This window comes from Giraffa tippelskirchi, chromosome 9 (assembly GCF_054371585.1).
Source record: "Giraffa tippelskirchi isolate mGirTip1 chromosome 9, T2T-mGirTip1v1.2.pri, whole genome shotgun sequence".
In the NCBI taxonomy this organism is placed as follows: Eukaryota; Metazoa; Chordata; class Mammalia; order Artiodactyla; family Giraffidae; genus Giraffa; species Giraffa tippelskirchi.
The window spans coordinates 80,755,980-80,828,068 of NC_137283.1; the positions used below are offsets into that span (position 1 = coordinate 80,755,980).

At 36.4% G+C, this 72,089-nt stretch overlaps 1 long non-coding RNA gene across 1 annotated transcript; it reads right to left on the reverse strand.

Moving 5' to 3' along the window:
• Positions 1 to 9,336: 9,336 nt before the first annotated feature.
• LOC145521459 (uncharacterized) lies at positions 9,337 to 46,683 on the reverse strand. Its single transcript, XR_014065395.1, has 3 exons — positions 46,335 to 46,683; positions 29,238 to 29,314; positions 9,337 to 12,082 (listed from the first exon to the last, which is right to left on the reverse strand). It is a non-coding gene; the product is annotated as an uncharacterized LOC145521459 (long non-coding RNA).
• Between the last annotated feature and the right edge of the window lie 25,406 nt (positions 46,684 to 72,089).

Below are 72,089 nucleotides of genomic sequence, written 5' to 3' on the forward strand. Positions count from 1 at the left end.
TGTGAAGGGAAGGGAGTGTGAGACAAGTATTTATGCTTATCGCATTGCTAGAATTTTTTTCAAAATTAAACTGCTATATAAGTGTTACCTTTGATAATACCTTTAATTGTTCTGTCAATTTGTTCTAAAATGGTTTTTTTAAGAAATATTTTAAGACAAATCAAGTTTATTTTTCTCTCCTGTTTATCCTCACTAAATGCACTAATGTGTGGAGTTTTTAATTTCTAAAAACTTACAACTGCACATTCCTAAGCTGATTAATTTTTATGTTGACAGTTATATCATGATGAAAATAAAAATTATTACTCAACTGAAAAATCCGAGTATCTAAAAATATGTTTTTTCACTTAACATAAAAGTTATAGATTTTATCTAAGGAAATAAAATGTCCCTGACCAGTGCACAGAAAGCTTATTACCTTAGTAGCTGGGTGTACACAAAGAGGAGGAACCAATTTACACACATCAGATTCCAGTCTAACTCATATGCTGACAAGATTCAGTGTTTTTTGTCACAACCTAAAAGACAAAAGTTTTTGTTTGTTTGTTTGTTTAGTTTTGTAAACATAACACAAACATGCCTCCACAGCAAGGATTTGGGTTTTGAGATTTGAAAGGTAATAGCATTTGGAATCAGGTAATACAAAAATTGTCTAACAACGGCAGTGACAATTAGCCTTCTCTTGCCCTCAGAGACCACTACAGCTCTTGCTTAATTGAAGTAAAAGGCTCATTGAATGTGGAGATTCCAATAGTATCAAGACAGCAATTTGATTCTTATTTCTAATTAGTAAAGCTTATGAAATAGGTATAGTACAAATCACATTCACTCTCAGATGCATTTCTAAGAATTCATCCTCCTTCCATGGAAAGATATGCAATGTGCCATGTTTGTTTTTTTTTCCCCCACACACACCTTACTTTCCATTAGCCATCAGAGAATGTTCTGTAACATAGAAAATTATTTTTGGAAGCAAGAGAAAAGATGAGCCAGGAATCTAGAATGTTATGTAAATTCACAGCCTTTTGGGTTCTGCCATGTTGTTGTAGTCCGAATCCTCTATTATCTGGGTTAACACACTCTTAAGAGTCTATGAATGTCCTGGTGTGGGAAATTGTAATTGTCCCAAGTTAGTAACTTGTGTCTCTTCCTACTGATTGAAGCACCAAATTAATCTGAAAAGACAGTGCGAGATTATTCAATTGCCAGGCTATCTTAATGTAAGCTAACCCCTAAACAAACGAACTTTTCTTTCCTCCCTTTGTCTCCAAAGTAAACCATGACCAACAGCACTTGTAAAGTATGCATCCTTTTTAAAAAAATTCAGATTCATAAAAATGTTTACAAACAAACTTAAGGCCTTGCAGACCCATCATATGAAACCAATGTACTGGCTGGTTATCTGGTCAGCAACCCTCAAAAAGGGCCATGCATCTCTTAACTTTACTTAAGACTTTTGTTTTTTCCTTCTTTTAAAAAGCCAGCAAAGCCACAAATAATAGCAAAAATATTTTTCAGATCCCAATTGTCAAAGTGTATAGTCAGTGAAGTTTGCTCAGCCAAAGTCTGATAGTTCATGGCATGGCCTATTTGTGACCTGTTCCTTCGAAGATCCTATTGCTTGCCCAGACTCACACTATCTGCCTCAGGGTAGAGTCGGATTTGTGTTTTGATACATTAAACTTCCAAGTCTTTTCTGAAAGGAAAAATGAAACAAGAAATCCTCTGCACTGTTCTCAAGGGTGAGTCAACTAAAGTTTCAGAATTTTCCAATTCTCTGTACCCTACAGATAACATAGGTGTTTATTTCTTGTGTTATGTATTATTATTATTTTTTTTTTTTTTATAGAAGAGTGAATACATGCTACATGGGGCTTTCTAGAAGGGATTAACTCTGTATTAGAACACCCTCTCTTAGAATTCACATTATTATTGCATGCAAGTGTGACTTAAGTCTTGGGACTGTTACTTCCTCATCCCTCTTTTAAGTATTAAGATAATCATCCCTCCTTTAAGTATTCAGCTTACAAATGTTATAAAAACATATCCACTTGTCTATCTAAAGATATTTAGCCACAGAGTGTTTCTTTAAACTATTCTTAGGGATCCTCTCTGACTTCTCTGTTAACTAGGTTTATATGTAAGGGAGACTAAGCCACATAGTTGTGACTTTCTTCATTTTTCTCTCTTACAGAGCAGTCACACGCACATCTATGTTAGGTCCTACAGGTCTTGACCTAAAACATTATGTTTCAAACACATAATAATGAGAAATTATTTTGATTACTTTGCTATTTATTAATTTTCTATATTCTCTCTTCCACAAAACTTTTTCTAATACAAATGAATAGAACAGAAATTGTATTTCAAAGGCAGTTTCTGATAAAATCCTGTTATGTATTGCTTTTTTAAAAAATATGTGTGGGATATGGGTGTGTATGTGTGTATACATATGTATGCAACATATAGTTATACTTAACATTGTTTTTATCTAATTCTAAAAACAGCATGAAAAATAAATCTCTAGATTTCTTTTACATTTGTGTAGCACTGAATCTGGCTTAACATGTCAGATGAGATGTTACCTTTCTCCTTAGCACAAAGTACATGGGGATGTTCCAGCACCTCCATGTAGATATTTTAAATAGTATTACTTCCCATTATAACTGATGAAGCCTTTCTTTTAGAGTCAATTTCACTCCAAAGTTTGTGAGTTTGGCTGTATGCAATCAATACAAAATAAAGCTAAATTTTATGGCTCAAAACATCAATTTTCATTTCAGTTTTATTGTCCATCTTCAAGTTGTCTGAAAGGATGGTTGTAAGTGTGATTTTTGAGTCTCAAGTCACTGCAATTTGAGACCGGGTAATTATAGATGTCATAGTGATGATGGATTTTACTAGGTTTGCTTAACAAGTACTAGGTTTGCTTAAACAAGTCCTCCAAGAATGGCCCTTGGGTGATTTCAAGTAATGGATAATGAAACCCAATTACTCGTGAAACTTTACAATTCTGTGTTTGTGTGTGTGCATGAACATGCTAGTCTTTCTGATGGAGGTGAACACTGAACATTAGTTCTCAAGTATATTATCCTTTGATTTCCATGAATAACCTGTAACTCCCCATAACCATAGTTTCTTGGGTGTGTGTACACATCACCAAGGTTCACCCCCACTGCATCTTACACGATGACATGCTTTTCTATTTCTTTCTTTGCATATCACAGGAAGTTGAAGAAAGCAGCAAGGTTTGGAGGCAAGGATCAAGAAATCCAGTTCTGGAGCTATTAGCAGTAGCTTTGGGCAAGCTTTTGATCTAGTCGAATCTCTGAAGCTTGATTTTCTCAGCTGTTAATGGGGATAATAATTGTTTACAGTAAACAGGATAGTGCAATATAGGAAACATAATAACATTAATATGGATAAATAAGGAGAGAATTAATAAGTTTCACCCAGAATGCATGGTGGTATTACATATTTGGGTAAGCTAGATATCTGCATTTCAGTAGTTTTCCACTGAATTTTAAATTTTTAATAGCTCATTGAACATTTTTTCTCAAGTTGATTGTCATTTAAGCAGTTTTTGCTTTGTCTCAATAGTTTTCTGGTTGTTGATAATAAAACTGTGTTGTGAAAGTGTTAGTCATTCAGCCATGTCTGCCCCTTTGTGACCCCATAGACTATAGCCTGCCAGGCTCCTCTGTCCATGGAATTCTCCAGGAAAGAATACTGGAATGGGTAACCATTCTTTTCTCCAGAGGATCTTCCCAACCCAGGGATCAAACTTGGGTCTCCTGCATTGCAGGCAGATTCTTTACCATTGCTTCTACCGTAATATTGGTCATTTTATTATTCTTTTACCCTTTCAGTGTTTTCCTTAATACACTTGTATCTACATTTCTTCAATATATAATTTGTTCTCACAACTATGTATAGTTTATAGTCTAAAAAGCAAATTCTTTTTCGGCATAGCAACCCACTCCAGTATCCTTGGCTGGAGAATCCCCATGGACAGAGGAGCCTGACAGGCTACAGTCCATGGAGTCGCAAAGAGTTGGACAGGACTGAATGACTATCAATATATACAAATATGATTATGAAATTATCTATTTTATGACCAAGAGTTGAAGAACAAGTTCAGAGCAACCAGAGTACTGATACTTTGAAAACAGGAATATACAACTGCAATCACAGCATAACATGGGAGGGGAAATAAGACAAAAGAGAGATCGTGAAAAACATATTCTGAGGGAAAAATGAATTCCAAAAGATTTTCTAGCCTGGAGTGAAAGACAGCAAACAGACTTACAATTTAACAACAGTCAGAGCAAGCCAAATGTTATGGACTGAATTTCTATGTAAACTTACAGAATTTCTATGTAAAGTCTTAATTCTGAGTACCTTCCAGTACGACGGATCTGGAGATTGAGTCTTTAAAGAAGTAAGTAGGTGAAGTGAGCATGTGTGGGTGGAGCCCTAATGCAGTATGACTGCTGTTCTTCTTAGAAGAGGAAGAGATGTCAGAAACGCACGTGCACAGAGAAAAAACCGTGTGAGGACATGGGGAGAAAGCAGCCAAGGCAACCAAGGGCTTTGGGGTAAATCAAACATGCTGGCACCTTGATCTTGAACTTACAGCCCTAAAACTATGAGAGGACACATGTCTGTTGTTTAAACCAAACAGTCTGTGGTACTTTATTATGGCAGTTCTAGCAGAATAAGACACCAAACAAAACCAACCAACCAAACAAAAAGCTAGCATTCATAAGGCATCTAACTTTGCTTTAACTGCACAAGCCTCCTGTTTGACAATCATGGGATGAGTGGATTAAGATACACATTTTTTAACACTAACGTAAGTTGTACATTTTATATTACAGATATGAAAGTGAAAGGCACTCAGTCATGTCTGACTCTTTGTAACCCCATGGACTTTACAGTTCATGGGATTTTCCAGGCCAGAATACTGGAGTGAGTACCCTTTCCCTTCTCCAGGGGATCTTCCCAACCCAAGAATCCAACTCAAGTCTCCTGAATTGTAGGCGGATTCTTTACCAGCTGAGCCAGCAGGGAAGCCCATGGATATGAAAACTGAACATGAAAAAAGTTAAAAGTTCCCTTGCCTCTTTCTCTAGTTATATTTTCCCACCCAGATTCCCATACGTGGGTCATAATTGTGCTCCAGGCCTCCCTATTCAGTTTTTCCTTCAATACACCTGACTCTTACCCTCTGCCCCCAGATTTTCGTATGCTTAACACACTCTTCCCTAGTTCTGCTCATCTATTGATTCCTATTGATTTTTCAGATTCCATCTCAAATCTCACTTCCTTATTCTCTGATATCTCAGATTAAATCAGTTCCTAGACTCTTTATGCTTTTGATTCTTCAAGTATGTCACCATATCTCTTGAGATTTGAAATATAAAACAAGAGTAGTAATGCTATTCTCTCAGTCTTATATCCCAACATGGACTGTCTTGATGCATAGTAGGATGGAAAACACCTGCTTGACCAAGAAAGGGTAAGTGTATCCCAGATAATAAATTGTGAAGCTGGTAGTCAATGCTCTTTCCTCTGAAAAGTGTACATAGGTGTAATCCATGTTTATGCATATATTAAGCAGACTGGAAAAGGACAGCAGGGAATCAGATACTTTTGTCATTTCTAAAATAAAATTCTTATGAGCAAACAGGTATATCTGGCATCTGGTGGCTCAGGCACCTCACCTTCCCTGCTCAACCCTAAGTTGTGTGATAGAGAAGAATCATCTAGAATATCCAAGTGACATTTCTAAGGCAAATAAGCTTTACAAGCAGTGGGAAAATGCAACTGGACTGAATAGATAATATCTGCTTATGTGTTGACACTCTGGAGCTTAATTCTGTGACTAAAGTCATTATCGATCCACTCCCCTAATTCTCATAATTAGATGAGAATTGTATCACACTTTGAAATTGTGATGTGCTGATTACACTTGAAATAATATAAGTCTATATTAATTCCCAATACCTCGGTAACCCAAAGGCAATAATGAATATATGAAGAGGTGAATCTAGGTTCTCTGAGGATGATTTCATCACCAAATAACTTTATACATTTCCATGTGATTTTTTGATCCTCTCTTAACTTCTTTGAATAATGGAAGTTGCCCTGTCACTTCCACTTCTGATATTTTCTTGAATGGAATTAGAGGCAGTCACAATATAACCCCACATTGTCCTGGGATTTCCTATGGTAGAAACTAAAGTATCACTATATCAACCCTCTTTAAAACAAATAAATTGTATTTCAAAATTAATCTAATGGTTTAAATTTATCTTTACAATTGTTCATGAAAATAAAATTTCAAAGATGTATTTTTTGAGTATTCAGAAACTATAACATTATATTTTAAAATATTTTATTTATGTAACCTTCCATTGTGATATAAGGTATAAATGTGTGCTAAATAATCTATTTTTACTTAGTGTTCTTTAGATAAAAGTAGATATTTCACTTAAAACTAAGAAAACATTGCAAACTATACTTCAATTATTAAATGTATTTATGTTTAATTTCTATTTTATATTAGAACATTTGGGATTAACAATGTTGTATTAGTTTCAGGTGTATTGTTGCTCAGTCTAAGTTGTGTCCGGCTCTTTGTGACCCCATGGACTGCAGCATGCCAGGCTTCCCTGTCCTTCACTATCTCCTGGAGTTTGCTCCAACTCAGCAAAGTGATACAGTTACACATATATATGTAACTATCGTTTTTCAAATTATTTTCCCATTTAGCTTGTAACAGAATTGAGCAGAGTTCTTTGTGCTATACAATAGATCCCTATTTGTTATCTATTATAAATATAGCAATATATACATGTCAGTCCCAAACTACCAATCTATTCCTCCTCCACACTCTTCCCCACTGGTAATCATAAATTCTCTAAGTCTGTGAGTCTGTTTCTGTTTTGTAAATAAGTTCATTAGTATTATTATTTTTAGACTCTGCATATAAGTGATATCACATAACATTTGTCTTTCTCTGACTTACTTAGTATGTCAATCTCCAGATCCATCCGTGTTGCTGCAAATGGTGTTATGACATTCTTTCTAATGGCCGAGTAATATACTGTTTCATATATGTACCACATCTTATTCATCTGCTCATCTATCGATGAGCATTTAGATTGCTCCTATGTCTTGGCTATTGTAAACAAAACTGCAATGAACATAGAAGCATCCTTTCATACCATGTTTGTTTCAGGATATATGCCCAGTAATGGGATTGCTGGATCATATGGCAGCTTTATTTTTAGTTTTATAAAGAACCTCCATACTGTTCTTGATAATCGCTATACCAACTTATATTACCCCTAACAGGGTAGGAGGATTTACCTTTCTCCACACTCTCTCCAGCTTCTACTGTTTGTAGATTTTTTGAGGATGACCATTCTGAATGGTGTGAGGTGATATCACATGACAGTTCTGATTTGCGTTTCTCTAATAATTAATGATGTTGAACATGTTTTCATATCTTGGCCATCTGTATGTCTTCTTTGCGGAAATGTCTATTTAGGTCTTTTGCCCATTTTTGATGTTTTTGTTTGTCTGTTTCCTTTTTGTTATTGAGCCACATAAGCTGCTTGTAAATTTTGGAGATTAATCCCTTTTCAATAGCACTGTTTGCAAATATTTTCTCTCATTCTGTGGATTGCCTTTCATTTTGTTTTTGGTTTCCTTTGTTGGGCAAATGCTTTGAATTTAATTAGATCCCATTTGTATTTTTGTCACTTTGTTTTTATTTTGATTACTCTAGGAGATGAATTGAAAAAAAAATTGCTGCAATTTATGTTAGAGAATGTTTAACCTATGTTTTCCTCTAAGAGATTTATAGTATCTGGTAATACTGTCATGCCTTTAATCCATTTTGAGTCTATTTTTTTCTATGTGGTGGTAAGTAATGTTCTAATTTCATTCTTTTACATGTAGCTGTCCAGTTTTCCAGAAGAGACTGTCTTCCTCAAGTATATAATCTTGTATCCTTTGCCATAAGTTAGGTGCCATTAGGTATATGGTTTACTTCTGGGTTTTTTATCCTCTTCCACTGATCTACATTTCTGTTTTTGTGCCAGTACCATACTGTAGCTTTGTAGCATAGTCTGAAGGCAAGGAGTCTGATTCCTCCATCTCAGCTTTTCTTTCTCAGGATTATTTTGGCTATTCAGGTCTTTTCTGTCTCCATACAAATTTTACTTCTTGTTCTAGTTTTGTGAAAAATGCCATTTAAAACTTAATAACAATTGCATTGAATCTTCCATCAGCAGTAAAGTCATTTTGAAAATATTGACTGTGCCATTTCTACGAACCTGATATCTCTTTTCATCTGTTTGTGTCATTTTTTACTTCTTTCATCGGTGTCTTATAATTTACAGAATACAGGTTTTTTTTCTCCTAAGGTGACTTTATTCCTATGTATTTTTATTATTTTTGATGCAATGGTAAATGGGATATTTTTTAATTCTTCTTTCTGATCTTTCATTGCTAATGTATAGAAATAAAACAGATTTCTGTGTACTAATTTTCTATCTGCAAATTTACCAAATTCACTGATAAGTTTTAAAACATTTCTGGTAGCATCTTTAGAATATTCTATGTATAGTATCATGCCATCTGCAAACAGGGACAATTTTATTTGCCCCTTTCCAATTTGGATCCCTTCTATTTCTAGGACTTTCAAAACTATGTTGACTAAAATTGGTGAGAGTGGATATTCTTGTCGTCTTCCTGATCTTAGAGGAAATGTTTTCAACTTTTCATCAAGTATGATGTTAGTTATAGGTTTGTCATAGTGTAGTGGTGTTAGTCACTCAGTTGTGTCTGACCCTTTGCAACCCCACGGACTGTAGCCCACCAGGCTCCTCTGTCCATGGGATTCTCCAGGTGAAAACACTGCAGTGGGTGACCATTCCCTTCTCCAGAATATCTTCCCAACCCAGGGATAGAACCCTGGTCTTCTGCCTTGCAGGCAGATTCTTTACTGTCTGAGCTACAGGGAAGTCATATGGCCTTTATTATGTTGAGGTATTTTCGGTCTATGTCTATTTTCTGCAGAGATTTTATCATAAATGGATTTTTAATTTGTTTCAGTGTTTTTCTGCATCTATTAAGATGATCATGCTGTTTTTATTCTTTAATTTGTTTATGTGGTATATCACACAGATTGATTTGAGTATATTGAAAAATGCTTGCATCCCTGAGATAAATGCCAGTTGATCATGGGGTATGATGATGCTTTTAACATGTTGTTGGATTCTGTTTGCTAGTATTTTGCAGAGGCTTTGTGTCTATGTTCATCAATGACATTGTTTTATTTATTTATTTTTTTTTCTGTGATATCTTTGTCTGGTTTTGGTATCAGAGTGATGATGACCTCATAAAACAAGTTTGGAAGCATTCCTTCATCCGCATATTTTTTTGAAGAGTTTTGAAGGACGTATGTTAACTCTTCTCTAAATGTATAATAAAATTCACCTGTGAAACCATATGATCCTGGACTTTTGTCTGATGGAAGATCTTTTAATCACAGTTTCAATTTCAATGCTTTTGATTTGTCTGTCCATATTTTCTATTTCTTCCTGGTTCAGTCTCAAAAGATTGTAGTTTTCTAGGAATGCGTCCATTTCTTCCAGTCTGTCCATTTATTTGCATATAGCTGTTTGTAGTAGTCTCTTAAGATCCTGTGTATTTCTGTTTGTCCCTTGTAACTTCTTATCCATTTCTAGTTTTATTGAATAGAGCTTTATCCCTTTTATTCTTAATGAGTCTGGTTAAACATTTATCAACTTTGTTTATCTTTTCAAAGAACCAGGTTTTAGTTTCATTGATCTTTTCTATTGTTTTCTTTGTTTCTTTTTCATTCATTTCTCCTCTGATGTTTATCATATCTTTCCTTCTACTAACTGTGTGTTTTGTTTGTTCTTCTTTCTCTAATTGCTTTAGATGTAAGGTTGAGTGGTTTATTTGTGGTTTTTCTTGTTTCTTGAGGGAAGATTTTCTTGCTATGAACTTTCCTTTTAGAACTGCTTTTGCTGCATCCCATATGTTTTGAACTATTTGGCTTTTGTTTTGATTTGTTTCCAGTTTTTTTTTTTTAATTTATTCATTGATTTCTCAGTGATTCATTGATTGTTTAGTAGTGTCTTGTTTAGCCTGCTTGTGTTTATGTTTTTTACAGTTTTTTTTCCTTGTAGTTAATTTCTAATGTCATATTATCATTGTGGTTAGAAAAGATACTTGATATTATCTAAATGTTCTTAAATTTTCCAAGGATCACTTTGTGGTTCAGCATGTACTCAATCCTGGAGAATGCTCCATGTATACCTGGGAAAAATGTCTATTCTATTGCTTTTGTATGGGAAGATCTGTAAATATCCATTAAGTTCACCTAGTATAATGTGTCGTTTAAGGGCTGTCTTTCTTTACTGGTCTTCTGTCCTGATGATCTATCCACTGAAGAGAGTGGGGTTTTAAATTCCTCACTATTATTGTGTTACTATCTATTTCTCTTTTTATGGCTGTTAGTATTTGCCTTACATATTGGGATGCTTTTTTGTTGGTTGCTTATATGTTCACAATTTTTAAATCTTCTTGGATCAATTCCTTGATCTTTATGCAGTGTCCTTCCCTGTCTCTTGTAACAGTCCTTTTTTAAAGTCTATTTTGCTACTCCAACATTCTTTTGATTTCCATTGCATTGAATATATTTTTCCATTCCCTCATCTGTATGTGTTTCTAGGTCTGAAATGAGTCTCTTATAGATAACATATATACAGTTTGTCTATATCTTTCAGATGGAGTATGCTGATTACATTAAAGTAATTATCAATATGCATGCTCCTACTGTCATCTTGTCAACTGTTTTTTATTTGTTTTGTCTTTTTTTCTTAAATATATTGTGCCACTCCCTTCTGTCCTGCAGAATTTCTATTGGGAAATCAGCTGATAACCTGATAGGAGTTCCTCTGTATGTTATTTGTTGCTCTCCCCTTATTGCCTTTAGTACTCTTTCTTTGCCTTTAATTTAGATGGGTCCTCTTGCTTCTGGTATCTGTCCCCTGATGGGTGGTGCTCTCTAAGAGTCTTGCTCATGCTTCTTGGTGGGAGGTACATGTTCCTGCCCACTGGTGGGTGGAGCTGAATCTTGTCCCTCTGATGGATAGGATTTTTCTCCAGAAGAATTTAGGCAGCCTGTCTGCTGATGTGGAACTGTGTTTCCACTCTATTGATTTTTTGGCCTGAGGCATCCCAGAATTGGAGCCTATTAGCTGCTGGTTGGGGCTAGGTTTTTAGGAGGAAATAACAGCCTCCATGAGGGCTCATGCCAATGATTACCCACCATAACTACAGTTGCCAGTGTCTTTGTCCTTACTGCGAGTACAGCTGACTCCTGACTCTGCAGAAGACCCTCCAATACTAAAAAGTAGTTCTGGCCCGATCTCTTACGAGATCACTGTTTTTGTTTTTGTTTTTTCCCTGAGTCTTTGTGTGCACTAGGCCTTGTGTGCACCATCCAAAAATGTGGTTTCTGTTTCTTTCAGTTCTATGGAGTTCCTGCAATGAAACCACAGGCCTTCAAAAACAGGTTGTCTGTGGGCTCCTATTCTCACTGCCAAATTCCTCAGTCTGGGAAGAATGACATGAGGTTCAGGATTTTCACTCCTGTAGGAGAAATTTTGTGGTATAATTATTTTCCAGTTTTGGGTCGCCCCTTATTTTATCATGATTGCACTCCTCCTAACATCTCATTGCAGTTTATTCTTTGTAGATAGGGTATGCTTTTTGGTAGGTTCCAGCTTTTGTTGTTTTTGTTATTGATGATGGCTATTTAGCAGTTAGCTGTGAGTTTAGTGTTTTTTAAGAAGTGAGCTCAAATCCTTCTATTCTGCCATCTATAAAGCCACTGTAGATACATCACTGGGTGTGAAGGATCTGTCAAAACATCAATGTGTTTTGTTGTTTGTGGAATCAGTGCTGCAAAAAGCTGAGCATATTTGAGTTCATGTAATCCTGCATCTGTGTGAGCTGATCTGCCATGTTCTTCCTGAAAACAAAGAGAGTCAAAAGCCAACTTCAATTAAAAAATAATAAAATAGATATTTCATCTCAAGAAAATATTGCTAGCATTGACTTAATTGCTCATAATTATAAAGATAATAATTTAATATATGTTTCTTGATTAGACTTAATGAGTGATCTTAGTATTTAATAATCTAATGTCAAATATTTTAGTATTGAGTATTATTTCACAGATACTAAATAAAATTTAATTGGAATCACAACAGTTAATGTTTATCAATGATATTTTATCTCAATCACAAATGCTATATATATATTATAGTTATATATATAATATATATAATATAAAAATGCTATGTATATATATATACTATTCATGTACCCATGAAGAGATCTGAAGTTTAAGGTGGAAACAGTCTTGTAGAAGAATCATGACATATATAGAAAAATGTTTTCCACAGAAGAACATAAAGGAAAAAAAAATGTCTGCACATGTGCCATGAAAGAGAATGTACCAAGAAATAAAAGATTAACTAGAATAATACTGTGTTTATAATTAGACAGAAAGCAACTCAATTACATGGGCATTTTCAATTTGAATGCAAATTTTTTAGCTTCTCTTTGTGGAGCTGCCCGTAACTGCTAGACAATCTGACTTTGGCTCACTGAATGCAAACAGTTATTTTGCCTGTAGAAAGCCCTGTGGGCAAGGGGTAATCATGTCCTCACATGGAAGCCAAGGCCAACCTGTGGTCCCAGAAAAGGAGACAGCCAAGCACCAGACAGGGTGTGGGCTCCTGTTAACCATGAACTATCATCTTAGAATCACACTTACAAACAGTAGGAGAGAAGAATTGATATATTTCTAGGAACACAGTCGATGTATGTAGAATTGATTTTTTTAAGGTCAGTAAGACAATGCCTAAGTTTTATTAAAAAAATCAAAGATGGACAAATCAAAGAGCTGTCAATTAAGAGATTATTTTTTCACTGGATAATGAATGTGAAAACATTAAACCATCACATAAGAGAAAATAGTATATGAATGGGAATTAATGGCACACTATGGTGGTACTAAATGGTAAAGAAATCATTAAGACTGCAAATATTAGTAACATTTTAATTAAAAAGTGAAGCTGAAGTAAGCTTTGATTATGCTGCTGCTGCTGCTAAGTCGCTTCAGTCGTGTCGGACTCTGTGCAACCCCATAGATGGCCCACCAGGCTCCCCCATCCCTGGGATTCTCCAGGTAAGAACACTGGAGTGGGTTGCCATTTCCTTCTCCAATGCGTGAAAGTGAAAAGTGAAAGTGAAGTCGCTCAGTCCTGTCCGACTCTTTGGGATCCCATGGACTGCAGCCTACCAGGCTCCTCTGTCCATGGGATTTTCCAGGCAAGAGTACTGGAGTGGGGTGCCATCACCTTCTCTGCTTTGATTATGAGTAGTGTTTAAATGGATAAAAGAGAAACCTGTGGGGCAGGAGGAGACAATTGTAGAAGAAACTTCCTCTTATACAGCTGCCAGAGATACAGATAGTAAGAGCCTAAATTGGAAGGAGTGGAAGTTGGATTCCAAGTGAGGGTTTTTCTACTTAGTTCTTTCGACAATGATCTGCCATTCAAAGTGTTAAATCTGAGAGTTTAACTCATTCTTCTAATTTTTCAAAGATAGAATGGGAAAGCGGAAGCTGAAAGCAATTAATTGCATTGTTACCTGGGAAAAACACCCGAATAAATATTACAGGAATTGAAGCAGTCTCCTTTTGAATCAGAATTCAATTCTGAATCAGAATCTTCTATATTTGATTTGAGAAATCAATTTTCAGATGTAACTTAATGAATCATCTTCTAGATTGCTGCTGCTGCTGCTAAGTCGCTTCAGTCGTGTCTGACATTGTGCGACCCTACAGACGGCAGCCCACCAGGCTCCGCCGTCCCTGGAATTCTCCAGGCAAGAATACTGGAGTGGGGTGCCATTGCCTTCTCCGTCTTCTAGGTTAAATAAATATAAAATTTACCTAGATATCTGGGGTAATTTGATCTGATCAAAAATAGTGTATCAGCATCAAATATTTAAATTGATGCCTATCATTTACTTCAGTTTCAGTTTATGGGTCTGAAGTCTCCCTAAAATAGATAGAGCTGTTATTTTGATTTTATAGTAATTTCTTTATATTTTTATGACTGATTAAACAAATTAATGTTGTTTTTAGTATAAATATAATAGGCAATAAACAAGAAACAGATATTCAGATTTCATGGGAAAATTTATCACTGTCAATTTAAAGCAACTTTCTTTAGCATAACCTGGAAGTCAGAGTAATTGCTAAATCATGATTTTTATAATCCGAAAATACTGAGTTGAGAGGCGATGTCCAATAGAAAGGAATATTGCTATTTGCTGCCTTTTTGATTATTTATTTACAATACTGGCCTACTTCATATATTCCTCTAGTTTTTGCTAACATATATGGAAGCTTAGAACTTATTGATATATGATGAATGATAGTCACACAAATAGGAAAACAGTGGGTCCACATTGCCACTGTGTTCAGTAAGAATATTTGACATTTCTTGGCATCTATCCTGAGTATGTTAACATAATAGATAGAATTTGTGGCACAGTAAGCATCTTTTAGGTCCTAAATACTAGAGAGTTGTTAGTGATTCAGTTCACTCAGCTGTGTCCGACTCTTTGCCACCCAATGAAGTGCATCCTCTTGTTTAGAGACTAAAATGAACATTAGTATAATAAATACTGAAAATACTTTCAGAGAAAAAGCAAAACAAATAGAATAGTCTGTGTAAACAAGCTGAATTCAGTATTTCAAGCGACAAGAAAGTTGTTTTTTTTTTAATTCCTCAACAATAATTCTACCTGCTCTTCAGATTTCAGTTCAGTTCAGTTGCTTAATCATGTCTGACTCCTTGTGGCCCCATGGATTATAGTACACCAGGCTTCCCTGTCCATCACCAACTCCCAGAGCTTGCTCAACCTCATGTCCATCAAGTCGGTGATACCTTCCAACCATCTCATCCTCTGTTGTCCCCTTCTCCTCCCACCTTCTATCTTTCCCATTATCAGGGTCTTTTCCAATGAGTCAGTTCTTCACATGAGGTTGCCAAAGTATTGGAGCTTCAGTTTCAGCATCAGTCCCTCAATGGGTACTCAGGACTGATTTCTTTTACAATTGACTGGTTTGATCTCCTTGCAGTCCAAGGGGCTCTCAACAGTCTTTCCCAACACTACAGTTCAAAAGCATTAATTCTTTGGTGCTCAGCTTTCCTTATGGTTCAAGGTTCAACTCTCGCATCCATGCCTGCTGCTGCTGCTAAGTCGCTTCAGTTGTGTCCAACTCTGTGCGACCCCATAGACAGCAGCCCATGCATGACTACTGGTAAAACCATAGCTTTGACTAGATGGACTTTTGTTGGCAAAGTAATATGTCTGCTTTTTAATATGCTGTCTAGGTTGGTCATAACTTATCTTCCAAGGAGCAAGCTTCATTTTATTTCATGGCTGCAGTCACAATCTGCAGTGATTTTGGAGCCCAAAAAGATAAAGTCTCTCACTGTTTCCACTGTTTCCCCATCTATTTGCCATGAAGTGATGGGACCAGATGCCATGATCTTAGTTTTCTGAATGTTGAGTTTTAAGCCAACTTTTTCGCTCTCCTCTTTCACTTTCATCAAGAGGCTCTTTAGCTCTTCTTCACTTTCTGCCATAAGGGTGGTGTTATGTGCATATCTGAGGTTATTGATTCTAGCTGTGCTTCATCAATTCTGGTATTTCTTATGATTTACTCTGCATATGTTAAATAAGCAGGGTGACAATATATTCCCTTGATGTACTCCTTGCCCAGTTTGAAACCATTCTGTTGTTTCATGTCCAGTTCTAACTGTTGGTTCTTGACCTGCATACAGGTTTCTCAGGAGGCAGGAAAGGTGATCTGTTATTCACATCTCTAAAGATTTTCCAGTTTGTTGTGATCCACACAGTCAAAGGCTTTAAGGTAGACAATAAATCAGAAGTAGATGTCTTTTTTTTTCTGAAATTCTCTTGCTTTTTATGATCCAATGGATGCTGACAATTTGATCTCTCACTCCTCTGCCTTTTCTAAATCCAGCCTGAACATCTGGAAGTTCTCAGTTCACATACTGTTAGCTTCAACAGTACTGTTGAAGAATTGTGAACATTATTTTGCTAGTGTGTGAGATGAGTGCAATTGTGCAGCAGTTTGTACATTCTTTGGCATTGTCCTTCTTTGACATTGGAATGAAAACTGACTTTTTCCAATCCTGTGGCCACTGCTGAATTTTCCCACTCTGCTGGTATACTGAATGCAGCCCTTTAATAACATCATCTCTTAAGATTTGAAATAGCTCAACTGGAATCCCATCACTTCCACTAGCTTTGTTCATAGTTTTGCTTCCTAAGGCCCACTTCACTTCACATTCCAGGATGTCTGGCTCTAGGTGAGTGGTAACACTATAGTGTTTCTCTGGGTCATTAAGAACTTTTTTGTACTGTTAGTGATTACTTATGTGAGTACAAATGACAAATATAAATAAATCACTACAAATTTTGAAAAAGAACAATTAGAAAGTAGTTCAAACACCAGGAGTCTTCAAGAGAGTTCTATATATGTTTTTAATTATACAAAACAACAACAACAAAAAAACTATTCTACTGATTGTACTTTTAAAGCATCGTCTGTGCTGATTTTAGAGACAGCATTAAAATATTTGATGGAAAAGTATTACACTGCACAGTGTGCTAGGGAAACTGTATCATCTTCAAATGCTAAACAAGAATGTTGTATGATGGTTTTCCTATGTTCCATCAATTCCTGTTGGATTTAATTGGGCACAATCAGAACAGCATTGTCACTCTAATGAGCCTATGGGGAAAGATATGACTGCTGTTAAAAGTGTGTCTCTTGAGTAAAATAACAATACTGCCAGATGAAATATTAGAATTGCATTTTCAGCAAAGAAAATCTGATAGTCTACATTATCATGATGGAGGTGGACATATTTACCTTTCATCTTCCTTCAGTTTAGTGATGAGTTTGCTGAAATATATGTATGAGAAAAGATGAAACACCATCCTTGTTTTCATTTACAATGGATAATTTATTTCAAAAATGAAAATAGCTTGGAAAACAAAAATAAACAATGCAGAATTTTAAGTTGAAAGACAAGTCCCATACTTATTTAAAGGTGAAAGCCTGCAGAGAATATATATATATATATTCTTGATGGTGAAACAATCTACCTGGTGTGATGAGTAGAAATTGTATTGAAATGATAAAAATCATAATAAATTTCAGGGAATAACCTCAAATGTGATATGCTCAAAATAATTTTCCACCATGATACATGAACATGAGTTCTTCTGTTCATTTATTCAGATGAAAGGTCATGGCAAGTCTATGGATTGGAGTTGATGGTCAAAGGTTCATCACCTGACACACTAATATTCATGCAAAAAAAGGAAAAAAAAAAACCTTAAAGAATTAAATACCATGTACCTAGTGCTATTAAGAAAGACAGGTCTTGAGATCTTGACAAAAAACTATTATAAGGTCCAGCTCCAATTAAGAATCAAATTCATTTCAATGTATGGCAAAAACACCACAATATTGTAAAGCAATTAGCCTCCAATTACAATAAATAAATTAATTTAAAAAATAAAAAAATAAAGAATCAAATTCCATACTCAGTTAACATTAATGCTGCCTCAATGGTGTAATTGTAATGGTAAAGCGCTGGCTATACATTGGGGCTAGTCTTCATCCCAGAACTGTCTGTACTCTAGGCACCAGTATCTGTATCAGTGAAAGCTTTCCCAGAGAAAGAGACCCAGCAGGAAATATATATCAGGGTAATTATTTTGATGAACTGGTTTATGCAATTTTGGTGTCTGGCTGGATAAGTATAAGGGCAGGACTTCACCCTGGAAACTTTGGGAAGGAATTGACACTGCAGGTCACAAGTGGAATTTATTCTTCTTCAGGGAAACGTCAGTTTTGCTCTAAAAGTCTTTCAATTAATTGGATGAGGTCTATTCACATCTCCTTTACTTAAAGTCAATTGATGCAAACAACATAAAAAGTGCCTTCATAACAACACCTAGGTTACTGTTTGAATAACAGGGAGCTGTAGCCTAGCTACATTGTCACATAAAACTAACCATAATAGATAGTAAATTGAGAATATTTTTAGAAGAAAAGCTAGAAATATACAATTTAAATATTAAGAAGCTTATATACTGCAAATCAACTGCTGGAATTTTCCCTAAGAAAATAAAATATGTGTATTAAAGTGTATGGAACAGACATGCATTGTAGTTTTATAGAAGGGTGTAAAAATGGGTGAAAAGACATTCAAATACTCAACGGTTGGATATTTTAGAAATAAAGTATAGACAAATGAACATTACTATATACATTAAAATCAATAGTTTGGAATAATATTAACATATATAAATACTTACATCATGCTCATTTTAATATTAAGAAAGAAGATAAACTATGAAAGAGTTTAAATGTTACATTTCTATTTTGGAGTAAATTCTATTAAAAAATGAAAGTTTTAAACTGTAGTAAAAGAAAAAAAAAAACTTCCTTCTGGAATCAATGCAGACACCATGCTTTTCCCTCTTTATACTTTCAACATTTTGTGAAATATTTTCTAGCAAACACTTGTAACTGGAAAAAGTAAAGCACATGCTCTCTTCATAAAAATGCTGTCAGTCATTAAGCACATATTTCAGACTGTGTCCTGAAAAAACTGCTCAATATTCAACACATACTGTAGTTCTTGCCACACACAAGGTCCTGTTCTAGGTGTGAGGATGAAGTGATAAAGTAAGAAAGATCTCTCTTTATGATGTTTACCTTCTGCAGAGAATGAATTACCCACCTTTGCACAGATTGTAACATGTTCCACATCTCACAGTAGATAAGCTTTAAGACCTGGTATTGAACTGAAGTCACTTTCTCAACTATAAGCAAAGTAAAGCCTGGAGAACTTCAGTTTATCCAGTTTTCTTCTAGCTTTCATCTACACTCAAGACCTTACATCTGTAGCATCTACTTACTGAACTTCTCTTTTCTTATCATGAACATCTTAATCACATAGAGATCAAGGCTGAAATGTCTAACTTTAATTAGTTTTTATTTCACTGTAGTCTGTAAAATACAACTTAATAAAACTATGTATGAAATTAATATATATGATGTCATATTTTCTCATTATTCTTCTCTAAGTAGACAATTCCTCAAGGATGGAAGCCACAGTTGAATGTGGATTAAACATAAATGGTTAAATGAAGGAATAAAAGTAGATATTTTTCTCCCCATTAGGATAAATATTACAATTTGTGATATAAATACTCTAAACACACACATATATATGCATTTTAGACATATATGTGCGGATGTATGTGTGCACGTATCTACATGCGGGTATATGTTGTTGTTATTGTTTAGTCACTAAGTCATATCTGACTCTTTTGTGACTCCATGGACTGTAGCCTACTGGGCTCCTCTATCCACAGGATTTCTCAGGCAAGAATACTGGAGGGCATTGCCATTTTCTTCTCCAGGGGATCTTCCTGATCCAGGAGGTGAGCCCACGTCTCCTGCATTGCAGGCAGATTCTTTACCACTGAGCCTCCAGGGAAGCTTGGGTATAGGTATATGTACTCACTCGCTCAGTTGTGTCCAACTGTCTGTAACCCCATGAACTGTAGCCTGCCAAGCTCCTCTGTTCATGGAATTTTCCAGGCAAGAATATTGGAATGGGTTGTCATTTCCTACTCCAAAATATTTTTCTGACTCGGGGATCAAATCCACATGTTTTGCTTCTCCTACATTGGCAGGTGAATTCTTTACCATTGTGCCACCTGGGAAGCCGTTGGTTTTATATAAAATATAAGCATATGCCTTTAAATTTAAATATAGAATAACTTTTATTTCTTGATAAAAATGTCACTGACAATTTTTGGAATGGAAAATAAATTATAAATGATAAATATGCCAATACATTAAGAAAATCTTGAAAAAGAGGTATAAGAGACAATACTGGGCTAACAAACATTAAAATCAATTGTACCACTACAATAATTAAAACAGTATAATCGGTTTCAAATGCCATGCTTAAAAACTGTAAAATACAAAGTAAAAAGAAGTGTATGCTTTATTGTGAAGTGTTGGTGAATTTCAAACTTGTCCATAAGTATAAGCTATGGGAAAATATTTATTTCTTGGACAGGAAAATTTTTCATGCAGATCATATATTGAAAATATTGATATATATTATCATATGAATATAAATGTAAAACTTAACAAAATCTTTGTCTCTCTAACAATGTTAATTGGTACAGTTTCTTGACTGTAACTTCGAAATTTGATAATAAATCTTGAAAATTGCCAACAATTTACTTCAATAATTCATTTTTAAGAATACTTCTTAAAAAAAAAACCAAAGAATACTTCTACAAAAATTATTAAATAAGTGTCAAATGACCTTTCACAAATCACAAAATCTTTCATTATTTTTGACTCTTAGAAAGTAAATATCCAAAAATAAATTATATAGTCATTTAGGAGAAAATTATGTAGATCAAAACATTTCAATGAAATGTATAGTTTTTGACCTATATTCTGTCAATACCTTGGTAAAAACCAAGTGGCAATGATTCCAAGTGATTGCTTTAGTTCACTGTCTGAAAGCACAGTTCAACTGAGTAAAATTTAAGATCTTGCCAGCTTTATTTAGTGATTCATGTATCAGGTAGCATTCAGTCTAACATTTAGAAAGGAGGTCCGAAGAACTATACAAGGCAAGAGATTTTATAGGCCCTAGGGAGCAGAAACAAGAAGTCACAGGAAGAAAAAAAGCAGACTAGTTATTGTAAGGTTACTTTCTATAAAGGGATGGAAGGGTGTTATCAGGTGGATAACCTAACTAAAACTGGTTAGGCAATTCCTTGTTGATTGGTATAAGATTCCATTTCTGGAAACACCAAATTAAGTTAATTAAGTTTTGGCTTGGTGACATGGGCTCTATTAACTTAAGTGATTCCATCTGGGATCTGTTTTCTTGTATTTAACAATTACGTTGGATAATTTTTTTTTCTAATTTTTTATGTTGAACTTATGTTTGTTCTGCAGTCAGGGAAAATTGAATTGATATGTATTATATTAAAGTTACCCTGTCTGTTACTATAATCAAACAGCAAATAAATATATGAGCAGCATTTGCTTCATGATATATGGGAAATGAGTTCATTAACAAAATATTAATGGATAATTATTATTGCTATTTTAATATCTCAAAACAGTACAAGTTATTAAAGACTGGAATAAAAGTAGCTGTGATTTTTATTTTTACCATTTAATAAATAACTTCCTGGAAGCTATATTTTCCCAAAGATATTTTTAACAATTTAATTGAAAGAAGTAATTAACCCAGAAATCTTCTTGTTTGCTTCTAATACAGAATTCAAGAATATCAAGTGAGTTCTGAAAATTTTCAATGCATTTTTCTCCCATATTCTTAATATAGAGAACATTATTGGTTTTTTTTTAATTCAAAACTTCATCAAAACCTCAGATTGACTGCATGACTACACCTAATCTTATGGTATTAACTTTATATCATGATATATCATAGGTGGAAGTGTGCAAAAACAACTCTGTAGTTGTTTTTTTAGGAAAAAAAATCATGCATCATAGTCATGTTTCAATTATTCTATTGTTTTATTCTATATTCACTCCAAAAGTGGTTTAATGTTTGTATGTTTGTGTGTTGTGTGAAACCTGACCATATTCACATATATAGAAAACTACAATTAACTATTAACTCCAGAGTCATGAAAGCATTGCTAAAATTGACCATGCCCTGGGGTCTGCAGCCTAAGTCAATATGCTTCAAAAAATTAAAAGCAAATGAATATTTTTGAACAAGCTTGATTTAAAGTTTTGATAAAATTTTATAATATAAAAATAACCAGAAAGTTTCTTTATATTTGTAAATTTGCAGTCCAATTTTGAATAATTATTGGATCAAAGAAAAAAAATCTCACAAAATAAATTAGAAAACATTTTGAATAGATGATGATAAAAAATAGACTTGTTGCATATAGCTAAATCTATTCTTTAAGGGAAAATTTGAAATCTGCAGACCATATATTAGACTAAAACCTCTAGAAACAGATTAAATTAATCCCAAAGGAAAGTTAGAGTAGAAAAAATCATAGAAATAAGAGCAGAATTTAACGAAGTAGGAAATAGAGAATGGCGACCATCAACAAAGCCAAAGCATTCTGTGAAAATTAATACTCCTTAACAATATTGATATAATACTCTACTAGGTTTTCAGTTCAGTTCAGTCACTCAGTTGTGTCTGACTCTTTATGACTCCATGAATCGCAGTACACAAGCCCTCCCTGTCCATCACCAACTCCTGGAGTCCACCCAAACCCATGTCCATCGAGTCAATGATGACATCCAGCCATCTCATCCTCTGCCTGAACTGAAAATTAATACATTTGATAATTAAAAGCCACTAGTAAGAAGGGCTTCCCTGGTGGCTCAGTGTTAAAAAATCCACCTGCCAATGCAAAAGATGTGGGTTTGATCCCTGCATGTGGAATATCGCCTGGAGAAGGAAATATCAAGCACTCCAGTATTTTTGCCTGGGAAACCCCATGGACAAAGCAGCTTAGTGGGGTCATAAAAGAGTCAGATATGACTTAGCAACTAAACAACAACAACAGCATACAATAGAAATGAATATATATTTTACCAAACAATATATACAAGCATGTTTATAGCACTAGAATAAATAATTTGTAAAATATCAACATAATGTACCTTGAAAAAGAATAAATTACTATTAAATTCAATAACAAAATTGAATATTGATAGTAGAAGATGAAGATAGAGAGTAGGTAGTAAAGTGTATCTGTGTTGAAGTGGAGTTTTTATCTCTTGACCTAGGTAGTGGTTGCTTGGTAAGTTCACAAGATGATAGTTTATACACATTTATCCTTTATCCTTTCATCATGCATAATTCAATTATAAATTTATATAAATATATATAAACACTATGGTTTTATATAAAAAATTTATGGAAACACTTAGATTGCTTCCATAATTTATGATTTTGGGTTATAATTATAAAACTTGTGAATCTCTATGTGGTACATTAGACACTAATATAAATCAACTAAAGCCTATTTTAAACATTGAAATTTTGCCATTTGTAACAACATGGATAGGTCTAGAGGGTATTATGTTTACTGAAATAAGTCAGTCAGAATGAGATAAACATTGTATGTTGCCAGTTATATGTGGAATCTAAAATAAAAAAACAAAAGAGTATAGCAAACAGAACAGACTCACAGGTACAGAGAACAGACTGGTGGTTGCCAGTGGGGAAGATGTGGTGGGGAGGGGGAAGATGGGGATAGGGGATTCAGTTCAGTTCAGCCTTGAACTCATGTTCAAACTCATGTCCATTGAGTCGGCGATGGCATCCAACCATCTCATCCTCTGTCATCCCCGTTTCCTCCTACCCTCAATCTTTCCCAGCATCAGGGTCTTTTCCAATGAGTCAGCTCTTTGCATCAGGTGGCCAAAGTATTGGAGTTTCAGCTTCAACATCAGTCCTTCCAATGAACACCCAGGACTGATCTCCTTTAGGATGGACTGGTTGGATCTCCTTGCAGTCCAAGGGACTCTCAAGAGTTTTCTCCAACACCACAGTTCAAAAGCATCCATTCTTTAGCATTCAGCTTTCTTTACAGTCTAACTCTCACATCCATACATGACCACTGGAAAAACCATAGCCTTGACCAGACGGATCTTTGTTGGCAAAGTAATGTCTCTGCTTTTTAATACGCTGTCTAGGTTGGTCATAACTTCCCTTCCAAGGAGTAAGCATCTTTTAATTTCAGAGCTGCAGTCACCATCTGCAGTGATTTTGGAGTCCAAGAAAATAAAGTCAGCCACTGTTTCCCCAACTATTTGCCATGAAGTGATAGGACCGGATGCCATGATCTTAGTTTTCTGAATGTTGAGCTATAAGACAGCTTTTTCACTTTCTTCTTTCACTTTCATCAAGAGGCTCTTTAGTTCTTCTTCACTTTTTGCCATAAAGGTGGTGTCATCTGCATATCTGAGGTTATTAATATATCTCCCAGCAATCTTGATTCCAGCTTGTGCTTCATCAAGTCCAGCATTTCTCATGATGTAATTTGCATATAATTTAAATAAGCAGGGTGACAATATACAGCTTTAATATACTCCTTTTCCTATTTGGAACCAGTCTGTTGTTCCATGTCCAGTTCTAACTGTTGCTTCTTGACCCGCATACAGGTTTCTCAAGAGGCAGGTCAGGTGGTCTGGTATTCCCATCTCTTTCAGAATTTTCCATCATTTGTTGTGGTCCACACAGTCAAAGTCTTTGGCATAGTCAATAAAGCAGAAGTAGCTGTTTTTCTGGAACTCGTTTGCTTTTTCTATGATCTGATGGATGTTGGCAATTTGATCTCTGGTTACTCCACCTTTTCTAAATCCAGCTTGAACATCTGGAAGTTTACAGTTCATGCACTGTTGAAGCCTGACTTGGAGAATTTTGAGCATTACTTTGCTAGCATGTGAGGTGAGTGCAATTGTGTGGTAGTTTGAACATTCGTTGTCATTGCCATTCTTGGGGATTGGAATGAAAACTGACTTTTTCCATTTCTGTGCCCACTGCTGAGTTTTCCAAATTTGCTGGCATATTGGATACAACACTTTCACAGCGTCATCTTTTAGGTTTTGAAATTTCTTAACTGGAGTTCCATCGCCTCCACCAGCTTTGTTCGTAGTGATGCTTCCTAAGGTCCACTTGACTTCACATTCCAGGATGTCTGGCTCTATATGAGTGATCACACCATCCTGTTATCTGGATCATGAAGATCTTTTTTGTATAGTTCTCCTGTTAATTATTGCCACCTCTTCTTAATATCTTCTGCTTTTGTTAGGTCCATACTATTTCCATCCTTTATTGTGCCCATCTTTTCATGAAATGTTCCCTTGGTATCTCTAATTTTCTTGAAGAGATCCCTAGTCTTTCCCATTCTATTGTTTTCCTCTATTTCTTTGCACTGATCACTGAGCAAGGCTTTCTTATCTCTCCTTGGTATTCTTTGGAACTCTGCATTCAAATGGGTATATTTTTCCTTTTCTCTTTTACCTTTGCTTCTCTTCTTTTCTCAGCTATTTGTAAGGCCTCCTTACAGAGGCCTCCTCCATTTTGCCTTTTTGCATTTCTTTTCCTTGGGGATGGCAGAAAGTAAAGAAGAACTAAAGAGCCCACTGATGAAAGTGAAAGTGGAGAGTGAAAAGGTTAGCTTAAAACTCAACATTCAGAAAACTAAGATCATGTTATCTGGTCCCATCACTTCATCACAAATAGTTGGGGAAATAATAGGCACAGGGAGAGACTTAATTTTCTTGGGCTCCAAAATCACTCCATATTGTGACTATAGCCATGAAATTAAAAGATGCTTGCTCCTTGGAAGGAAAGTTATGACCAACCTAGACAGCATATTAAAAAGCAGAGATATTGCTTTGCCAACAAAGATCCGTCTGGTCAAGGCTCTGGTTTTTCCAGTAGTCATGTATGGATATGAGACTTGAACTATAGGGAAAGCTGAGCACCAAAGAATTGATGTTTTTGAACTGTGGTGTTGGAGAAGACTATTGAGAGTTGCTTGGTCTCAAAGGAGTTCAAACCAGTTCATCCTAAAAGAAATCAGTTCTGAATATTCATTGGAAGGACTGATGCTGAAGCTGAAACTCCAATACTTTGGCCACCTTATCGTAAGGTGACTCATTTAAAAAGATCCTGATGCTGGGAAAGATTGAAGGCAGGAGGAGAAGTGGATGACAGAGGATGAGATGGCTGGATGGCATCACTGACTCTATGGACATGAATTTGAGTAAACTCAGGGAGTTGGTGATGGACAGGCAGGCCTGGCATGCTGCAGTCCATGGGGTCGCAAAGAGCTGGACACTACTGGGCAACTAAACTGAACTGAACTGACTGGCACAGCAGCTGTATCAGTATTCTCTCCTGGCTTATACAGCAGCTGTAGCAGCAGACACACTATATTTTCTCCTCTGTGGCTGACCCAACAGATACAGTTGTGATGCAGCAGTAATTCCCACCCCTTTATAGGTGGAGCTCGTATAAGCACACAACCCATGACCAAGCAAGTATCTCGTGATGTACATGTGCAGTGCTATAAATGATCTCAGCTATCACATAGTCATTATTTACAAATCGTGGAGTGAGAGAGTTTAAACATGCCATCTTGGCCAATTTACTCTTTCCACACATTCCACCCCTTCAAGGGTCTCTCGCCTCACATTCTATGCACAGTCCATCTTCTGTGATATTCCCTTGGTGAGTAACCCTTGGATTTATATCTTGAGGCAGCATTAGCTACAACAGCAATCAGTTACATCCCTAATACACAGCAAACCCAACACCAGATATGACCTGGAAGTCATGTTGCAGTCCTAGCCCTCATGGGGCTATAAGAGCTACCCATGTGGGATGCCTTTATTTTCCATGTCCAAGTGCAGTCCACAGGCTGACCTTGTGAGACTGCAGGAAAGCCTCCACAGGGGCAACTCCACCACTGCAGGTTTTTTATTAAGGACCTGAAAAAAACCCACAGGTGCCAGGCCCACCCTTTGACAGAGGGGGTCTTTGCAGTGTTCACAGTCCACCCACATGATTACACTTTTCTAAATCTGAGGACACCGGCTTTAACAGTATACCTCAGAATGGATCAGCCCACATTTGCATCCCTATAACGTGGATGGGAGCCCTGCCAGCTCCGGCCCCCTTCAGGGTCTTCACATTTTTAAAATGGCATCTCGCATGCTGTCCCTCTACTTCTCTCAGTAAAGACCTTCAAAATCACCCATAGGTGCTGGGCCCATTCCTCTGCCCCAGAGTCACAAAAGCCAAGCTGCCACGTTTCTCCTTGATTTTGGTGCTTTCCCAAGTAGATCAACTCTGCCTGAGTATATGGTCGATATGTCATGAGTCAGTCACATTGGGGGCCTCTTGAGGACGTATGCAAGGGGTCATCGGCTGCTTATGCTTCACTTTTTGCTGCACAGTGGGCCTCGCTGCCAAGCAGGGGCCACGGTCTCACAGTGTTCGTCATCGTCCCTCATTATCCCATAGGCTGAGGCACTGGGTTCCTCAAGACCGCACATCTCTTGTTCAGCATGTGTATATGCTGCTCTAGCTTCTCTTCTTGTCTCTGCAGTTTGTGCGCTGGTGCAGCATCACATAGGGCACTATCTGTACTCGCCTTCAGGTCAGTCAGGCAAACACAACCCATGGTGCCAGCGGCAGTCTGTGCTGCCTTGTTCGGCAAATGGGAACTCACTGCCTGTAATGCGTTTGCAATGCTATCTAGTGAACTGTCCACCACCTTCCCAATCTTCCACCGGTGCCCAAGCTGAGAGAATCGCAGCCACACAGTACCACATGCTATATGGTGGCCACTGGATGGAGAAAGCCATCCGGCTTTCGGTGTCCATGGAGTCTCCGGCTCTTCTCCCTTCTGGGTATCCTGCCACCTTTTCTTCTGTGGAGCCTCAGGCTTCTCTACCTGCGGGGTATCCTGTTGACCACGCCAACTGTATCACGGATCCTGATTGTGACGCCAACTGTCTTGCTGTATCTCATTGTGCACAGTGTTCGCTGAACCCGGGATAGGTAAGTGCGAGTTAAGAGGCTGGAAGAACACTGGAGAAGCCATAGGAACTGCAGACACTTTTATTCTCTCCTGGCTGACACAGCAGCCACAGCAGCAGACACGCTGTAGTCTCTCCTCTTGCGGCTGACTCAACAGACACAGCCGTGATGCAGCAGTAATTTCCGCCACTTTCTAGGTGGAGCTCCTTTAAGCATACTGCACACAACCCATGACCAAGCAAGAACCTCGTGATGCACATGAGCAGTGCTGTAAATGATCTCAGCTATTACATAGTCATTATTTACAAAACATGGTGTGAGAGAGCCTGAACATGCCATCTTGGCAGATGAGAGGCAGGACATCACATCCTCATAATATGACAGGTGACTGTTACATGGATGTCTTACAATATGAGTATCTTGAGAAGGGTTATAATTAAAGTTATATTTAAAGTTACTTGCTGGGTAAATAAACTGACTAGACAGCGGATCTACCAAATTGTTCAATAAAATGTTAGGTAATAACTCTTTCCAGGGTCTTCAGTCTTCAGAGTCTTTGTTGCAGCCACTCAAGTCTGCTATGAAAGCAGCCTTAGATTATATGCAAAGAAATGTGTGGCTATGTTCCAGCTAAACTTTAATTATAAAGTGGTGGCAGGTAAGATTTGGCCCATAGGCCACTAGTTTCCCATCCCTGGATTAGATAATTAAGCAGATTATCCAAAATGGATGCCTATGTATTGAAGCTTTTGTTCTCATCTTTCTAAAAAAATTGAATACATGAAAATTATTGTTGGAAATCTCCTAATTAAGTTATGTTTAGTCAATTTATTTTTTTTAAAACTTACTTGGTATACTTCTCAACATGATTTATATTTCCACAACTAATTATTCTCTGCAATTTCACTGTTTTCAGCTTAAAGATGTATTGTACACTAGATAATCATATCTAAACCTGATCTATTTCACTCAAAGAAAAAATTTAACCATGTAAAAAACTGAAGTAGAACATTGTACTCTAATCTTATTTTAGTCATTGTTGAGAAAGACCTGTTTATTACCAGGATTTGTTTATTTTATTAGGTGATTGCTACAATTTGTCATTTTATTAAAGTTAAACTTTATATTTAAGTACTGAAATCATTAAGGATTTCTAATTTCGAACAGACTCATCTACTTCTGGTTTTATTTGTTTTATGGTGAGATAATCTCTTTACTAAAGTCTTTCTTCTTTTGTTAACAGCTTAATTAATTGGTCAAACAAATTTTTTTACAGCACATACTAAAACCATAAATTTCTTATCCAAATGATTGCAAGCAAGAATTGGATCCATGTAAAGCTGAACTGATTATTCTAGGAAGGACTACAAAAAACAAGTGAATCTATCAGCCACATACCTGGAAAGTCCCTGCCATAATCTGGGGCTGTCTTTATTGGCAGAGTTCCAGATCTTCATACAGTGTATCAAGTTATTCTGTTAATGATACAAAATATTTTCATTATGTCTTTTTTGAAAAAGAAAGGTAGGGAAACTTTAGAATTTTCCTGATTAGTAGGGCCATCTATATGTTTTCTTTTTTTTTTTTTTCATTCTACTAACATATATGTCTTCATCTATCCTCCCAAAGTGTACTAAAAATGTATTGTTCTCATTACACAGAATTATTCAAGTATCAAGCTACTTTTCTATCTTAATGGCTACACATGCCCATTATATTTCATGATAAGATTAAACATATGTCCTTTTGTTCATCCCTAGTCTCTGAATATATAAGGGGCTGGCTTAATAATACACACAAAAGATATGATTCAAGAATGGGAATTGGAACTTCATCCCCCCCATCTCTGTTTCACAGAGTTCCCAAGTGTAAGAACAATCTCTACTAAGTTTTGTCCATATGCCAGCCTATTCTCTAAATTTCCATTTAGATAATTAGCTTATTCTTGTTATTATTAACCTGTATTTTAGGATGATAGCTTGTGTGCTGACTTAAATGGTATTGATTATTTGGTTCTCCTTTGTTATTTTGGATCATTACTTTAAAAATTTAATGTTTCTTATCAAGTGCACCAATAGCTTAATGTACCATAAATGTACCATTTATTAATCTTATCTCATACTGCATTTATCATTGTGCTCTATATATTAGAACATAGTATTTTTATGTTTTTGAAAATACAAAATTCTATTATTTCAAATTCTCACAAGTAATACAAATTGGAAAAAAGTAACTTCTTCATAAAAGATGTTGGGAAAATGGATGGCTACATACAAAAAAAATGAAGCTAGATCACTAACTCATACCATACACAAAAATAAAATAAAAATGAAATAACGACTTCAGTGTAAGACCTGAAATCATCAAATACCAAGAGGAAAACATAGGCAGTACACTTTTTAACATCCATCTCAGCAATATCTTTCTGAATATGTCTCTACGGGCATAGGGAAACAAAAGCAAAAATAAACAAATGATACTATATCAGAATAAAAACCTTCTGCAGAGTAAAAGAAACCATTGACAAAACAGAAAGACAACCTAACAAAAGGGAGAAGATATTTGCAAATCATTATCCAATAAGGAGTTAGTATATAAAATAAAATTAGTCAAGAGATATCTGGAGTAACAAGTAAGCTTGGTCTTGGAGTATAAAATGAAGCAGGGCATAGGCTAGCAGAGTTTTGCCAATAGAATGTGCTGGTCATATCAAATAGCCTCTACCAACAACACAAGAGACGACTCTACACCAGGACATCACCAGATAGCAAATACCTAAATCAGATTGATTATATTCTCTGCAGCCAAAGAGAGAGGAGCTCTATGTAGTCAGCAAAAACAAGAATGGGAGCTGACCGTGGCTCAGATCATGAACTCCTTATTGCAAAATTCAGACTTAAATTAAAGAAAGTAGGGGAAACCACTGGGTGATTCAGGTATGAACTAAATCAAATTCCTTATGATTATAGTTGAACTGACAAATAGATTCAAGGGATTAGATCTGATAAAATGCCTGAAAACTATAGATGGAAGCTCATTACTTTATACAGGAGGTGGTGATAAAACATCCCCAAGAAAAAGAAATGCGAAAGGACAAAATTGTTGTCTGAGGTGAACTTACAAATAACTGAGAAATGAAAAAAGTGAAAGGCAAAAAGTGAAAGGAGAAAAGGAGAGATACACCCATCTGAATGCAGAGTTTCAAAGACTAGAAGGAGAGATAAGAAAGTCTTTTTAAGTGAATAATGCAAAGAAATTGAGGGAAAAAAAATAGAATGGGAAAGACTAGTGATCTCTTCAAGAAAATTAGAGATATCAAGGGAACATTTCACATAAAGACAGGCACAATACAGGACAAAAGAGTATGGACTTAACAGAAGCAGAAAAGATTAAGAAGAGGTGACAAGAATACACAGAAACTCTACAAAAAAAGGATGTAAATGACCCGGATAAGCACGATGGTGAGGTCATTCACCGAGAGTCAGACATCGTGGACTGTGAAGTCAAGTGGGCCTTAGGAAGCATCGCTACGAACAAAGCTGGTGGAGGTGATGGAATTCCACCTGAGCTATTTCAAATCCTAAGAGATGATGTTGTTAAAGTGCTACACTCAATATGCCAGCAAATTAGGAAACCTCAGCAGTGGCCACAGGAGTGGAAAAGATCAAATTTCATCTAACCCCAAAGAAGGGCAATGACAAAGCATCTTCAAACTACCGCACAATTGCACTCATTTCTCATGCTAGCAAAGTAATGTTTAAGATCCTTCAAGATAGGCTTCAACAGTATGTGAACTGAGACCTTCCAGATGTTCAAGTTGAATTTAGAAAAGGCAAAGGAACCAGAGATCAAATTGCAAACATCCGTTGGGTCATAGAAAAAGCTAGAAAATTCCGGAAAAACAAACTTTTGCTTCATTGACCATGCTAAAACCTTTGAGTGTGTAGACCACAAAAAAAAAAAAAAATGCAGAAAATTCACCAAGAGATGGGAATACAAAACCACTTTACCTGCCTCCTGTGAAATGTGTATGCAGGTCAAGAAACTACAGTTAGAACTGGACATGGAACAATAGACTAGTTCAAAACTGGGCAAGGAGTACATCAAGGACGTATATCACCACCCCCCCTTATTTAACTTCTATGCAGAGTACATCATCTGAAATGCTGGGCTGGATGAAGCACAAGATGGAATCAAGTTTGCCAGGAGAAACATCAATAACCTCAGCTACACAGATGACATCACTCGAATGGCAGAAAGCAAAGAGGAATTAAAGAGCCTCTTGATGAAGGTGAAAGAGGAGAGTGAAAAAGCTGGTTGTAAACTCAACATTCAAAAAACAAAAATCATGACATCCAGCCCATAACTTCATGGCAAATAGATGGGGAACAATGGAAACAGTGACGGACTTATTTTCTTGGGCTCCAAAATCATTGCAGATGGTGACTCCAGCCATGAAATTAAAAGACACTTGCTCCTTGAAAGAAAAACAGTGACAAAACTAAGCAGCGTATTAAAAAGCAGAGATACTACTTAGCCTACAAAGGTCTGTCTAATCAAAGTTATGGTTTTCCCAGTAGTCATCTACAGATGTGAGAGGTGGACCATAAAGGAGGTTGAGTGCAAAAGAATTGGTGCCTTCAAACTATGTTACTGGAGAAGACTCTTGAGAGTTCTTTGGACTGCAAGATCACCCAGTCAATCCTAAAGAAAATCAGTCCTGAATATTCATTGTAAGCACTGATGCTGAAGCTGAAGCTCCAATACTTTGGCCACCTGATATGAGGACTCAACTCATTGTAAAAGACCCTGATGCTGGGAAAGATTGAAGGCAGGAGGAGAAGGGGACGACAGAGGATGAGATGGTTGACTGGCGTCACTGACATGAGTTTGAGCAATTCCGAGAGATGGTTCAGGACAGGGAAGCCTGGCATCCTACAGTCCATGGAGTCACAAAGAGTCAGGTATGACTGAGAGACTGAATAACAACAGCAATATAAAATACATGAAGAACTCATGCAACTTATCAGCAACAATGTCAAAAGTGCTTAAAAAATGGGCAGAAAATGTCAGATGTTTTTTCAAAAAAAAGGTGTACAGGTGACCAACAGATAAATGAAATGATGTTTACATCACTAATTATTAGGAAAATTCACATCAAAACCATGACAAGATATATCACTCACACCTGTCAGAATGCTTATTATCAAAAAGACAAAAAATAGCAAGAGTTGATGAGGATGTAAAGAAAAGGTAACCCTCATGCATTGCTGGTGGGAATGTAAATTTTTGAAGTGTTCCAGCCATTATAGAAAAGAATACAGAAGTTTCTTAAAGAAAAAGTATAGAGCTATGATACAATTCTGTCCTCCCACTTCTGTGTACTTATACAAAGTATATGAAAACACAAATTTAAAAAAGTGTATACACCCCAATGTTCATCAAGATGTTATTTACAATAGCCAATATATGAAAGCAATCTAAGTGCCTACAATTGCATGAATAGATACAGAAGATGTGATACACACACACACACACACACACACACACACACACAGAGCCATATTACTGAAATATTACTCAGCCATAAAAAGATATATTGACCTTTACTCGGCCATAAAAAATATTGAATTTTGCTTTAGGTCCAAGGATGGATCTAGGTGAAACAATTCAGAGAAAGACAAATACCATATAGTTTCATTCATATGTGGTCTATAGAAACCACACAAGCAAGATAGCAAGATAAATTAACAAACCAAACCAAAATAAACCATAGACATAGAAAACAGAGTAGTGGTTCCCAAAGGGAAGGCAAAGCAGGTGGAAAATGGGCAAAAGGATCCAACTGAATGGATAGAAATTAAATTTTTGATGGTGAGCATGCTGAAGTGTATTCACAATATATGATATTGTTCACAGAAACCTTATATAGTGTTGTGTACCAAAAGTGACTATGGAAGTCTTCATACAGGTGATGGTAGAAGCCACAGTCATTGATTCAATTGACTGTAGAATGAGAGAAGAGAAAGCTAAGACTTGAGAATTAAAGTCAAAGAGTGGGCTAAAGAGGTACACACAAAACTGAGCAAGGGGTAGAGAGATTGGTAATGAGTAGAAACAGGAAAACACCTTGTCAAAAAAACCAAGGATGGAAAACATTTCCAAATGAGCACATATTCAGCACCAAAGCTACAAATGGCCGGTCGGCAGTTTCAAGAGAACAATAAGAAGAGAAAACAAACTCTAACACTTCAAGTAAGAACAAACAGAATAGAAGAAGCAGCAATGATTTGCAGTTATTTTTACTGGTGGTTGGTTAATAAATAGAGAAAGAGAGGTTGGACTATCTAGGGAATAATAGAGTGTTAAAGTAGAGTTACAGAGAGGATTGTCATTGACTATAATCTAAAGATGTTTTTCCCTGAAATCTTGTTTAGGAAGATTAAAATGTACTAAAGGACTCTCTTACTAAAAACTTGATATTAGTCCTATGATATAAAGCAACTGGACATCTGTTGCAATCAAATTTAGAGGAACTTCAGTGTGTGGACCAGTAAAGCTACCTTGAAATTAAAAGCAACAGCCAACAGTAAGCATTTTTTTACCTCCTTGTTAAATATGCTGTATTTGAAAGATTTTATGTCAGTCCCTTATTGATTTTTCTTTACTTTCTTCTTATACTATTATTGTGTCATAGTAACTGCTATGTGTGTGCAAATATATGTGTATGTGATATATACTTAAATGATTGAACAAGCAGACTATAAAATATATCCATGTAATATTTAAAGAGAAATCATATAATAAATCATAAAAAAACAAAAGGAAATCAAATTTTGTGAATTTGTGTGTAATACAGACTCTCTGAATATCATGTAACAATTGTTTTCTGATTAAGAGTTGTTGTTTAAGCTCAGTGCGTTGTCAGTGCTCAGAAAATTAAAAACAACAGGCCTGCATATAAAACACGAAGGAAGAAAATGAGAGTTGATTCCTCTATACAGTAAGTGCTAAGCTGCAATTATTCTCCTGCCCCCAAGCTTCTAATAATGCCCTTCTGTACTGTCTAGAGCCCCTCCACATGATAAAAGTCTCTAATCCAATGTGTATGTGCTGACAGGTTGTTTAATGCTTCCCCTAACAAAAGCACACAGAGCTCAGTATGTGAGGAGAGATTGAAACAGTTAGACCATTCAGTTTTCTGCCAAAAGTGTGAAAAATTCTGCATCCCTTAATGACAGTAATGGTGAGAGCTTTCAAGGTCTAGGAGAAAATTCTCCTCTGGAGGAAGGAAAACACCTTCCTTGGCAGTGCTTTAATTACTTACCCTTCTCAGTACATGGACTCCTGCTTTGGAGTCCAAATTGTTTAAGGACAACAAAGCATAATCCCTAACGAATGTAGACCAAGTTACAATAGTACCAACTCTTCTTTTTGCTAATATAAAAGCAAATAAAATAATTATGTAAGTAAATGAATATTAGTGTTAATCTATTAGTGGATTTTTTTCCTCTTTCTACAGAAACTGATAAACATGAAATGTGTTCTAGAAAGATGCTAGTTTTTTTTTTCTCATAGCTATCAATCACTAATATTCAAAACAGAATATATGATGGCATGTACTCTCATATAACATTGGAATTTTTCAAGAATCAAAGACTGACTTAGTCCTTTTGGGATGCTTATAACAAAATACCATAGACTGGCTTAAATAACATTTATTTTTCAAAGTTATGGTGGTTGGGAAGTTCAAGATCCAGGTGTTAGTTGATTGGAATTTGATGAGGGCTTATTTCCTGGTTCATAGACAGGTGTCTTCTAGCTGGGTCCTCACGTTGGCAGAAAAACAAAAAAGTCCTAATGGAGTCTTTTTCATAAGGGCACTAATTCCATTAATTACAACTTCGCCTTCATAACTTCATCATTTCCCAAAGGTCCCCACCTCTAATACCAATGTATTGGGGGTCTAGGATTTCAACATGGTAATTTTAGGGGAACACAAGCATTCAGTCCATGATAGTGACTGATGTATTCAAAACATTGATTTGCATATACAATGGCTAATCCGACACAGATACATACACTTTTATAAAAAATCTTGTCAATCATCAGCCATGAAAATATTTTAGCCACAAAAGTTACTCTTAATAGTCTAAGGCATAAAGATAGGATTCTTTTTTAGAAGTTGTGATGTATTCCTGAAGAATGAATTTTAAAAATTACCTAAATTATCCGTGTTTCTCTTACTATAGCACATTTCCATGTCTTATATTACTTGTTATAGTTTATTTATTATCAATTTAGAGATATAATGACATTTTAGTAAATTGTTTATAATACTTGTTAGAAGATGTTTGTCAACCTATTTGAGCTCTTCCAAGACACTTGTTAGATGGATACAATGTAGTTAAAAATAAATTGAAACACATCAGTGGGAAAATATCAAGAAAAATGAAAACATTCAACTGTTAATTCTTAATCTGTCCTCATTTCCTGTCCATTCAATCTCAAGAACAGAATCACTCTACAGTAAACAGAGCCTTTTAAAAAGGCATATCTCTGACAAACATAACCAAAATAATAAAGACATCAAGATTTTATTGAAACATTCTAAAATTCCTTGTTGTAAGTCATTAATTCATTCATTTGATCATTCTAGTGGGCATCCATTTGACTCCTTGGCTGCTTTTTTCTAACATCAGTGGCCCCTGGCGTCAAATAACAAAATATCAGATACAGATCAACTTGAGACACAGACCAATGAGAATTATTTCTTATTACTTGCATGTGTAAAAACCACTTTCAATTTATTCCCACATGAGGGCATGTCATTCTTATCTGGCATATCATCATGGATTGAGCCTCACTTTGTAGGCTTCCCTGAGAGCTCAGTTGGTAAAGAATCTGCCTGCAATGCAGGAGACCCCAGTTCGATTCCTGGGTGGGAAAGACTTGTAGAAGGGATAGGCTACCCACTCCAGAATTCTTGGGCTTGCCTTGTGCTCAGCTGGTAAAGAATCCACCTGCAGTGCGGCAGGCCTGGGTTCGATCCCTGGGTTGGGAAGATCCCCTGGAGAAGGGAAAAGCTACCCACTCCAGTATTCTGGCCTGAAGAATTCCATGGACTGTAGAGTCCACAGTGTCGCAAAGAGTCTGACACCACTGAGCGACTTTCACTTTCACTTTGTAGTATAGCAGAAACTGCCTCCTACCCTACAGTAAGACAAATTCTCTTTCTACACCGTTTTTCCATTTTTTGCACTGATCCATATCTTTATCAGCTTTATAAATATTTTTTGCTATCCTTGCAAAATTTCTGTCAGAAATCTGAAAGAGCCTGTCTTTGAATCTTTCTTATACATTTAGGATCTCTCTTTAATTCTTCCATTGGATGTGTTTCTAGTTTTGGCAAGTTCTCCATTCCATTTAATCATAATTTCTTTTATTCAAGAACTCTGGTTTATACTCACCATCATATGTACCTCACCTTAATTATTTAATCTCATTAGAAAAATGTACAAAGGAATTATTTCATTTTTTTAAATAAATATCCCCAAATAGGGTTACTCCATAGTGTTTTCTATAGCAACTGCACCAGTTTGCATTCCCATGAACAACGTACCAGGGTTCTAATTTCCCAACATTCTCACCAATGTTTGTTCTTTTATATTTTTGTATCACTGCAAAAGGCTAGTACCAAACCCAAGTTCCACTGTTCACTGCTGGAAAGACAAATGCTGGTGGCAAAGGAAAATTTCTTTATTCAGGAGGTCAGCAACTTGGGAAGGTGGCCGACTAATGTCCTAAGACCATCTCCAAGTTGCCAGTGAGAACACAAAAGTTTTAAAGGCAATGTGAGGGAAGGAATTTCAGTGGGTGTGAACAGCTTGGGGACAATGCTTGGCATTATGATGTAGTTTCAAGCAGCACTTATCTTCTGCTTTCAGACAGTCTGTGTCCACATGATTGCAGTCAACATTTTTCAGCTGGAGGGGATATGCTTCCTATAAAAACCACTTTGGATTGTGTGTCACATATTTATCTATATCTTTCAGGAAACTGGGGCTTCCCTTGTAGCTCAGTTGGTAAAGAATCTGTCTGCAATGCAGGAGACCTGGGTTCGATTCCTGACTCAGGAAGATCCCGAGGAGAAGGAAATGGCAACCCTCTCCAGTATTCTTGCCTGGAGAATCCCACAGAACAGAGGAGCCTGGCAGGCTATAGTCCATGGGGTCACACGAGTTGGACATAACTTAGCAACTCAATTACTACTTCAGGGAACTGGGAGTTCTGTGACTCTGCTATATGAATGGTTTATGGTCTAAAAAATGTTACCAGTTTCCCAGCCAAATAAGAATTCTTTGTTTCTACATCTTCATATTCCCTAACCCTTATCTCTTGAGCTAGCCCTTTGAGACTCAGGGGAGTCCTGGGAGACTAAACCAAAAGGATTTTACTTCAAAGGACAAGGACTCAGGGGGTTTGTATGTGGTTTCAGGAGCTGTTCTAATAGGTGCAAGATGATACCTCATTGTGATTTTGATATGCATTTTTCTGATGATTAGTGATGTTGAGTCTTTTTCTGTATACCTGTTACCCCTTTGGAAATCCTCTTTGGAGAAATGCCTATTCAAGCCTTTAGTTCACTTTCAATTGGGTTATTAATTTCTTTTCCCTATTGAATTGTAGAGGTACCTTATATATTTGAAGATTAACCTTTTTCATATATATATTTTTGCAAATGTTTCTTCCCGTCTTGTAGGATGCCTTTCACTCTGTTGATTTTCTCCTTTGCTATGCAGATGTTTTTTAGGTGGATGTAGTTCCACTCATGTATTTTTGCTTTTGTTGTTTGTCTTTTTGGTGTTACAGTCATGAAATAATTGAAAAAGCTATGCCATGAAGATTTTCCCCTTTATTTTCTTCTAGGAGTTTTACACTATCAGATGTCATGTTTAAGTATCTAGTCAATTTTGAATTGAATTTTGTTTATTGTATGAGACAAGAATTCCATTTTATTTCTTTTCAAGTAGATATTCAATTTTCCTAGCACCATTTATTGAAGACACTATCCTTTTCCTAGGGCTTCCCAGGTGGCACAGTGGTAAAGAACCTGCCTGCCAGTGAAGACACAGGAGACATGGGTTCGATCCCTGGGTTGGGAAGATCCCCTAAAGAAGGAAATGGCAACCCATTCTAGTATTCTTGTTTGACAAATTCCATGGACAGAGGAGCCCGGTAGGTCAAACATGGCTGAACAACTGAGCGCACGCGCACACACACACACACACACACACACACACACACACACACACACACATCCTTTTTCTGTTGTGTACCCTGTCAAATATTTGTAGATGTGTGGATTTAATGCTAGGCTATCTAGTCTGTCCCATTGGTCTATATGTCTGTCTCTATGCCAGTACCATACAGTTTTGATTACTGTGCCTTTGTTATATTATTTGAAATCAGGAAGTGTGGTGTCTTCAGCTTTGTTTGGTCTCAAGATTTATTTATTTATTTTTTGTTCATAGCCTTTTGTAGTTCCATATGCATTGAAGAGCTGTTTATTCTTTTTCTGAAAAAATTTCCACTGGGACTTTGACAGAGATTGCATTGAATTTATTGTCTGTTTTTGGTAATACGGACATTTAAACAATATAAAATCTTCCAGTCCACAAATGCAGATGCCTTTCACTTTTGTGGATGATTTAATTTCTTTCATTAGTCTTTTGCAGATCTCAGTATATATGCCCTTTATTTCCTCATGTAAGTTTACTCCTAGGTATTTTATCCTTTTTGACACCATATTTAAGGAGATTATACTCCTAATTTCCTTTTTATATACAACATGGTTAGTGAATAGGAAAGGAACTGGATTTTTATGCTGATTTTGTATCTTGGAACTTTATTGAATTTACTTTTTAGTATTTCTATTTTAGTATTTTTCTATTGTTATTGCTAGTATTTCATTGAGGATTTTTGCAATTATGTTTGTCAAGAAAATTAGCCTGTAGTTTTCTTTTCTTGTGGTGTCTGTGTCTGGATTTCATATCAGGGTAGTGCTAGCCTCATGAACCATGTTTGGAAATATTCCCTCTTTTCAGATTTTTGGAAGATTTTGAGATCGATGCTAGTCTTTCTTTAAATTTACCAGTGAAAATATCTGATCTTGGACTTTTCTACGGTAGGACATGTTGGACTACTAATTCAAATTTTTTACTAATAATAGGTCTATTCGTACTTGCTATTTCTTCATGATTTAGTCTTGACTGGTTGTGTGTCTCTAGGAATTTATCCATTTCTTTTAGGTTATCCTGCTTCTTGGCATATAGTTGTCAATGGTATAACCTTATGATCATTTTCTTCCTGTGACATCAGGTGTAATGCTTCTTCTTCTATTTTCAAATTTATTTATTTGAGTCTTCTCTCTTTTTTTCTTTACTATAGGTAAGGTTTGCCAATTTTGTTTATTTTCTCAAAAAAGCAACTTTTTATTGCTTTTTTCTGTTATTTTTCTATTGTCTCTTTTGTTTATTTCTGCTCTAACATTTATTATTTCTGTTAATTTGTTTTCCTTTTTCTAGTTCCTTTATGAGTATTGTGAGTATTAAAGTCCCTACTATTATTAAAGTCCCTACTATTATTGTACTGCTGTCTATTTGTCCCTTAAGTGCTGTCAATATTTGCTTTATATTTTTTTGGTGTCTTCATATTGGATGAATATGTTTATAATTGTTCCATTTGCCTGTTGATTTGACTATTTACCACTATATAATGCAGCTGGGACCTTATGACAGTTTTGACTTAAAACCTGTTTTGTCTTATATAGCTATAGTCACTTTTTTGTTAACATTTTCAAGGAATATCTTTTCCCATCTCTTTGCTTTCAACTAATGTGCAACGTTAAATCCAAACTGAGTTTATTTTTTAATACACACACAATGTATACTCTGATCATATTTTGGATTTATCTATTTACCTATTTTATGTTTCTTGAATAAGAAGTCTAATCATTTACATTTGAAGTAATTATGTATAAAGATTTTCTGTTGCCATTTTCCACTTGTTTTTTGTTAATCTTTTAGTTCCTTTTGTGTTTTTCTCTCTTGCTCTCTTGTTTTGTTGATTTTATATGATGATATGTTTTGATCCTTTTCCATTTTGTTAAAAAATCAACTTCCTTAGACATTATGTGTGTTTACATGATCACCTCATGGCTTACATAATTTTTTTTTATTATAGATATATCACTATTTTAATGTAACAACTTAACTTCAATCACATGCCACACTGTGGTTATTATTGTCACAATTCATATCTATTCATATTGTACATTTTTTAGCATATTTTAGTTATAGCTATTTTTAATAATTATATCTTTTTATTTTTATACTAGAATTAAAAATTATATACTCACCACTATAACAGTAACAGAGTATTCTTTCTTTGTTTATACATTTACTTTTACTAACTGATACTTTTTTATGCTGTCATGTTGCTGTTTGATATCTTTTCATTTCAACTTGGAGAACATTTTTATCATTTCTTATAAGACAAGTCTGCAATGCAGGAGACCTGGGTTCAATCCTTGGGTTGGGAAGATTCCTGGAGAAGGGAAAGGCTATCCACTCCAGTATTCTGGCCTGAAGAATCATACAGTCCATGGGTTCTCAAAGAGTTGGACATGACTGAGCGACTTTCATTTCACTTCACGTAAGACAGTGGTGACCATCTCCTACAACTTTTTGGAAAAGTCTTTATCTTTTTATTTTTAAAAGAGAGTTTTGCTAGATATGATATTTTGCCTTGGCAGGTTTTTTTTTTCTTTTTTTTTTTTAGCATTTTGAATGTATCATTCCTCTCAATTCTGTCCTGCAAGGTTTCTGATGAAAAATCTCCTAGCTTTATGAATCTCCTGTTGTATGTGAAAAGTTATTCTCTTGCTGCTTTCAAAATTCTCCTTGTCTTTGACTTTGGGCAATTTGATTATGTGTCCCAGTTTGAATTCTTTGTGCTTATCATATTTAGATGTTCTTCAGATTTCTTAGATGTGTATGTCCATTTCCTGTCCTGGATTAGGAAGTTTTAAGCTATTTGAATACTCTTTCTGGTTCCTTCCTTATATCTTCTTCTAGAATTCTCACAAATGCACATTTTGTCAGTGTGATGGCTTCTTATCATTCCATTAAGCTTCTTCCCTCTTTTTATTTATTTTTTTTTTTCTTTTTGCTCCTCTGACTGAATTATTTCCAGTGACCTCTCTTTAAGTTCATCAAATCTTCCTTCTAATTGATCCAGTCTCCTGTTGAACTAATTTTTTTTCCCATCCTGTTATGTTCTTCAGCCACATTTTCTGCTTGGCATTTTATTTTATATTTAATATCTCTATTGAAATTATCACTTTGTCCAATCATTGTTCTCTAAATGTTGGTGAGTAGGTTTATGAGAGTTAATTTTAGGTCCTTTTCAACTAAATCATAATTTATTTTATTAGAATCAGTTTCTGAATTTTTATCTTATTCCTTTGGAATAACTTTGCCATTTTTTCTGCTGTTGTTGTTTTTTCTTGATTCTCTGTGTTGGTGTCTGCTCATTATTGACTTTCAGTTGGTTGCTGATTTCTCACAAAGGGAATTTTCCATGAATAGTTGCTGAATCAGTGTGTTTGTGAGAGAAAGGAGGTTTCGGGGCTTCATACTCTGCCATCTTGCTGATGTCACTCCTCTGAGTTTATATTTTGCTTAAATTGACACAACTTACTAAAATTGTTTTTAAGTTAATATTGAAGAGTCCTGAACGTTTTTTCCCCTGGAAAATGACACTCAGCCTTGAGCAATATTGGTATTGAGCTTGAAAAGAGATGAGGCTGTGAATGACAAGAGGAGACCAAATAGAGGGCCCTATGGTTTCCTGGTCAGTTACTGAGGTGATCACTTCCTGAAATCCCAACCACAAATCAATATTATAATATAATATTCATTTTAGAAGTTCACATCTTAGGCACATATATATTAAGCACACTCCATAGCTTTGTGGTGGGTGTGTGTGCTCAGTCATGTCTGACTGTTTGTGACCCTATGGACTGCAGCCCATGGAGTGGGTTGCCATTTCCTCCTTCAAGGAATCTTCCCAACCCAGGGATCAAACTCACATCTCCTGCATCTTCCTGCATTGGCAGGCAAATTCCTTATTACTGAGCTACTTTGAAAGGCCTAATGCTTTGGTACTTAAGTCAAATTATTTGACCTCAGAGGACATGATAACTACATCCTTGCTGGTACAAATAAAATTTGCAGATTGACATGTTTCTAAATATAGAAAAATATATTTTATATACCTTTATATGCTCCTTTAAGCAACAACTTGGATTAGCAGGACAAAATACAAGATTTGAAATGAGGACATTGATTTGTCATCATGCCAGCCACAAAAATGGGATCTTTTCACATTGTTGCTGCTGCTAAGTCACTTCAGTTGTGTCTGACTCTGTGCAACCTCATATACGGCAGCCCACCAGGCTCCCCCATCCCTGGGATTCTCCAGGTAAGAACACTGGAGTGGGTTACCATTTCCTTCTCCAATGCATGAAGGTGAAAAGTGAAAGTGAAGTCGCTCAGTCCTGTCCGACTCTTCGAGATCCCATGGGCTGCAGCCTACCAGGCTCCTCCGTCCATGGGATTTTCCAGGCAAGAGTACTGGAGTGGGTTGCCATTTCCTTCATATATATGTATATATGTGTGTGTGTGTATATATACATATATATCTACATACTGAAGATATATCTACATACAGTATATCTACATACATACTATATGGTGTTAAATATTGTGGGGCTTCTCAGGTGGCCCAGTGGTAAAGAATTCCCTGCTAGTGCAACGAGATACAGGGAATGCAGGTTCAATCTCTGGATTGGGAAGATCTCCTGGAGGAGAAAATGGCAACCTGCTCCAGCATTCTTGCCTGGAGAATCCTATGGACAGAGAAGCCTGGTGAGCTATAGCCCACAGGGTCACTAAGAGACGGACATAACTCAGTGACTGAGCACAACACAGCACACATTAAATATTGTACATAACACAATATTTACTTGAGTATGAATTACACAGATATTCTTTATATTAAGATCCTGCTGAGTCATAAACTCTGTTATAGTCTGCTCACCTGGGATCACCTAACTTTGTAAATATCCCTGAGGACACCACTTGAAAGACTTCCATCTGGTGTTCCTTCTGTTCCTGCTTAACTTACCATTTATTTATAAAAAGCCTCAAAGAATTTTCATTTTAAAATGAGTAAACAGATCAACAAAATCTCACAATAATACATCTTATCCATAGCTTAAGCTATGGGCAAGAAAAAAAGATGAAAATTGAAACAAGTGAATGTATATATGCACCTTTCATGTCAATAGATTTATTAAAATCAAAGTTCTATGTTCCTTTGCAAGTGGTTAAAATACAGCAAGGAATAAATACTCTAGTTTACATTGGTTAGGGAATTCTAGTATTGCAGATCATAATTTTAAAACCCTATTTTAATTTGGCAGCATAATCTAAACAACTCAGCAAACACATAAGACAGCGTTTTATTCTCAACGTAGAATAAAATCAATTTTTGGCTTAAGTGCTTTGGGGATATTAATTTGGGAGAGAGTTTTCTAGTAAAATCTAAGGACTTAAGGCTGATTTAGCTGAAGGCTACAGAATAGAGCCTTCAGGTGAATGATCTCGTACAAAAATCATAATGTAAAATGCTGTGACTGGGGAAAATAAGTGAAGCATGAATTCATAGTATCTGCAACATAATCCAAAAGGTGAAAATGAAGTGCTTTGTAAAGTCAATTGTGAAGAGTTATGTAATCCAAAATTATTAACACTGCCTTTGTCAGTAACTGCATTGGCTCCTTTGAAGACAAAAATAAACAGTGTCCAGTTACAAGACATGATAACGCAAAACTAGCTTTCTGGACATTTAGAACCAAAACTTTGCTAAGTTATAGTTTTTGGACCTGCTTCATTTTTCCCATGATGCAGCCCTTCCTTAGGACCCAGTGACATCACTACAATTCAGTTCAGTTCAGTCGCTCAGTTGTATCCAATTCTCTACGACCCCATGGACCTGTCTATCATGAACTCCCGGAGTTTACTCAAACTCATGCCATTGAGGTGGTGATGCCATACAACCATCTCATCCTCTGTCATCCCTGTCTCCTCCTGCCTTCAATCTTTCCCAGCACCAGGGTCTTTTCAGATGAGTCAGCCCTTTGATCAGGAGGCCAAAGTACTGGAGTTTCAGCTTCAGCATCAGTCATTCCAATGAATATTCAGGACTGATTTCCTTTAGGATGGACTGCTTGGATCTCCTTGCAGTCCAAGAGACACTCAAGAGTCTTCTCTAACATCACAGTTCAAAAGCATTAATTCTTCGGCACTCAGCTTTCTTTATAGTCCAACTCTCACATCCATACATGAATACTGGAAAAACTATATCCTTGACTAGATGGACCTTTGTGGGCAAAGTAATGCCTCTGCTTTTTAATATGCTGTCTAGGTTAGTCATAACTTTTCTTCCAAGGAGCAAAATCATCTGCAGTGATTTTGTAGCCCAAAAAAGTTAAGTCTGTCATTGTTTCCCCATCTATTTGCCATGATGGTGACTGCAGCCATGAAATTAAAAGACGCTTACTCCTTGGAAGGAAGGTTATGGCCAACCTAGATAGCATATTTAAAAGCAGAGACATTACTTTGCTAACAAAAGTCCGTCTAGTCAAGGCTATCATTTTTCCAGTGGTCATGTATGGATGTGAGAGTTGGACGATGAAGAAAGCTGAGCGCCGAAGAATTGATGCTTTTGAACTGTGGTGTTGGAGAAGACTCTTGAGAGTCCCTTGGACTTCAAGGAGATCCAATCAATCCATCCTAAAGGAGATCAATCCTGGGTGTTCATTGGAAAGTCTGATGTTGAAGCTGAAACTCCAATACTTTGGCCACCTCATGCGAAGAATTGACTCATTGGAAAAGACCCTAATGCTGGGTAGGATTGGGGGTGGGAGGAGAAGGGGACGACAGAGGATGAGATAGTTGGATGGCATCACTGACTCAATGGACATGGGTTTGGGTAGACCCCGGGAGTTGGTGATGGACAGAGAGGCCTGGCATGCTGCAGTTCATGGGGTCGCAAAGAGTCGGACACGACTGAGCGACTGAACTGAACTGAACTGAACTGATGGGACCAGGTGCCATGATATTAGTTTTCTGAATGTTGAGCTTTAAGCCAACTTTTTCACTCTCCTCTTTCAGTTTCATCAAGAGGCTCTTTAGTTTTTCTTCACTTTCTGCCATAAGGGTGGTGTCATCTGCATATCTGAGGTTATTGATATTTCTCCTGGCAATCTTGATTCCAGCTTGTGCTATCTCCAGCCCAGCATGTCTCATGATGTACTCTGCATAGAAGTTAAATAAGCAGGGTGACAAAAAAACAGCCTTGACTTACTCCTTTTCTGATTTGGAGCCAGTCTGTTGTCCCACGTCCAGTTCTAACTTTTGCTGCTTGGCCTGCCTACAGATTTCTCAGGAGGCAGGTCAGGTGGTCTGGTATCCTCATCTCTTTAAGAATTTTCCACTGTCTGTTGTGATCCACACAGTCAAAGTCTTTGGCATAGTCAGTAAAGCAGAAGTAGATGTTTTTTTCTGGAACTGTCTTGCTTTTTTTTTTTTTTTTTGTCTTGCTTTTTTGATGATACAACAGATGTTGACAATTTGATCTCTGGTTCCTCTGCCTTTTCTAAATTCAGCTTGAACATCTGCAAGTTCATGGTTCATATACTCTTGAACCCTGGCTTGGAGAATTTTGAGGATTACTTTGTAACCATGTGATACGAGTGCAATTGTGACATCACTATAGACACTCAGTGAAGACAGTAGAGGTCCAAGACTAAGAAGAATCGGAGCTCTGGAGTTAGCACCTCTGTCTCTCAATTCACAGCCCAGGTCTCAAACAAACTGCTTAGCCTTGCTTGATTTCCTTTTCTTCATCTACAAAATGGAGATGCCACCATTTTAAGGTCGTTATAAGAAAGATTGTAGTAGTGCATAGTATATGTTGAGTAACGGTTATCCTTTCCTATTACATTATTTTGAGTCTCTTTTCAAAGTTGAAATTTAATCGTCTCTTGTGCTAAATACACATAAAAAAACCTTTTGAAATTATTTCTAGTACATGTATTCAACTATGGAAATAAAAGCTTTGAAAAGGATTGTGATAGTGAAACATATGTTCTTGCTGTGAAACATTCTTTTACATCACTTACTTATGGAAGTGGATTGGTAAATATGCAGTTTCCTACCATTTAAGGCTATATAATTTATCTGCCTTTCTAGAATAAGAAAGCCGAGTGTTTTCTGCACTTGAAGGCTTCTCCTTCACTTTCCACTCTGTCTGTCGCCTTGTTCAGCAAGTTTTAACACTTTATCCCTGTCTGTAGCACTGATGTGAGGAACAATGTCTACACAGTGAGATGGTCAGTCACTGATTCAGTTATTCTGCAAGTAAGCAAGAATTCTGGAGTATGTATTATTTTCTTGTTCATTTTTGTTTTACTAGGCATGTGTGATCACTCAGTCATGTCCAACTCTATTTGACCCCATTGACTGTAGCCCTCCATGCTCCTCTGTCCATAACATTTTACAGGCAGGGATACTGGAGTGGGTCATCATTGCTTACTCCAGGGAATCTTCCCTACTCATGGATCAAATTCCCATCTCTTGCATATCCTGCACTGTCAAGCCGATTGGGATCTACTCTAAATCCATTACATATCTTTGTTCATGTAAACTTTTTAACATTTAATCCTACACATATACACTTATTCATATTTTGCAGCTAAGGAAATTAAAGCACAGTGAAATTAAGCAACTTTCTCATGGTCAAACAACTTGTGAATGATGTAACTTTAATATGTCTTTTCAAAAAAAAATAATATTATTACTAAATAAAAATTCCTGGAATAATCTGTTTCTTAGATTCAACTATTTTATGGAATCTCCTTTAAGGTCAGTTTGTACTCTGAAAGTCATCTTAATACATCAGTATATTTTTAAATGTGATAACAAAAAACAAAAATAGAGTAAAAAATCATATATATATTTATCAAAAATTTTTTTCTGTGCAGTAATCTTTCTATTTATCTATCCATCCATCCATCTAGAGTGTATTTATTTTGTCAGGCATTGTTCTGTTCTAGGGATTCACTGTTGAGGAATAAGAAGAATCTTCAGCTTCGTGGATCTTACATTTTAGTAAAAATATTCACAAAACCTCCCTTTCTACCTGCTTGGGTCAATGATTTTTTTTTTTTCTTTTTTTGGGTGACAAAAAAGTGAACCACTGTTTTGGGGTAAAGCTATAGATTATTACAAAATCACCATAGGAAGGAACCATTTAGGAAAAAAAATAAATAATGATTACCTCTCTACTAATTTGATGCCCCTAATAACAGATTTCCTAAGAACAGATTCCCTGCTTCAAAACTGGGAAAGGAGTACGTCAACGCTGTATATTGTTGCCCTGCTTATTTAACTTATATGCACAGTACACCATGTGAAATACTGGGCTGGATGAAGCACAAACTGGAATCAAGATTGCTGGGAGAAAGATCAATAACCTCAGATATTCAGATGACACCACCTGAATGGCAAAAAGTGAAGAGGAACTAAAGAGCCTCTTGATGAAAGTGAAAGAGAAGAGTGAAAAAAGCTAGCTTAAATCTCAACATTCAAAAAACTAAGATCATGGAATCTGGTCCCATCACTTCATGGTAAATAGATGGGGAAACAATGGAAACAGTGACAGACTTCATTTTCTTGGGCTCCAAAATTACTGCAGATGGGAACTGCAGCCATGAAATTAAAAGAAGTCTGTTCCTTGGAAGAAAAGCTATGACCAACTTAGACAGATACTAAAAAGCGGAGACGTTATTTTGCCAACAAAGGTCCATACAGTCAAAGCTATGGTTTTTCCAATAGTCATGTGTAGATGTGAGAATTGGATCATAAAGAAAGCTGAGTACCAAAGAATTAATGCTTCTGAACTGTGGTGCTGGAGAAAACTCTTGAGCGGCCCTTGGACTGCAGGGAGATCAGACCAGTCCATCCTAAATGAAATCAGTCCTAAGCATCCACTTGAGGGTCTGATGCTGAAGCTGAAGCTCCAAAACTTTGGTCACTCAATGTGAAGAACTGACTTATTGGAAAATACCCTGATGCTGTGAAAGACTGAATGCAGGGGGAGGAGAGAATGACAGAGGATGATATGGTTGGATGGTATCACTGTCTCAATGGGCATGAGTTTGAGTAAACTCCGGGAGTTAGTGATGGACAGGGAAGCCTGGTGTGCTGCACTCCATGGGGTCTCAAAGAGTCAGACATGACTGAGTGACTGAAATGAACTGAAATGAGCTGAAAAACAGATAAAATTATTGTTTAACATTTTTTTAAAAGCTTACTTGTGAAGTATTGTGAAAAGTTTCAAAGGCTATTGTTTACATAGGCTATTTTGTTTGCTTTGCTTTTTCTCTGAAAGTCTTCTCAGTCTTTATTATACTAATCTTCGTTTTAATCTCTAAGCAATGGGATGCAGTATGTAGCACTCCTGAAATTATTTCACCATACATTCAATTTTTTTGTAATATTTGTTTCTAACATAGATGAAAGTAGTTTTCTGAAAACACTAAATCTTAATTACTTAATTCTTAAGATAGCTTTTCCCATATGGAATGTGCAAGACCTACATGTGTTGGAGCAATCAACCTGTCCTTATTATGCTTGACAGAGGGCATCCTTCATTTATCAGCCATTTCTGAAACACAAATTACAAACCAGCCGTTATGCTAGAAACCAGCAAACTGAACTGCTAATGTGTGGCCTTTGCTATGGAGAACCACATCAGCAGAAACCACATCAATAGAAAAATTACAAAAGCAAAAATAAACAAATAATCCTCTCAGTGTTGAGACTCACAGGCACACAGCTAAGATTCTCTGAGATAAGGACTTTCAAAGCATCACTATTTGGTCAATGAAGAAATCACATTCAAGCTTTACCTAGAAAACCATGGAAAGGATAGGATAGTTTTACTTATAGTTTTAAATCTCCCAGTAGCCTCATGAAAGGATTGAAAAGAAGCAAGCAAAATTCATTCTAATGATCCATTTCATTTAACCCAACATGTCTGAAATATTGTCCTTTTAACACATAATCTACATGAACATTATGAATATGATGCATTACATGCTTTTGCTTCATAATGAGTCTTTGTCATCTAACGTATTTCTCACATTGACTGTCCATCTCAGTCTGGGTCAGCCACATTTCACCTGTTCAGTAGCCCCATGTGATGAGTAGCTGTGTGTCCACAGAGAAGCTCTACAAAGGAGAGCTACTCACACTGGGGTAGGCTATCTTATAGTGAATTTATCTGAGCTTTGGATGTGGTATCATTTGTTCATTCATTCTTCAGCAAATGTTTATCATGATTTTCTTGCTTGTCAAATGATATGCTAGGACTCGGAATATAGTGAGTACAAAAGGCCCCGATCTTTTGGGGTTCAGACAACTGAATATAATCCTATAGGATAATCCTATATCTTATATTAAGAGTTATGTGTCTTGTGAGGACTGGGGATTATGAAGGGAGCAGGCATAAACTCAAGTCAGGTCATAAGATGTGAATGGAGTCTGAAAAGACAGCAGCAACAGCCTGGAAGAGAGAGAAGGGATGCATCCATGTAACAGAAGAGCCAGTGTGATTAAAGACAGGGAGAAATCCGTGGTGTGAGTGAGGACGGGCTGACAGCTGAATGTTCCTGGAGAATTCACACAGTACACTAGGCATGAGAGAATAAATTATGATGCCAGGATAGTATGCAGTCTTGGAAAGCCCTGGATGTCATTTAAAGAGCTTGAATTTACCCAGTGGGATCAGACATTAAATATTAAACAGCTTACATTAGCAGCTCTATGGGATATATTTGGGAGAAGAGAACAGAAGATGGGAGAGTATGTAACAGAAGACTGAATACTTTAGGCAAGAAACAATGAGAGTCTCAATTTGAACAAAAATTAAAAGAGAAGAGGGAACAGATTTTTATAAAAATTTGGATTAAAATCAGACATGTTAACAGTTGGATTTCACCTGAAGTTGTCGGAGGAATCAAGGAAAATGGCCAGGCTTCTGTTTTGAGCTGATTAGCTGGCTGAGAAAACCAACCCAGAGATAGGAAATATTGGAAGGGAAGCGATTGGATAGGAGAGATGTTGTCCTTTTATCCTGAGTCTAAAACGCCCTGGACAGGTCAGCCTGAGATTTCCATCAGAGAAACTCTGACCAATTTTGTGCTGCAGTTGAAGCAAAGGAAGGGAATCAGATTCCCAGGAAAAATGGAGGATTTAAAACCAACTCTCTGAAAACAGAAAAGCACATTGTTCTAGAAATCATTGGCATTTCAGTTAGTATGTCTTACCAGGACTGTCAGAGGAGAGTTTCTAAGATAAGATATCTCTTTGTCCTCGGTTTGCAAACGCTCATAGGCGCCTCCCTTTGCCAGGTTTCAGATTCCCACAGCCCAGCAGTTCCCCGTTGGTGGTATCCAGACTCAGCCTGTCCAGTGCCTTTGATGTGTGTCCCCTTCAGCCAGAGACCACCTCTAATAGTTTGCACAGCAGTTCCTGTCCCCTTTCCTGGGTGCAACAGGCAGCTTTTGACAGTGAGGTCTGAGTTAATTTCCCCTTAATAGGACTCCTTGCCGCCTTTATTTATGTCTCTTCTAGCACTTCTCATCTTGTTTGTACTGCAATCATCACTAGTACTCTGTCTTATTCCATGACCATAGATACTTCTGAAATGATGGACTTTTTTTTTTTGTATTTTCACTGCTGATATCTGAGTCTATAAGGACCCATAAATGTTTATTGACTAGAAAGACGTTGAATTTAATTTTATTTTTAGATTGCATTAATTTCAGTAGACTAGAATTAAATTGGCATGAAATTTACTAGTAAATGTTCAGGAAAATATAGTTTTTGACAAAAGGAGAGTTTCAACCTAGAAATGCTTTGATGAGTTACCAGCTCTGATATTTAACATCGTATATCATGGGATCTCATACAAAATGTATCTTTTTTTTTTTAATTTTCAAATATATCTTAACTATTGTCTGTCTCCTCTCATGTGTTCATCTCAAGAATCTATCAATACAGAGTGGAGAGAAGTGTCCACTATAGTTGAACTTCTTTTCTGCTTATACTCACTGCATTGCCCAGAGAGTCAGTGTCATTTTTAGCCACTACAGATCTTTATAACCGTTTGTAAATTCTTGTCATTAGCGGTAGGTGTGGTCTATTATGTGCCTTTTCCCACAACCTCACCAGCAGGGACTGCCCTGTGGCTCAAACAGTAAAGATTCTGCCTGCAATTTGGGAGACCTGGGTTTGATCCCTGGGTCAGGAAGATCTCCTGTAGGAGGTCATGGTAACCCATTCCAGCATTCTTGCCTAGAGAATCCCATGGACAGAGGAGCCTGGAAGGGGTCCCAAAGAGTCAGACATGACTAAGCAACTAACACACACACACACACACACATCAGCAGAGGTTATGTTACAAAGAAAGCAAGCCTAGGTTAAATTCTGTAAAATATATATCAGCTGAGAAGCATAAAAATGTTGCCTCATCACATTGTTGAGCCTGGGAAAATTTCATATGCCCTTAGGTCTCTGAACTCATTTTTTAGTGAAAGGTTAATTTTAAGGCTAATGCATTACACTCTGATGTCTGCAACAGCAAACAGCTTTGCAGTACAGTCAAGTGACAGCTTATCCTGTAAAATGAAGTCAAAAGGATAAAGGGGGCCGCAGACTGAGAGCTATTCTGTGATTGCCATATTCATGCACTGAATTATGAAATCTTTCTAAATGACCAGAGGTCTGAAAATGATCATTTGTTTAATTAAAAATATTAGAGGTAACATACAGAGTGCTAATTGACAAAATATGTTTTGTATTTTGATAAGGACTTCTGAAGTGTTAAGTAACCAACCTCATAATGAATCATTTCCCCAAAACTCAGTGATTAAAACAACAGATTTCATTTCAGTTCAGTTCAGTCACTCTGTCATGTCTGACTCTTTGCAATCCCATGAATTGCAGCACGCCAGTCCTCCTTGTCCATCACCAACTCCTGGAGTTTACCCAAACCCATGTCCATCGAGTCAGTGATGCCATCCAACCATCTCATCTGTCATTAAAAGATGCTTACTCCTTGGAAGGAAGGTTATGGCCAACCTAGACAGCATATTTAAAAGCAGAGACATTACTTTGCCAACAAAAGTCCGTCTAGTCAAGGCTATGGTTTTTCCAGTGGTCATGTATGGATGTGAGAGTTGGATGGTGAAGAAAGCTGAGCACCGCAGAACTGATGCTTTTGAACTGTGGTGTTGGAGAAAACTCTTGAGAGTCCCTTGGACTGCAAGGAGATCCAACCAGTCCATCCTAAAGGGGATCAGTCCTGGGTGTTCATTGGAAGGACTGAAGTTGAAGCTGAAACTCCAATACTTTGGCCACCTCACGCGAAGAGTTGACTCATTGGAAAAGACCCTAATGCTGGGTAGGATTGGGGGCAGGAGGAGAAGGGGACGACAGAGGATGAGATGGTTGGATGGCATCACTATTTGCTTACAATTTGGCAATATTGATAGGACTTAGTGAGAAGAGCTTAGTTTTGCTCCATTTATGGGGCTGGAATATCAAAATTGATTTCCTCACCCATGTCTTACATCTCAGCAAGAATGATTGGAAAAGTGGAGGAAAGGCTGGGCTTCTCTGTCTCTCAGATATAGATATATATGTAGATATAGATAGAGATATAAATATAGATGTAGATATTGATATAGATATAGACTTAGACATAGATGTAAGTAGATATAGCTGAGATATAACTTAGTTATATATATATATGTATATATATATATATATTTATATATGTAAGTATGTATATTTTCCCCCTCATTACCTATTATTTGGCTAATTTGGCCTTTTTCACATAAAACATGGCCATCTCAGGTTATTTAGGGTTCCTTGTACAGTGATTGGCTTTTCTCAGAGCATGAAAGCAGAAGGAGCTAGGCCTTCATAGTTTCTGGGCTCCTAAAATATTACTATTTAGGAAAATGTCACTTCTGTTGCTTTCACAGTGCTATTATCAGATCAGCCCATATTAAATGTGAGAAGAAATAGACTTCAGTTCTTGATGGAGACATGACAAGTTCTTATTAAAAGAGAAAACAAAAGATAGAAAATGTAAGGATAGAGACAAGGTTACAATCTTAGGAATATGATCTACCATGATACTTAAACACATTAATCAAATGCTCTGAGATATAGATTACAAATAATTCATATCTATACATTCATCACTATTTCTACTAATGCACTTTCAAAGCACATTGTGTGAGTGTGCCTAATCACTTAGTCATGTGCAGCTCTTTGCAACCCCATCGACAGTGGCCCACCAGGATCCTTTGTCCTTGGAATTTTCCAGGCAAGAATATGGAGTGGGTTGTCATTTCCTACACCAGGGGAACTTCCCAACTCAGGGATCAAAAATGCATCTCTTGGGTTTCCTGCATTGGCAGTTGGATTCTTTACCACTGTGTACCTGGGACGCTCTCAAAGCACATTGCCAATACTGTAACTGCCTGAATCTGTTCTGGCAGTGCCTGTGCAGATTAGACATTAAAGGCTCTGTTCCTGGTGCAGCATGTGGGGCATTTCCCACACAGGGATGTCAAAGGCTTCAGGCTGTGGACCCTTCTGTGAGTTACCATGGGCTGCTCCACCGTGTCTGACCTCCTCCAAGGTGGCCTGGCCTGCCTGGACTTCAAGGGACTCCTGGCATGAGAGCAGGAGGCCGGGACCTAACTTGCTCTGGGTTGCTTCTGTCTCCCCCTGAAGACTGGTCTGTTCACTGCTGTCTCTGCTTCACACTCCAGAGGCATGCGCTGTCCACATTTAACCATTTCTGATTGTTTCTTTGACCTGACACTCACTCTCCTTCTCCTTTTGCTCTTTTTTTATATTTCTCTAATTCCTGCCCTTTTCTCCCTTGTTCTTACTCCTAGTTCATTCTTCCACTGTATCAGTTGTGTTCCTTACATTATTATAGCTATTGCCAATTGAAAGGAATCTTCTTTTCCGTGTCTTTATTTTCTGGTTTTTCTTTGGCTTTTCTTCCTATGCCTCGATTGTTTTCATTGTTCTCTGACTTCACCAGCATGTTTACTTTTATGTGATGCTCTTCGGAATGATCCACTTTATGTCCGAACACTTGAATAATCCTCAAACAGTAAAAATTACAAAAAACTTGCCAGGACTGAAAAAATGCAAATATACATCTATTGTTGCTCAATTTTTTCTTTTTTTCTTTTTTGAATATGAAAATACACTTTCTTCAATAAAATTCCAAGAGCCACTTAATTTGGATTAACTAGATTGATTTCTCTAATCAGTGATATACTCTGAAGGTAAAGAAACTTTAGTTTCAGTGCTTCAGCCAGAATAGATTTATTTGCTATTGACAGAAGAAAGAAAAAGAAATAAACTGATTTTTACTTCTGTAGACCACAGGGTTTGTATCCTCCCCTGACTGAGCAAAAATCTTCTTGGCAAAAGTGATCAAATATTTATTTTCATTTTTCAAGTATACTGCATATAGGTGTTCTTAAATTTGGAGTTTATATAATTAGAAACTCATATACAAAATTTTAGTTCAAAATCAGCTTAGAAACCATGGAGTTCAAATTCCTCATTCTATAGGTGAAGAAACCGAGAAGATAAACCCAAGTTCATATGGCTGCTAAGGAAACAAGAGCAGGACCAAGGGACTTCTCCTTGTTGGTCTTTATGGAAGATTCCTGATGGATTTGCCTAGTCCCTAGATCTTCGGTGGGAGGATATGATTGGTGAAGAGAACAGGAAAAAGCCTGGAAGCTAAATTTGAGTGGATAAGAAAGGAGAGGAAGTCAATTGTGTACACAAGTCTGGAATGCTAGAGAAACAGGATAAGGGGTGTGTGGTGTGTCAGAAAATTCACAAGAGAAATTGGGGTTAAAAGCAAGTGAAGCTACTAAAATTTTGTAGGATTTATGGAGAGGGAAGGACGTCTAAAGACACATTTTAAGAAATCTTGCATGACTATTCTGCATCCCTTTGCTCTTTTATGAATTTTCAGTGTTGGCATACCTTGTTTTTTCATGCTGTTGTGCAGTTACTTACATTTCTTTTTGATGCATTGCTGTGAAATTTGACAAATCAGAAAGAAGGCTTAGTTTAATTTAAGTTATTCTCAGCCCAACTTATCTTCCATAAATTTTGCTTCTCTTCCTAATGACTATTTGATAAAAGGATGCTGATTTTTGTGTAGCTTCTAATGAAGTAATAGCAAACATGTACTGAAGACAGGCTCTGAGCCAGAAAGCCTACTAAAATATTTACAGAAAATACTTACTTCCCTCATCATAACCATCTAAAGGGTAAGAACTATTATAATCTCCATTGGAAAACAAAGAAACAAACTAAATTTAGAAATACTAAATAATTTGTCTGAGTCACAGCTAATGTGTTACAAAGGGAAGAAAACTCACTGAATGTAAAAACATTCAGTAATGAAAGGACTGCCTTCAAATATCTCCCATCTAAGCATATTTCTCAGCTTAACATCAGTATTAAACCCATCACATCAACATCAAAATAATGTCATGTTAAAATGCAAGAAAATTTCAAAGCAAATTGTTTATAAAAGGAAAATTTGCATATCTTTCAAAGATGGGAGACTTTTCAGTATTGAATAAATTGATATTGAAAACAACATAATCACATACAGTGTGTATTTAGTTGCTCAATTATGTCTGACTCTTTGTGACCCTATGGACTGTAGCATGCCAGGTTCTTCTTTCCACGGAATTCTCCAGACAAGAATACTGGAGTCGGTTGCTGTTACCTTCTACAGACGATCTCTCTGACCTAGGGATCGAACCCAGGTCTCCAACACTATGGGCAGATTCTTTACTGTCTGAGCCACCTGGAAAGGGAATCACATGCAAATCAAAGATAACTGTGAATATTGCAGAGTTTGATATTAAAAACTAAACAGAAAGTCTAGAAGGTTGGTGACAGGATAGCCACTTTAAAAGGGAAGATTTGAATTATGACAAATTAAATGAGGTACCTGAGAAAACCGATGAAGTCTCAGAATAGTTTCACAATGATAACCAAATGATAACCCACAGTGATAATACTGCTGTTAAAGTAGAAAAATGAAAATAAAATACATTCTTTCACATTGTTATATTGTTTTATTAGGATTATTCATGCCTATTTCTTCCCCCATAACCCCCTTCAAAAAAATTAAATCAATCTCCAATTCATTCTTGGTCTGTTCTAATAGTGGCATAATCATCATATTTTTATAATTTCAAAATTTTATTAAAAATCATGCATTTAGTCACACATTTTGAAATAATGTCACAAGGAAATATGTTTTCATATGTATTACAAGATGGTGATTCAATTTATGAATAGACTAGATTGCCTTTACATGGTCTTATCCGAGGACCTGTTATCCTCCTGATGGCAGCCTCTACTTCTCAGAGTAACGAAGTCTCCCAACATCAGTAGTAAGAGTTATGTTGACTCTTTCTCTTTTGTTATTCAAATAAGTATTACTATGACCATGGAAATATACTCTTGTGCTTTAAACATTATTTCACTAATTTCTACTAAAATTCATTTAGGATTTGATCTAGGACTGTGTTCCTATCTCCATGTTTAGTGATTTTCATTATAGATTTTGTTGGCAATGCACTTTGCTTTCTCAGTCTTTCCTGTTGTCATTGCTAGTTGTTTGAAGGGACTTTGAAGCAGTTGATATTGAAGACATTGAACCTGAAGCTTTTGTATAAAATCAAAAGTTGATTAAAAAAAAAAACAACAGTACTAAATCCCACTTGCAATCCAGGAGACCCTGGTTCAATTCCTGGGTCGGGAAGATCCCCTGGAGATGGGGTGAGCTAACCACTCCAGTGTTCTTGGGCTTCCCTTGTGGCTCAGCTGGTAAAGAATTTGCCTGCAGTGTGGGAGATCTGGGTTCAGTCCCTGGGTTGGGAAGATCCCCTGGAGAAGGGAAAGGCTACCCACTCCAGTATTCTGGCCTGGAGAATTCCATGAACAGTCCATGGGGTCGCAAAGAGTTGGACACAAATAAACGACTTTCATTTTCACTTTCTTTCAAATCCAGCAAACAAATTGTTGAGACTTCTTCTAAGATATTTGACATTGTCACTGTGTTGAGTGTTCAAACAATCTCATGCAGAGGTAATAAAAGAAATGATCCTAGAAAAACCCTACTAAGCAACCTGAAACAGCTATATAAAAGTCAACTTGACTCAAAGTTCAAGAAAGCAAAGAGGCTTCTGAGAAAACATTTGGAGAAATATAATAGAAGCACTAGCTATCAGTAAATTTCATTTCCATATGTGAGTCCAGTTTACATTTAAAATTATAGCTACTACCAAATTACAAAGGGAAGGGAAACATAAAATGCTCTGGTACTCAAAGCAATAAGTAGAACGTTGCTATGAATAGAATGTGTGTTAAGTAAAACAAATTTGGAGAAAAAAAATCATGCAATTATTAAAGCAACACTTTTGTGATATGTTTTCCTGAAATCCAAGAGAAATTTTATATTTGTTTTATTTGTGAGAATTTATGTTTTCAGAGGTCATTGCTTTTATTATACAGTAGAAAAATATCTAGAAAATGTAATTAAAATGCAAAATCTTGACTCTGGATATAGGCCAGAAATGTTTAATACTGTATTAAAAGTAGTATACATATATATAGATTACAAGATACATGTTTCGTCAAATTATTCCACTCTTTGACTGCTTCCTGTGACCCTTCAAGGGAATCATCTTTCCCTTATTCCCTATAGCAATTGCTTACACATTCTCTTGTGACTGTGTCCTCCGCTAGATGTTAAGGTCTTTTTGTATTTTATTTGCATTTCTATCCCCAAGGTCTTGGACAGGGCTTGGCACATAGTAGATCTAAAGAACATATTTTCTGAATAAATCATAAAATCATTTTCTTAAAAATGCATTTGCATGGTTCTAAATACAATAGTATGATAGTATGAATATATCATAGGGCCATATTCTTTGGAACTACATTTTCCAGAAAGGGCAATTTTTTGGATGTATTATTTATTGTGTCCAAAAATTTACAGTGTGTTTGTTTTGCCTAAGATTAATCTTCCATGTCTTTATCTTAGCTTTTCAGGATAAAACATATCTGGGTCCCTTTACTACAAAGGGTTACATTAACTAAGCCTTCTTGTTTTGTTTTGTTTGTATATCTGAGTGCCCACAGGCATCGGAGCAGGAAAACATATGCCCTGGAAATGAACTCCCTTAAAATCTGCCCTCCTTTAAGAAGTAGCTACTTTCTTTGGCATTCACTAATCTAGCCAGTGAGCTTCTCAGATGGCAGTAGTAAAGAATTTGCCTGCCAATGCAGAAGACATAAGAAGATGCAGAGGGAGCCTGCTGTACAGTTCATGGAGCCACAAAGAATCAGATATTACTGAGCGACCAAACACACACACACACACACACACACACAACCTAGCTAGTACATTTCCAAGTAATATGAGTATTACTTTTCTATTTGGCATTCTGCAGTCCCATTGCATACAGAAATAGAACTGGGTCCTTATTACTGTGTCGTATGCACTTTGTAGTGAAATAAGTAAACACAAGAGAGAAAATAATTTTCCATCCACAGTTTCATCTTCAGTTTCATGAAAAGTTAAATTGCTGTCTTATAGTTGAATTTCCAAAACCTGACTCCAAAAGTGTATTCACAATTAAAGAAAATAACAAACAATACTTCACCTCTCATATATTACTGCCAAGTCAGAAATGGATCCATTTTATGGTGCACCGCGAACACCTCACCCAAGAAGTGGATCAAGACGCCATGACACACACAGGATGAAGTCATAGTGAACTTAGTAGATGGCATTGAGTTTCTCCAACAGTAGACCATGTTTTTGCCTGCCGTTTAGGTGTGTAGTTTGCCCTTCTTAAGACCCCCAAATAAAGTCATTCTAGCTGAAAGAAAGTACAATGAATGTTAATATTATGGTGTAGCTGTTGTGTAACTCGAAATATCTAATCAAACATTAGATTGTGAGATCTATAAGTAGGAATTAATATGACCGAATAAAAATTCTTGCTAAGACTAAGTAACTTTATTATTGTTCTGGTTACCCTTTTTAGCAGTAATACAGATTTTTTACCTATATTAAGAGAATAATGAAACTTATCAACAAGATTTGAAGTTACTTGAAAGTGACTACAATAGCTATAGAAAGGTACAAGTTTTTAAAATATTGGTAGAGTTGGTCTATGGGAGAGAGATTAGACTTGTTTTACATGGTAATAGAAGGCAGAATGAGTACTGCTATGGACAGAACGTGTCTCTCAAATTCATACTTTGAAGTCCCCAGTGTGACTATATTTGGAGATAGGGCATATTGGAAGGTAATAAAGATTCAGTCCAGTTCAGTTGCTCAGTCGTGTCCGACTCTTTGCAGTCTCATGGACTGCAGCACAGCAGGCCTCCCTGTCCATCACCAACTCCCGGAATTTACTCAAACTCATGTCCATTGAGTTGGTGATGCCATTCAACCATCTCATCCTCTGCCATCCGCTTCTCCCCCTGTGTTCAATCTTTCCCAGCATAAGGGTCTTTTCCAATGAGTCAGTTCTTCCCATCAGGTTGCAAAAGTATTGGAGTTTCAGCTTCAGCATCAGTCCTTCCAATGAATATTCAGGACTGATTTCCTTTAGGATGGACTGGTTGGATTTCCTAGCTCTCCAAGGGACTCTCTAGAGTCTTCTCCAACATCACAGTTCAAAATCATCAATTGCTTGGTGCTCAGCTTTGTTTATAGTCCAACTCTTATATCCACACATGACTAATGGAAAAAACATAGCTTTGACTATATGGACCTTTGTTGGCAAAGTAATGTCTCTGCTTTTTAATATTCTGTCTAGGTTGGTCATAACTTTTCTTCCAAGGAGCAAGCATCTTTTAATTTCATGGCCGCAGTCACCATCTGCAATGATTTTGGAGCCCGTCCCCAAAATAAAGTCGGTCACTGTTTCCATTGCTTCCCCATCTATTTGTCATGAAGTGATGGGACGAGATGCCATGATCTTAGTTTTCTGAATGCTGAGTTTTAAGCCAATTTTTTCACTCTCCTCTTTCAATTTCATTAAGAGGCTCTTTTTTCTTCATTTTCTGCCATAAGTGTGGTGTCCTCTGCATATCTGAGGTTATTAATATTTCTGCCGGCAATCTTGATTTAAATGAGATCAAAAGGATGGGGCTCTAATTCTCTCATGAACTTGGGCAAACCCCGGGAGATTGTTAGGGACAGGGAGGACTGGCAAGCTGCAGTCCAAAGGATCTCAAAGAGTCGGACATAACTGAGCGAGTGAACTAAAACAACAACAACAACAACAAATTCTCTAGAGCTGGTGCCCTACTAAGAAGAGCTTGGAGCTCTCTCTTGGCCATGTGAGGACACAGCAATAACGTTACCCTTGGCAAGCCAGAGGAAGAGCTCTTGCCAGAACTGAATTGACTTGATCTTGAACTTCCTAGTTTCTAGAGCTGAAAAAATAAGTTTCTGTTGTTTAAGACACCTGGCCCATGTTATTTTCCTTATGCAAAGTTTAGCAGGTTAAGATAAAGACTAACGGCATGCTTATAGGAGGACAGATTTCAGTGCAAAGTAGAAAAGCTCTTAAAAAAAAATATTGAAGTATGTTGATTTACAACATTGCATTTAATTTCTTCCCTACAGGAAATTGACTCTGTTATATATAGATATAGATATAGATAGATAGATAGATGCACATATATATATTATTTTTCACATTCTTTTTCATTATGCTTTATCACAGGATATTGAATATAGTTCCCTGTGCTATACAATACTACCCTGTTGTTTATCCATCCTATATATAATAGCTTGTATCTCCTAATCCTAAAATCCCAGTCCATCTCTCTCCTACCCACTTCCCTCTTGGCAACCACAACTTTGTCCTCCATATTGATAAGTCTATTTTTCTCTCATCAATATGTTAATTTGTGCTGTATTGGTTGGCCAAAAATTCCGTTCATTTTTGTTTTCCTCCAAAATGTTATAATCTAGTGTTTTAGATTTCATCCCACATATAAGTGATACCATATGGTATTTGTCTTTCTAAAAATGCTCTTTAAAATTTAAAAACTAAAGAGATATTTCTGGTGGTACACAGTTTTCTATAACTAGAGCAATTCAAATAGAGACCAGAAAATAATATTGCAGGGAGTTTATCAATGATTAAAATATCAAAATAGTTTTCAAATTAGGTTAATGATTCCCAAACATTGATTAATAGACAAATGCCAATTTTTAACACTCCTGGGTAAAATGAGGATCTTTATTGAATTTTAAAAACTTATTTTAAAATAAAAAACTTCCTTAATTTTTTTTTCTATTTTTTGACAATAGAATATTCCTTTATTTGAAATTATAATACAAAGTATGGTAGTTATTAAACTATTACTGAGAAAAATAAGAAGTTAACAATCTAGCATTAGTCCTTTCAATATTTGTGGAAATTTGAATCATCTGTAACTTCTGGAAGTCCAGGAAGGATAAGACTAGAGGTTATCTTAAAATATTCATATTTTATGATTCATCATTTTTATAACCTCTGATATAGACTATATCAAATATATTGTATAAAAGGGAAAATAATACATAAATTCTTTTTTGTTGGTGAAATCATGAATGCTCTTTATCTTCGAAGGCACTGGACTCACTAGGCCATTGATTTCAGTACTCATGCAGCTAGTTAAGGGTTAATTCCTCTCCTGATGTGATATGCGCAGTTGTCTTTCCTGTGACTACTCTGTCCACTCTCAACCATGAATTTCTTCCATTTCCATTCCCTGGCCCCAAATTCTTTGCTTGCTTTGGACACTGTCTCAATCCAACATGACTCTTGAGATTACTCCTGTCTTCATGGGCATGTTCCATACACTATATCCCATGTCACTTACTTTTTTGGACAAGACTCTGGAGAGTGAGATAGTCAAGTTCCAATATTTCAGCCAAGAAATATTGGCTGGCTAACCAAGAAATAACCATGCCTGGCTAACCAAGAAAGAATGGAAAGCTCTTCATCTGAGATCTGAGGGAAGTAGTTTGGGAGTAGAGATGAAGTTCCTACAAAGGTACCCAAAGCTCACTCCTTGGAAGGAACTGCAGGCCTCATTTCTAAACCAGAGTACTTCCCCAGCAATTGATGACACCTGCCCTCTTTTCATAATGCAGTTTAATTTGATGTTATCTACAAAGCCTTGCCAAAGGGAAGCAGGTTCAGCCTACTCGACAGAGCTCTGAGGCTGGTAAAAGAGACCCCGAGATGATATCCTAACCAGCTCTGACTACAAGAATTAATGAACAAATATCCACTACAGATACTGGAGGCAAAAGGGCCAAGATGCGACTCTACCTGAGCAAATAAAACTAATTTTGCTTTTATAAAGGACACACACACACAAAATCAGTTCAGACAGGATATTCAGTAAGGACATGAGCATTACTATCCAGTGACAATGAAATGACTCCATTCTCCTTACCAAAGGCCCAAGGATCCCACCAGGCCTTCTGGAAATGCCCACTGATTCCCTCCTCACAGCTTTATGGTCACAAGGTTAAAGCCACATAGAACACAGCTTCTCCTGAAAAACTGACAGGACATATGCCCCCTGAACCAGGTTCATCTCGTTTGTCTTGGGATTTCACTACATCAGGGGTGAGCAGATCAGAGCCTGAGGCCAAATCTGACCTGAGATCCATTTCAAATCCAAGTTTTATTGGAGCAGAGGTACTCCCACATGTTCATGTGTTGTGTAGGGCTGCTTTCTCTATTACAGAGATCAAATAGCCCTCGAGGCCTAAAATATTTTACTATCTTTCCCTTTTGAGAAAAGCTTGTTCACTTCACTGTTACATAATGAGAATCAGAACATTCACCCAGAACTACCTCACTTCTGTCCACAAGAAGTTCCCACAACTTGGTTCAAGCACAAACTTTTGTTCAGGACGATGAAATTAGAAAAAGGGTAAGTTACCAGATACATCTAAGAGTTTAGGAACATCTTGTACATATCTGCCAGAGAGAAATATTTTGAAGAAGCTACCTGATGGCAAAGAATAATAAGCATTGTTTGGACCCCTTTTAGGTGAAAAATAAAAACATCATTTGTTCTATACCATCTTAATTTATTTTTCAGTTGTACGTTGGCCTCTTTAAACTGGAAACTAAAGGCTGTCTATGCACAGAGTTGTTGTTGCTTTTTTGTTTGCTTGTTTTGTTTACTATATGGCATTCCTGAAATATGGGCTTACCTGGTGGCTTAGATGGTAAAGAATCTATGTGAGAGACCCAGGTTTGATCTCTGAATCAGGAAGATCCCCTGGAGAAGGAAATGGCAATCCACTCCCTTATTCTTGCCTGGGAAATCCCATGAACACAGGAGCCTGGAGGGCTACAGTCCACGGGATCACAAAGAGTCAGATACAACTGAGTGACTAATATACACATTCCTTGAAAGGAAAAGAAATCATCAATAATTGCATATATAATTCCCTCATAAGACAGAAAGGACCAGAGTCAATTATAATGAGTTTTATTCTCGTCTTTTTCAATGTAATTTTATTACATATTTCGATTATTTTTGTTTTGATTCAAGTTGCTTAATGTGATCACACAAATATTAATTGGCCAAAGAGAACCACTGAATAATGCAAATTGATTCTGCCCCCAGAAATAGATGTTGACTAATTCAAGTTTAATGAGGCTCAAAACAGCATTTTAAGTACATTTTTATTTCTTGTAGACTTTAATCATATCTGTCTTTAGGGCTTGGTTTCAGGGATGCTGAAGAACTATTCTGGGCTAACTAAGCTTTCTCACCTGACAGATTTTCCACAGCTTGCCTGGCTCTGCTCAAGGCCACAACAGACATAATTAAAATAGCAGAGGAAAAAAGGAGATTATAATGGAACAGATTTTGACAATATGGAGACAATTCCATCCCCCAAATAATTCTGCATGACAATGTCATGCATTACTTCCAAATTTCACATCTCTGGCAAAAGCTGGACAGATGTCATCTCTACACCAGCGTCCACAGCACTTGCAGTTATCCTCCCCCGTGGTCAGGTGAATTGGCCCATCTGATAAAGATGTACAAAGCCTTTAAGAGACTGGGCACAAATTTTTAAAAAATAAGAAAATAACTACAATTTTAAAAATAAAATTAAAAGACCAGGGATTTGTGAAATTTAAGGTGTGTTATTTAAGCCCAGACTTAGAACATTCATTTTGATTGTTTTGAATTATGATTTAAATATTCAGAAATATAATCACTCAGCACTGAAATAAACTCATTCTTCTAATGTATAAGCTGCTTCAGGGAGAAGAACCTCAGTAATTTTGGAAGCTGTGCCAACTCTCATGGGACACCAATTTGCTATTTAATTTTTTAAAGAGATGTATTAGTAGAGTAAGTAATGTTCAAATGGCAAACAGCAAGTGAAATGGAATACAATTGAAATAGTTAACTCCAAACCCGTACATGTGGCTTCTTTCTCTTTTATAATGGATAGTTAAATGATGTAACTATAATAAGACGTCATAATATTGGATCTGGGACCAAGCTTCACTTTACTATTACAGTAAGCCTATGTTTTCAGGGCTTCCCTGATAGCTCAGTTGGTAAAGAATCCGCCTCCAATGCAGGAGACCCCGGCCAATTCATGGGTTGGGAAGATCTGCTGGAAAAGGGAAAGGCTACCCATTCCAGTATTCTTGGGCTTCCCTGGTGGCTCAGCTAGTAAAGAATATGTCTGTAATGCCAGAGACCTGGGTTCTATCCCTGAGTTGGGAAGGTCCCCTAGAGAAGGGAAAGGCTACCCACTCCAGTATTTTGGCCTGAAGAATTTCAAGGACTGTATAGTCTGTGGGGTTGCAAAGAGTTGGACACAAATCAGCAACTTTCATTCACTTTCACTCTTTAAGTTACTGCTTCTGCATAAAAGGGAAATTTATTGGCCTGTGGTCAGGATTCAATGAGACAAATCACATAGAGTGTTTTGCAGAATTCCTAGCATCTGAAGGTTGCCCATCAAATACTTCCCAGATCCCCCTAAGCTAGATTCTACTCCTGCCACACACCCTGAACTGTGGTGGTACTGTGGATCTCACCTGGGCCTCATTCGTGCTGATTCCATGGACATCATCTGCTAACTCTCCCAGGCATGAGCTCTGCCTGCTTCTTTATTAAAGCTTCTGTCTCATGCACAGTATCCACCCAGTAAATATTTGAATCAAAATTTGAACTGATTAATGTATTCTTAATAAGAAGTTAGACTCTCCCAGGAAATAAACCACTCAGGAAAGTGACTTAGACCTATCTAGAAGCTTCAGCTACTTTGCTGGGAGCTTCGATTTGGATCAAATAATCTAGGCTTCAGTCTCAACTGAACAGCCAATATTGGAGCAATGCTCCTGTGGAAAAATCAATGGATAGAAACACCTGTGTAATGATTTCTTCATATACAGTAAAGCAAAATTGAAATCGCTCAGTCCTGTCTAACTCTTTGCGACCCCGTGGACTGTAGCCGACCAGACTCCTCCGTCCACGGGATTCTCTAGGCAACAATACTGGAGTGGGTTGCCATTTTCTTCTCCAGGGGTCTTCCTGATCCAGGGATCGACCCGAGGTCTCCCGCCTTGAAGACAGACGCTTTACCCTCTGAGCCATCAGGGAAGCCCCTATACAGTAAAAAGTTAGCATAAAAATATGTTTGTATCACACACTATATGAAACAACCCAGAGTTTCTATACACATTATCTTAATTTTGGCTGAAAATTTTGCTGTGGCCATTTTACTACTGAGGAAACAGGAATAGAGAGATGACACAGCTGAGTAGCAGGGTCCGACTCTAAGCCTGGTTACTTAACCCCAACAACATGTGCTGAATTAACTCACATGCAAACTGCCTTTATTATTTCTCCATGTGTGAGATAATTTTGGGTCGTGTGTGGACAAAGATTTACTTTATTTGTTCTAAGTCTAACTTTATTTTAGTGTGGTTTACTCTAACCTGCCTGTCAAACTTGTGATCTCATGAGTGTTTCTGCTTAGGAAAAAAATGAGTGGGTAGCAGTGTTGGTCCTGAGTTGTTTTAAAGAAACACAAAATAAATAGTTATATAGGAGGTTTTCAGCTACAGTCACAATCATAAGGCAGTTTGTGAATCTTTGAGGGCTAAGAAACCATATGAAGAAATACCCTGGGAAACACTACCTACATTTCAACTCATTAGAATATATTTCATCCTTCTCTGAAGCATAAAATAAGCTATCAAATAATTAGATAAAACATTTTATGGTATATGCATAATTATAACGAAGCATTGTACTCGTAGACCATATTATTTATGTAATTTCACTGAAGATATTTGTATATATGCATATTTTATTGAAATTTAGTTATAAAAAAGGGTACTGCTTCTAATGACACTACACATTTTTAGATGTGGAATTAATTTATTTACTAGGAAATTTGGGAATGTCAAATTTACATTATATCTCACATTAAGAATAAGAAGTAGATGGTTATGTGAAGAGGGTAAGCAATGTAGGTGGTGTATGGAGGTGAAAAAGTTGTAGTTTTCATTTTTGTGTGAATCCTTCATCAGAGACAATTAAAGCTGAAGGAAAACACCCTGTTCAAAGCTTCCTTTTTATTTACAAGGAAGGAAACTTGAAATTAAACTTATGTCTTCAATTTTACTACATACCATTTTAATCAATATCTAGCACACTAGATATGGCCGATATGGGAAAAGAACCTAAATTAAAAAGTGGATAATGGTTGTGTATAACTGATTCTCTTTGCTGTACCCCTGAAACAAGCATAGACTGTAAAACAACTAAACTCCAATAATTTTTTTAAAGTACAATTTTTTTAAACAGAGACACTTATCTTAAAATAAGTTTCAGAGTGATTAGTTCAGCAACTATTATAAACTATTAAAAACTATCCTGCAATGAACATTGGATTACATGTGTCTTTGCAAATTTTGGTTTTCATTGAGTATATGGCCAGAATTGGGATTTCTGTGTCATATGGTGTTTCTATTTTTAGCTTTTTAAGGAACATCTATACTGTCCCCCATAGTGGCTGTACCAATTTCCTTTCCCACCCTCAGTGTAGGAGGGTTCTCTTTTCTCCCACAGCCTCTTCAACATTTATTGTTTCTGAATTTTCTGATGATGGCCATTGTGACCAGTGTGAGGTGATACCTCATCGTTGTTTTGATTTGCATTTCTCAAATAATTAGTGATACTGCACATGTTTTCATGTGTTTGTTGACTATCTGTATACCTTCTTTGGAGAAATGTCTGTTTAGATCTTGCATCCATTTTTTTAATTTTTTTCTTTTTTTTGATATTGAGCTGTATATGTTCTTTTTTTATTTTAGAGATAAATCTGTTGTCAGTTGCTTCATTTGCAAATATTTTCTCCCATTCTGAGGATTGCCTTTATGTTCTAATTATCATTGTCTTTGCTGTGCAAAAGCTTTTATGTTTAATTAGATCTCATTTTATTTTTTTCATTACTCTATGAGATGGATCATAAAAAGGTCATACTGCAATTTATATCAAAGTGAGGTCTGCCTATGTTTTCCTCTAAGAGTTTTATAGTATCTGGTCTCACATTCAGGTCTTTAATCTATTTTGAGTTTATATTTGTGTATAGTATTAGGGTATGTTCTAGTTTCATTCTTTTGCATGTAGCTGTTCAGTTTTCCCAGAACCATTTTTTGGAAAGACTATCTTGTTTTCATTGCATAGTCTTGTCTCCTTGGTCATAGATTACATGACCATGGGAATGTAGATTTAACTCTGGGCCTTCTATCTGTTCCATTGATCTATATTTCTATGTTGTGTCATTACCATACTATTTTGATTACTGTAGGTTTGTAGGAAAATCGGAAGTCAGGAAGCCTGACTTCTCCAGCTTTGTTTTCCTTTTTTAAGGTTTGTTTGGCTATTTGGGGTCTTTTGTGTTTCCATACAATTTGTAAAATGTTTTGTTCTAATTCTGTGAAAAATGTCATTGGTAATTTGTTGGGGATTGCACTAAGTCTGTATATTGCTTGAGTAGTATAGTCATTTTCACAAAATTGACTTTTCCTATCCAAGAACACGATATCTCTCTCCAACTACTTGTGTCATCTTTAATTTCTTTGATCAGTATCGTGATTTCTGTGAATAGATCTTTTGCTTCCTTAGATGGGTTTATTCTTAGGTATTTTATTCTTCTTGTTGTAATGGTAAATGATATTGTTTCTTTAATTTATCTTTCTGATTTTTTTTGTTGTTAGTATATAGCAATGAGAGAGATTTCTGTGTATTAATTGTGTAACCTGCAGCTTTTACTAAATTCATTGTTGAGCTCTAGTAGTCTTCTGGTGGCATTTTCTATGTATAGTATCATGTCATCTGTAAACAGTGACAGTTTTACTTCTTATTTTCAGATTTGGATTATTTTTATTTCTTTTTCTTCTCTGATCACCATGGCCAATATCCAAAACTATGTTGGATAATAGTGGTTATTATGCTTAGGTAGATTCCCTCTATGCCCGTTTTCTGGAAAGTTTTTTTTTTTTTTTTTTAATCATAAATGGATGTTGAATTTTGTTGAAAGTTTTCATGATCTACTGAGATTATCATATGGATTTTATTATTCAATTTGCTAATATGGTGTATCACATTGACTTGCAGCTATTGAAGAATTCTTGCATCTTTGGGATAAATCCTGCTTGATCATAGTGCATGATCCTTTTAATGTTTTGTTGGATTCTGTTAGCTAATATTTTTTTGAGAATTTTTATGTATATGTTCATCAGTGGTATTGTCCTGCAGTTTTATTTTTTTGTGATCGCTTTGCTTGATTTTGGTATCAGGGTGATGGTGGCCTTGTAGAATGAGTGTTTTTCCTCTGCAGACTTTTGGAAAATTTTGAGAAGAATAGGTGTTAGCCCTTCTCTAAATGTTTAATAGAACTCACCTGTAAAGTCATCTGCTCCTGGAATTTTGTTTGTTGGTAATTTTTAAATCACAGTTTCATATTCATTATTTCATTATTGGTCTGTTCATATTTTCTCTTTCTTCCTGATACAGTCTTGGAAGGTTATATCTTTCTAAGAATTTGCCCTTTCTTCCAACTTATCTATTGGCATATAATTTTTGTATTAATTGTATTCTCTTATGATCTTGTGTGTTACTGTGGTGTCTGTTGTAACTTCTCCTTTTTCATTTCTAATTTTATTGATTTGAGCCCTCTCTCTTTTGCCTCATGAATCTGGCTAGATGGTTATCAATTTTGTTTATGTTTTCAAAGGACCAGGTTTTAGCTTAATTGATCTGTGTTATTGTTTTCTTTGTTTCTATTTTATTTATTTTTGCCCTGATTATTATGATTTCTTTCCTTTTACTAACTCTTGTCTTTGTTCTTCTTTCTCCAGTTGCTTTAGGTATGAAGTCTGGTTGTTTATTTGAACTGTTATTTGACATAATATTTTATTGCTATAAATTTCCTTCTTAAAACTACTTTCGTGCATTCCAAAGGTTTTGTGTCACTGAGTTTCTGCTGTCATTTCAGGTGTTTTATTTTGTTTGTTTGCTTTTATTTCTTCTGATTTATTCAGTGATCCTTTGGTTATTTAGTAACATAGTGTTTAGCCTCCATGTGTTTGTGTTTTTTATAGATTTCTTTTCTTGTTGATTTCTACTCTCATTTTTTAACATTTGTGTTTAAAAATGCTTGAAATATGTCCATTAAAACAATTACTTAGGCTCACTTTATGACTTAGTTGTGATCAATTCTGGAGAATATTCCATATCCACTTGAGTAGAAATGTCTATTCTGCTGCTTTAAATATCATGCTCTATAAATATCAATTAAGTCTATCTGATATAATGTGTCTTTTAAGGCCTGTCTTTCCTTATTGAGTCTGTCTAGATGATCTGTCTATTGATAAAAGTGGACTTTTAAAGCCCCCTGCTATTATTTTGTTACTGTCTACTTCTCCATTTATGGCTGTTAGTATATCCCTTATGTAATGAGGCACTCCTATGTTGGATGTATAAATATTTGTAACTGTTATATACGATTCTTAGATTGTGGCAACCCACTCCAGTACTCTTGCCTGGAAAATCCCATGGACAGAAGAGCCTGGTAGGCTGCAGTTCATGGGGTCGTGAAGAGTCGGACATGACTGAGCGACTTCACTTTCACTTTTCACTTTCGTGCATTGGCGAAGGAAATGGCAACCCACTCTAGTGTTCTTGCCTGGAGAATCCCAGGGACGGGAGAGCCTGGTGGGCTGCCGTCTATGGGGTCGCACAGAGTCGGACACGACTGAAGCGACTTAGCAGCAGCAGTAGCAGATTCTTAGATTGATCCCATGATCATTCTGTAATATCCATCCTTATCTCTTGTAACAGTCTTTAATCTAAAGTCTATTTTGTCTGATATGAGTATTGCTACTCCAGCTTTCTTTTGGTTTGTATTTTTATGGAACATCATTTTCCATCCCCTCACTTTCAGTCTATATGTGTCCCTACGTCTGAAATGGGTCTGTTGTAGACAGCATATGTACAGGTCTTGCTTTTGTATCCATTTAGTCTGTGTATGTCTTTTGGATGGAACATTTCCTCTGATTACATTTAAGAGAATTATCAACATATATGTTCCTCTTGTCATTTTGTTCATTGTCCTGAGTTGTTTTTATAGGTCTTTTTCCCTCCTTTCTTCTTTTGCTCTTCTCTCTTGTGTTAATTGTTCTGTTTCAGTCTCTGATTCTATCCTCATTCCTTTTCTTTATCCTGTTGTGCAGTAGCGATCTCCACAATTATGTCTTTCAGTTCACTCATCCATCCTTCTGTTCTTCTGTTACTGATTCCTTCTGGTGCATTTTGCATATTTTCTTGT